The sequence below is a fragment of the Triturus cristatus genome, chromosome 5_2 (assembly GCF_964204655.1).
Source record: "Triturus cristatus chromosome 5_2, aTriCri1.1, whole genome shotgun sequence".
NCBI classification, from domain to species: Eukaryota; Metazoa; Chordata; class Amphibia; order Caudata; family Salamandridae; genus Triturus; species Triturus cristatus.
This window is the reverse complement of record NC_140588.1, coordinates 943,098,912-943,171,000: the sequence shown is the minus strand read 5'-3', so window position 1 is coordinate 943,171,000 and position 72,089 is coordinate 943,098,912.

Sequence of the window (72,089 nt, the reverse complement as noted above, 5' to 3'; positions counted from 1 at the left end):
TGATTTGTGCAAATTTAACAAACATGGAAAAAATGCACTAATGAAAGCTAACTATTTGAATGCAAAAAAAAAACTCTACTGCACCTCCCGGCCGCCCAACACAAGCACAATCTAATTCAAAAATTGAATAAAAGGTACAAATATATACTGGTGCATGACCTCTATCAAACAACACCTTTATCCAAAACTTTTTTAACTTACTTGTTGAGATGTAATAAAAAAGGGGCATATTTATGAGTCCCTTGTACCACCGTAGCGTCACTTTTTGTGAAACTTCTGCACTACAATCCACAAAATCATATTTATGAGGTCACGCAAATCCATTCTGCATGGCTTTGAATATCCTCATTGATATGAAGTAAGGCAGGGCAGCACAAATCACTGCATGCCTTACTCTGAGCTAGAGAGGCATTCCATTAGCATTGTGTTGGTTGTTCCCATGCAACACCCATGGATTTTTATGCTTCCCCAGATTTACAAAACCATGTAAACCTCGGGGTGTGTCAAAACCTTACGCCTCTCCAGGAGAAGTACAGCGAGAATAAATAACTTTACTTCTCATTTTTTCCTCTTTTCATGTGTGCTGTATGCTGGAGCACACATAGAAAGAGGAATAAGCCTCCCAAGATTGTTTTTGTGCAGGAAGTTGCATCATCTGTGCACCCTGTCAAAACAGCACCAGTGCAGGGGCAAAAGACACAAATGGGCCATTTGAGATATGATGTATTTCTTCCAGTTCACTGTGATGTAGAGCAGCGCAGCAAGATGACTTGCTGCGCTGCCCTACACAAATTCCCAATAAATGAGTCCCTCAGTCCTTAAACTCCAATGGTAAATATGCAGCAGAAATTGCAGAAAAAGAGTGTGATCCTTTCACCTCGAAATCCAATTGAAAAGTGTCATGAGGATGGACAAAGCACTAGAGGAGCCTTCTGAATAGGAAGAGCAATTTGTAGTCTCTGTTGGACTTCCTGTCTGTTGGAAAACAAAAATACAATTTTGCACTAATAAACTCCCTGAATTGTCCATTTGAGTGGAATATTCACTCAAATGGGTATTTATTTTTGAGTTGGTTTAGCTGCTTCTCAAGTAGAAAAGCTACTTGAGATGCAGCACCAACAGCATGCGACCACCAAAGTAACAAAATGGCGCCAAAGACTTCATGGTGACCAGAAATCGGGGCCGACAAATCTCGCTCGAAAGCATGCATTGATCGCACCTCATTTTGTTCCCATGAACATCGTGCGGCTCGAGCAAAATTATTCTGCCATACGCCGATTGGCGGAATTTGGCAGGAACTCCGCATTACAAGAGTAACACAGAGTTACCAATTAATAGTAATGGAAAAGGAATTATAATTACACCCAGGCATACTCTGGTTATACCATTACACCAAATGAATATTTAGTGCTAATACTGGCATCTTGCGTAATTAATTTCATGTTATTGTTTTATTCATTTTGCCTAATTTTTGCTAAAACATATTTACACTCGCTCTTTATACAATGAGTCCTTTGTTAGGGTTAGAATCTCTAAATGTGCATTGGTGTTTTGTGTGCAGGAGAAAACATTTGAATGTAAACTTCCACAGGTTGTGTATATTCTTGATAAAATAAATATGCTATTAAAGTATTATTAAGCCCGAATGTATGATTTTTAGTTTTGCAAGTGAACTATATGATATTAATTAATGTTTCAAATTGTACTTTCAACCAGTTATGCTGAATGGAATTAGATCTATAAAATATTAGCACACAATGTTGGCTGTAGTTCTGTTTAGCAAAAATCATACAGTAGTTGAGGGTAGTTCACAGTTATAATATCAATTCTAATTATATTTCAGCTCTTGAAGGATATTGAATTTCATTCCACAATGGAGTTGGAAATGCAGAGATTGTCAGCAGGTGCATCAATACAATGTCAGAAGTTTGATGCAAAATCCAATATCATAGTTATAAGCGAAAAACTTTTCTTGTCTTAAGAAATCACTTCCATTTGATCTGGTTTGCAAGGTTAGTGCATCTTGTCGCTAGAATATGATAATGTCTAATACTGAATGCAGAATTCCTCAGCTTCTATATATTAGAGCGAATACATTTGTGAGATATCTGTTCTGTTTCAGAGCCATTGCTATTTTGTCAAGAAAACACTGTTGTGTATTGTTCTTTGAGGTATCTACTAGACTATGCTCAAATGTATAGGGTATGTATTTGCTAAACATGTTTCACATCATCATATTAGATTTACTGCCCTATCCTTTGAACAAGTTCGCCATGTCTGCTGAGTTATATGATATGTGGAAACCTTTAGGATGCTAAATTAATCTCTGGAACAACTTTCTCAGTTCACATTGGGCAAGATAAACCAGCAGGAGTTTAAATAAGTTTTAAAAACTGGCTTTTCATCTGTTAACTATATTGACACTCTGCCCTTGAAATCAAATCAAGAGTGCCGCAATATATGCAGAGTTGAAATGCAAAATAGATTCTCAGTTGAAAACTTTTTGCTTCATTCCATTAAGCAAACGCAGGAAGGAGGTTGTTAGTTTGAGGTATTTAAATTTACTTGCCTGTTTTTAAATAATATTGGGATGTACCTATTGTATTGCAGAGAGAATCTAGGATCCAATAAAGGCAAAAAGGGAGATATTGCAATGCGTTTTCTATCACCTTATGTGATTGCAGAGTCTGCTCTCTTACTTTAAGTCTTTGGTCAGGTGCTACAATATTTGTGCCTTACTTTGAGCAGCTTATCCAGTCTTGCTGGCTTTTCTCTGTTTTTCTCTTTCGCTCTTGGGATCATAGCAGAGTTTTACACATATAGATAAGAGATGGTGGAGCTAAATCCTCTTAGAGATAAATAGCAATATGTGCTTTGCACAAAAGTTAAGCCCTTCAAACTTACCACTATTGTAAGAATCACACAACTGCCTGGCTTTTCAACAAAATGTACCACTCTTACTAGGTGTTACTGATATTCAAGCCTCATTAACTGGAGGCTGTCAGGGAGCACGGCTGGAGACATGGCTTAACTCTAAGACTTAGAGACCACAAGACAAGGGACTGGCACGACAAACCTTCTCATACTGAATCTATTTCAGGGAAGGAAATACGAGTGGGCCTTGGAGAGTGTCAAGCTGTCTGAAGAGAGCCTTTGCATGTGTGGAGAACAAACTTCATGTCAGCACATTGATGACAACCTACATTATCAAGCAGGCCAAATTCGAGTTTAGTTTGGAGACATGGTGGCCAGGTTGGATTTCAGGGTACAACTTCTCTCTTGGACCATACCAGCATTGCTATACAATTGTGATACTATATTATTGGAGTCAGGACCCTACCACTTGGGCCTAGGATTTCCTTTGCAAAGAACTATTACTTTCATTTAGAGTTGCTTTGAAGGACATTCCAAATATAGAAAAGCATTAAGGAAAGTTGAGCAATTTTAAGAGTTTCTAAATTAGGAAATCAGGATATTAATGTATGCAAATGTGTCATGAAAGTCAAATAGAAACTATAATTACATTTTTACCCTCTTGGTAAAAAAGAAAAGGTTTTTGTCTAGGTTCACGAGTCATGCTAATAATTTCATTGATGCTAGTATTGGAATTATGTTTACATCTTCTTTTTGAAAAGAAGGGATTTCATCAGGCCTGTGTTTATAAACTATCATATTCTTCAAAAAATGAACAAAAGGTTTCCTCTTTAAAACTGAGGACTTTTGAGCATTCGAATGCTATTGCATATTCCTTCAGATGCCGGGGTCGGGGTATACAGATGTTAAGCATGGATATTCCTTGTGCTACAATATTGCTTTTATAAAATATCCTATTATGTCAAAACAACAAATGATTTGTTAAACAAGGTGCTGTTGCAAATGCTTCCTATAGCTTTTAAAATACTACTTCCATTTCTGCGCCTCATTCAAACAGGTCTCCCTTTTGGGCAAGTCTGAATATAAGCCTAACGCCTTGTAAGAAATATCGGTAGAAACTGGTAATACCTAGACATCATTGAATCTCTTTCACTCACTTGAAAGGACCTTTCTGGGACAGCTTTGAGTGTATTTTGATTCATATTCAGCCCATTATGTGACATCTTGAAGCCCACAACAATGACTTGGGCTACCACAAAGATGTATTTCCCTTGTTTTGAAAACAACCACTGTTGTCTCACACTCTCAAGCACTTCTCTTACATGTTCTTGCTATTCTTTCACTGACTCACACAAGATCAATTTATCATCCAGGCATATGATCACATACTCATCCAAAAATCCCCAAAACGTCATTGGCAACCTTTTGAAATGCACCAAGTATGCTAGACAGCTAAAAACCATTACAAGACATTCAAAATACCCATATCTGGTGTTGAAGTCAATATTTATTTTGTCTCCCTGACATAGTCGAACAGAATTTAATGTACCACTGAAATTCGGTCTTGTAAAGTACTAAAAGGAACTCTAATACGCATCTTGACGACAAGTTGTCTGTAGTTGCTATAGAGATGGTTTACTCCCATTTGTTTTGGAATGCTGGTGATATAGAATGGCGTATGAATCCTTTCTGCAGACTTTCTTGCAAATAATTGCAAAGAACTTCGTCCTTTTTGACTACAATGTGATACATTTGACCATAAGGGATCTTGGCCCTGGAGATGAGTTCTATGAGACAATCACAGGGTCGATGTGGTGGTGCTGGTCTGCCGCTTTCCTACTAAGATCTATAGAAATTATTTAGAGGGTTCTAGTATCTGTGCTGATGTGGTTTCTAATCGCAAAGCACAGGAAATTAACAAAACAGCTAAGTTTGATCCTTGTCTTGAAAACAAAGGAGATTTTTACATTGTGAAGAAAACGTGATGATCTGCCCCCAATAATTGATCTGTGCATTATACTTTAGTAGTCAGGATGTCCAGAAAACAACAGTGAAGTTTGAAGCTTCCATGAAATCAGATTGAATTTGCTAGATCTGTTGTTTCCCAACAAGCTCATTCCATCAACATGGATCTACCATCAATCCACACAATGGGTTGATGATTATTCTTGGATTGATTTGACCATTCTTGTAAGGTGTGAAAAGGTTGGAACATTAAGCAGCCTGATGCTCTACTAGTCAGTAAAGTATGAATACTTAGAGATTCCCTGGATTTTACCATTGGAAAAGGGAGTTTGTAAGAAACTGAGTTACTGGTTGAGGGGGTGAAACCGTACTCAAGCGGCAATGACAATCCTTGCCAGGGTGAAGTAACAAGCAAACCCCAAATTGACCTGTGACCAACCCTCTGGTAGTTTGGCACAGGGCAGTGAAGCTTACATTCGAGGATATCTGTAAAGTATATTTATAAAGCACTTCAAACAGTAATAAAGTGAAAACATAACACAATAAAATTCCCACACCAATTTACAAACATGGAGTACAATTTAATAAACAATTTCGCACCAAATGGCAAAAATACAATTGGTAGAACCAGATAAATGCAATTTTAAAGATTTAAGTGAAAGTGGCACCAAAAAGCACAAAGTGACACTTGAGATTATCTGGTCATGCGAGACCGGGTGAAAGCTACAAGTTGTGGCTAGAATAGAGCTTCCCCGGACCTACCGGAAGGCAGACAGCCGACCCTCTGTCAGATGTTAATCGATTATAGAAGCAAAAGAAGCATAATTGGGTGATGAGAACAAAGAAACGCAGTGACAAAGAAGATGTAACAGTAGCCTCATTGTATCTGTCACTCTGTATCACTGCGAAAGGGTCTATTGGAGCCTGGCCTCCGCTGCCATATTTGGTCCTGTGTAATTAGTAAACAGTAATGGAAGAAATCATAGCATCCGAGGGCACCTGAGGGCAACTAGAGTAGAAGGGGCTGTGTTCAATTCACATAATCCACACAACCTAAGTGACTGAGTCAAAATGGGCAAAAGAAAAATCTTGTCTCGAAAAAAGGCAATGTTCTTTGTAGCTGCCCTATTGACATCTACTGCTGCACCCTAGAAGGTGGCCCATGCTGCGTCCCCTTCCAACCTGTTGGGCACCCAGGGAGTGAAAGAGAATCGTCAAAGCAGTACATCCACCAATAAAACAACTGAACTAAGTGGAACTCAAGGGACGAATGGAGGATTCTTTTATAAAATCTGTGACCAAGTAGCACAATCGCCCACCCCACCGGGTCAATGGTTTTAAGACAACCTCTTTATGAACTCATAAACTGAAGACTAAGAGGCCCTGCCTGCCACTGGTCAAATGTCCTGGAGATAGTATTCTTGCTCAGGGCTGAGCTGTGAGGACCAGATCATCGAGCAGCTACCTCACTCCCCTTCTAGTCACAAGGAGACTCACATACAGGGGACTGTCTTTGAAAAATGGACATCCAACAATCCCTACACCAGTCCGGTTCTTAAAGGTACCTTAGAAGTTATAGTCTTGCATAGTAAGCAAAACAAGTAGACACTGGTCGCACAAGTGCATGTGAGGATGACCATGCCTCCAATTAAGCTTCCTCCACAGGAACAGGAGTCTGCAAAAAGTGCATTGTGGCACAACCAACACCATCTCCGCCCAAGAAGGCCAGGAGGGAAAGCATAATGAACCAAGAACTGGGAAACCTATTGGATCACTTAATCTCCACGATTGAGGCGCAAATCAAAGAAACATTGTCTCAAACACCCATATTTGTGCAAGAATACCTGTTCAGGGTCCCCAGCCAATACCGGGTCACATGTTTCTTGTTGTTGGCGCCTCCAGTCCTTCCTTTGCCACCATCAGTGCCAAGCAGTAAAGAATTGTCAGGGCACTTCCATGGCAATCCCAAAAGACGGAGCTGCAGGTATGCGCAAAACAATCAATAGCCACAAGTTTAGCAAACCTGGGCCTTAGAATAAGCTCACTAGAACAGGTATTCAGATCCTTGTTGGTGAAAAAAGTATGACCTTGATCCTCCATCATAAACAGGCTAAGCACTCTGCCGGAAATGTTAGAGATTCTGGTGGAAAATGCTAAGAATAACTAACATTGGCCTGGAACAAACACAAAGGATAGACTTCTAAACAGGGCAGGTCTTGTCAAAACACACAACACCGTAGTCGCACATCACCAGTTAAGACAACAATGGCCTCTTATAGTTTAGAAAGGGAGAGCAACTCCCCCTCTACACTGCTCACCCACTCCCTCAATGCCTCTGATGATAATACCCTCTTGAGCCCAACCAATGGAGACAAATTAGTGTTCCAAACTGCACAAGCGCCACTTGCTAACCCAGTTCTATCGTTCCCTTCAATAAACACCATTTTCTTGAGAAGGGTGAACAGTTTAAGGAACAGGATACGTAAAAAAGGAGATATTATTATTATTATTATTATTATTATTATTATTATTATTATTTGTGACTTGTAGAGCACATGTCTACCGAGAAAAGGTTTCCCAGAGCTAGCCTCCTCAATGAACCAAGGTAAATCAAGCATTCATGATTGCAATTAAAGAGGTGGAAACAGTCAGGTTTTAAGCTGCTTCTGAAAGGCTGTCAGCCATTTACAGGCTGAGTGTGGCAGGTTGTTCCAAAGCTTAGGGCCCAGATGTGCAAATGTCCGCCCAGCCTGATGAGACTTCTTAATCCTAGGAACCATTATCATATCCTGATGGCTGGATTGGAGTGCACGGTTTCAAATGTATCCAGACACCAAAGGTCTCAGATACATGGGCCCTGTATTAGCAAAGCACTTGTGCATTGGCATAAGGCCTGCCATCATTCATTATGGAGATGACCAGACCGTGGCCCACTGTTCATTGAGCAGGGACTGGGAGGCATGCCAAAATTTTCTTTAGCCATTTTAGGATGCCAAAGCAAGTGGCAGCCACTTTGTTTATCTGGTGACTCATGGACAGCTTGGCATCTGGACACACTCCCAGACTTTTCACCACTTGAAGTGGGAAGGGGGTCATACCCATAGTAGCTGGCCACAGATGAGGATCTCAAAGGTGAGGGTGATTGTCCACTAGCAGAACCATAATTTTGCCTCCGTTATGTTTCAGCAAATTAGTGTTTATCCAAGCTGAAACTTGGGAATTAAGTATTTAAGGGATTCCTCAATGTGGTTATCCTTGGTGTACAATTATACCACAATTTGGAATTATTGGCATACGAGAATAGTGTAAACCCATGGGATTCCACAATCTCAGTAAGAGATCTCACATATAGATTGAACAGAAGTGGGCTAACACTGTGGAACCCCTGAGGCTAGAAGGTATGGTTAAGACACATCTTGATGTGTATGCACCTGGAAGGTGCAATTGTACAGGAAGGATCTTAGCCAAAACAAGGCTTTGCCCTGCACATTCCTCCCAGCCCGAGAAGCAGAGTGGAATGGTTAACTGTGTTGAATGCAGCATTGAGATCAAGAAGGATCAGTGCTGCTGTACTGCCTGAATCTAACTGACCTTGGAGATATTCTGTGACTCCAAGGAGGGAAGTTTCAGAGCTATGACCAGCCCTGAGGCCCGATTGCAAGGGATGCAGTATCCCATTTAGCTCAATATAGGGAGTAATTTGCAAATTGATGTGTTTTTCTGACATCTTGGTGAGGGTAGGCAAGAGTGAAATGGCCTATACTTTGACCATGTGATAGGGTCAAGGTTAGGCTTTTTGAGTATTGACCTTGAATGTGACCTTAGGCACAGCCAATATCCCTGCGGCACACCCTGTTCCTCCACAACATTTTTGTCTATATTTGACTCACTAACCAAGTTAAACATGGAGAATCCAGAAGGCACGCCTGTAAAGGGGGTGTTCCCAAGAAGAAACACAAAACAATGACAATGACAATGACGGTAAAGTATCAATGGCAGACTAGACCCCGGAACCTCCAGCTAGCACCCTATGCAAAACCATAATGTTCATGCAAGGGGTCAAAGGCCCATTCCCAAAAAAAGTCAATCTAAAGGCACCAGTGGACGACAACATTTTTAGTTGCCTCTGGGAAATGGCCCGCGGACATAGGCACAAATCCAGACTCCTCTCATATTGTTTCAACAAAAATAGGTGCTACTTTGGCAAGAGATGAGTGCGACAACTTCAAACTCAGTCACAATAGGTCCCTTTCTTAATGACTGCAGATGCCAAAATGGTCAGCCACCCACCGGTCCCACCTAGGCAGCCTGTCAACACCTTGACTCAACAAACAACTTGCAACTGGGACAAGTGTCTAGTGGGTCAATATCAAATCTGACAATAGTAGTGCCCCTGACCAACACCAGCATAAATCACCACAATAAGCCACCCAACAGCCCTGTAGAGAGTGACACTATTAACAAGGCTCTCCTCTACTATAAAAGCCACATTCTAGTCGATATCAGACCTTCAGCTCCCTAATTTTCAAGATATTCAGAGTCCTCCCCTCCCATGCTGGAGAGAGTAGCAGACACGGGTGCCCTAAAAAAGTTTGAGCTGGCATTTATTCCACATTATATTGCTAAGGGCTCCCATTATACACTCAACAGAGCGATCTCTAATGACAATTTTAACACATCCCCTCTCTGAAAGCGCTGACCTCAGACGATGGCAGAAAATGGTAACTCGGAAGCCACCATAACAACATGGAAGAGGGAGGCTCCTATACACTCAGTTCTGGATAAAATTAGGATATTTGGAGACTGGGGAATAGAGGTCCTAAAGATGCATCCACCAAAATATCCCTATGTATTGCTAACCTTAGAGAAACCAGGGATAAATAGGAGCATACTGAAGGGTGCATAGGGCGCCATTCACGACTGTCTCCCAAGGGCGCTCAAGCCTGCAACCTCCTCAAAAGTAATATATGCACAAAATCACAGAAAGGTAAGATGTATCAGAAAAAGTAATGAACAAAATGATTGGGGACAGTCAGCTTATCACCGTTGGAGCGGGCAAGAGCAGCATCCCCAGCTGTATTTCCTCAGAACCGCATCAACCTCAGAAGGCAAAGTCAGCATTCAATCTCACAATAACATTTAGGAATATGGTGGGCCTTAAGACAGGCAGGTAAAGCAAGGCACTTGTGCCCACCTGGAAAAAAGTGATACTCTCTGCCTGCAAGAGACTTAGGTGCTAACTCCTTTATTGATACAGGGATTTTGTAAATCTTTCAGCCAGCTATTCTCGCCAACCTTTTCAGCTGCCCATCAAGGAGACTGGTCCATCTTCATTAAACACAGGTGTAAGATAAAGCCTTCCCATTCAAACTTAACTCTCCAGCCCTGCAAGCAGTAGTAATTACTGGTACAAATATTCTACATAAAATACATCTTGGCTGCTCATAAACTGTTATCATACCACGCCGAAAACTTTGAAGTCATCTGCACTCGAAGATCTCTGCAACAGTTTGGATGAGCTCTGCATGGAGTTTCCCAACCATGAAAACTTGCTATGGGACACTTTAATATCAGGGGGCTGGGGAAGTACGCAACCTTGTGCCAAATTCCTAAGAGTGGGTAAAGATGAAAAACCTCCTAAAAACTTATAAAGTAACTTCGACCCAACAAATATTTAAGGCACAAGTTGCCTATTACCAGTTTCCTCCAACTTTTAAGGGACTCTCAACTATTTGATTACATCTTCATGTCAGACACCTAAGCGAGTCTGCTTGTTAATTTCAAGATCATTAATAGACAAGAAAGTGGCCCCACCCCTTGTCACTCACCCTAGAATGATCAGCACCTACTGCAGACAAATGTATCACTGAGGACTCAAATAGAGGCAGGAAAACACTTCAAAGGTGACTAAGTGGCTAGGAAAGCTGACCTCTGAAGCTAACATTCATCCCCAATGGGATGCATCCTATTTCTGGGATAGAGGCTTGGGGAGTTAATGGCCTCTCTACTAACCACTGGAGACTGGCCGCAGCTCCCAAGGATTGATGGCAAGGGGTCCCAACTGCAATATAACAAAGTCATTGTCTCCACAAGAAGAGTGCTAGGAGGCTTCTGCCTGCTGACAAGCTCAATCCTTCTGCAAAAACGGCAGCGCCCATTATTAGCTTGCATAAGCAGCACAAAAAATCAACATGGGAAGAAAATAACATATTAGAAAAAAAGGAATGGCTAAATATTTTCCAAATACCACTGGAAGCAAACCGGGACCGCTGTTGGAACTATAGCAATACATTAAAAACCTCAAATACCACAAGTCACGTAGAAGAACTATAAACAGTCCAATCACTTTCACCCCATAAAGCAAACAAGCGTGAGGTCACCTAAATATTACAGACAATGCCTAGGACAGACAATGCCCAGGAATTAACCTCTTCGGTCCTGGTCTGCAAATTCATTAAGGAAATGAAAAACAATGGGGTTCCAGGCCCTTACGGTCTTCCTGATAGAAAATTTAAATGTTCCTCGTAGGAATGGTCAAAGTGTTTAACTCCCTTTTTCAATCATACCTTCTTGACAGCCAAAGTCCCAGACTGATGGAGGGGGTTCACTCTATGGCCAATATTTAAGAAAGGTATCCAACAGATACATCAAATTACTGCCTTATATCACTTTTAGACCTAAAAGCAAAAGCTTTAGTAACTAAAAAGTTAGATTTTGGTTACTTGGTGTGTGTACTACTTCAAGGGATAATGACACTGCTTTTACAAGTTTGTAAAATATTTATGCAGTACCAAAACGGTAATAAAGTTAAAACATCAAATAATAAATATCCCAAATTGAATTAAAAAAATAAAGTGAAATTATGTAAACAAATTAGAAAATTCCAGTAAATTGAACTAGAGATGTAAATATGTTTTCAAAATAATTGCACCAAAAAGCACTTAGGGGTATATTTATCAATCTGTTGTGTCACCCTTGCACCATGATGGGGGGCACAAGGGCGACACAATACTAACGGAAGACTTATCAAGCCACTCAAGGCCACCTTTCAATGGCCATGTGTGGCCTGATAAATCTAGAGTGATACAATAAAGCGCAAATCGCTTCCTTGTTATACTATGCTGCTGCAAGGAGTTCTATGGGTGGAGCCTGTGTGTTCCCACATATCAACCCATGGCTTTTGGCGCATTCCCAGATTTACCAAAACTGGTAAACCTGTCAATGCATTAAAATGCTATGCCTCCCCCGGAGTGGTGCAATAAGGAGAAATATCTTTGTTTTTCCTCGTTGTTTCCTTTTTCTAAGAGTGCTGCTTTACACTTAGAGGGAGGATAACAACTCTGAGGATTTATTTTCCGAAATAAGGTATCCCTTCCTGAAAAACGACAATCCTGCCTTCAATGCAGGCACCCTTGCATCATGGTGCAAGGGTGTCTGTGTTGGCCGCTAGACAGCCAAAAGGGCGCCAGCGTAATAAAAGAATAGATATGCACTGTTTAATTTTAAATATGGTGTGTTTCTGCGCTTTCATGCAATGCAGTGCAGCATAGCAAGGTGACATGTTCCACTGTGCTGTGTGAAAGTTTGATACATATGCGTCTAAAAGTATCAATGATCATCTATGAAATTGGTAGACTTAGGGGTGATTTGAGGCCAACCACAATGAGGCCTGGGTGGGATACCCCAAGTGGATTGGGCTCGGTGAAAATCCGGAAGTCAAAAAGTTTTAAAGTGTTGTTTGGGGCCCTGTTACTAGGAAAACGTGCCATTTCAACCATCATGCGTGTTTCATTCCTAAATATTATGCACTCTACATTGTGTAAAATAAGACTTTGAAATGCAATACGTTTTGCATTAGTGAACGTTTGAGCTACTGGCATTGCAAATGATAATATTTTTACTTTTCTTGTTTGTTCAAAAATATCCCAGCAGTAGCAAAAGCAATAAAAGAAAATCAATGAAGGAGGGAAAGGGTGCAGTACCATTTGCTGGTACTAGGTGTCCCTATAGAGTTGTAAAGGGACCTCTATTAACCACATAAGGTAATGCACCCTTAATGCAATTATAAAGCGATATATGGCAGCTGAGCATACGTGTTTACTTGTTTTTATTGCAAGAGAGAATTTTGTTAGTGTGTATTTAAAAAATGCACTATTTTGTGGTGTATTTTTAAAATGCAAGCTTCCAATAAAAAGAAATGGAATTGTATGCTCATCTGCAATTTTCTTTTCTATAATTGCTTTATGGGGGCAGTATCTTATGTGGTTAATAGAAGTCCCTATACAACTCCACAGGGACACCTAGTAACAGCCTGTGGTACAGCACCCTTTCCTTAGTTTGAAGTTTTTGTTTTGTTACTTATGTACTGTTGTAATCTGTCTGGTGCAAAAGAGTGTTGTTTGTAAACAGAGGTTCTGCTGTGTACGTAGTATTGTGATATGGGGGCATTTTACTCACCCACAGGACACTGTAAGGCACCACCGATCATGCTGCCACCAGAGATCACCACCTTGTACAGGGGAGGGAAGTTTGCGGAACAATTGCCACTGTGGGGAGCCTTTGGTATGAGGAGCCAGCTCAGAAGCCTCATTCCTGGCAGGAGGGGCATTTCCAGTTGGGAGAGCTCAGCAGCCTATATGTTAATAGGAGCAGTGGCTGCTGCTGGTTGAGCTTCTCCTGTGCCTGTAAGGAGCTGCTCCCTGCACCTCTACCACTGCTTGTTAATGAACTGGGAGAAGGCAGACCCGGGAGGCAGCAAACAGCACTAGCAGTTACGAGAGCACAGCAGCTGTGTGAAGGGAACAGCCTTAGTGCAGAGAAAATGGGTCAGACACTGGCAGTCAAAAGAGGTATCTCCTGAAGCCCTCACCACAGGTTTCATTGTTTTAAAAACATGTGGGCAAGCCACACATCACAAAAGAAAGGCACGTGCCTGCCATTGTAAAAGATTGAGCGCAGCGTGGAATAGAAAATAAGAACATTGGCTTTCAATGGAAACGCGAGTTCCACTGCTTGTAGGCTTTTAAAAACATGTGGCTGAGTCGTGCAGCACAAACGAGAGGTGCACGCCTGCCATTGTAAAAGGTTAAGCGTGGCATAGAAATAATAAAAAAATAGAACGTTGGCTTGCAACAGGAACGCGAGCTCCATTCCCTACAGACTTTTAATAAAAACATGTGGGTGAGCCGCGCAGCACAATGGACCGGCATGCGGTAGCCACTGTCAAAGTTTATGGGAACGTAAGCTTTGTGCTAGCATGACAACCTAAGGAAGTGAAATGAAACAAATAAAAAATGTGAGAAGGGCAGGCTAAGGAAGTGAAATGAAAGACAATTTTTAGAAAACACATCTTCAATTATAGAAACAACGTGTAGGGGAAGTGCATAGCTGCCAAGCCTGCAATGCCAGGTTCGACGATGAAGTAATTAACAAAAGAGTGCTCACTAACAGCTAATGAAACGTACAGAGTAAGGACACATGTAAGAGGGGCTGTCCTTATGGGAGGTAACAACAGGAGAGAAAGTGGTACTAAGGAGTTGTGGTAAATAAATTTCCTTTACCTGGACTGAATTTGATACAGAAACATAATAAAATAGCTCAGTAAAATGAGAGGCAGAATCCGTGGTATTAGAGATTCGGAATGGGCTTTATTCCAATAATCGATTATAATCGGTTGCTCCAAGTTCCATCACCACGGGGGTTCAGGAAGTGAAGTACATACTTTATTGACATGAAGTAACCTTTATAGTACATACATTTACAATGAAGCGAATGCAATAGGCGTAACAATTGATAAGGAAAATGACGATTTGTCTGCGTAACCAAAAAATGGGTGGAACAAGGAGTAAAAAGGAACATAATTGGTTATGATGTCACCTATAGGTGGATCTATGAGATAATACTTGGCATAGATGCGCGCGCAGCAGCATGACGTGTAATTGACGTGTAACTAGGGGGTGAAGGGGACTTGACATTTAGCTCTACATGTGGAGACAAGAAGTCTGGGGGGTCAAGTCAACCTAATCCCAAATCATATCTAACATCCTATGTTTAAAGAACTATGTTATCCATAAAAGAAGGACTCTCTGACAGAATCTGTTCTATACTGACTGTGTGTGCGTGTACAAGCGTCTAAGTGTCTACACTAAATGCGAGGGGGTAGAAATATTCCATGGTAACAGGACTATGAATTACTTGCATGAGGACAGAGAAGCCGGGCCTTTTGCTTGGTAACTGGAAGAATGTTTACTTAAACTACTAGGCAGGAATGCATCGGCTGAGGGGGAAGCAGATAATTCGAAGGTGAAATACAGTTCTTGGCAGAGAATAGGCTGATGTCAGGCTTTGTGAGCCGCGCAGAGAATGAGACAAAGTTCATGGTCACAGATGCAGGCTCAGACTGGAGTTTTCAGAGGCAGAAAGCAAGAAGAGTTTGATGACAGAATCTGGGCCTACTTGCCTGGACTGTAAAATGGCATAAGTGAGCCATATAAAGCCGGTGGCCTTTCATATTTAGGAATGGAATATCCGGCCTATTCATGGCGGATCTGACAGAGGACATGTTGACGGTGGACGCACATGTATTTGCGTCTTCATAACTGGAACTGGAGGGAACATACATGTACTTGTGACATGCACATAGAACCGTTGGGGTCCAATATAGGGGACATAACTGACCAGAAAAATCCATATTTCCACATTCCCTCCTTGTCCCCTACTTGCCCGTTAAGAGATATCAATCTTCACTAATCCATTGATCTGTTAATATAACATCATTTGTTCTTCTTCCTTCTTCCGGGACGAACGAAATCTTGGTGGTGGAATACACGATGTGGCACACAGACCACAGATCGCTGGTCCACATTGTAGACATAGACAGCAACTGAATAGTATGAGAAGGCCAATACCTAGGAAGGATAGAACTCTCCATCCCCAGGCTGATATCACACTCCAAAACCAACTGGACCAAGTCCAAGTGCCTGGGTTCTGGTGTATCTGGTTTACAATCTTATGAAGGCGAGTTATGGCTTTATATACTGATGGCGAATTTTCTGGTATGAATACGCAGCAGCTTGATCCGATGACCCTACAAGCTCCGCCCCTATCAGCCAGGATGACGTCAAGGACAAGACGATTTTGAAGCACAACAATCCGCATAGCAGACTGCTCTTCTGTTAAATTGCCTAGGGCGGAAATAGTTTCATTCACTACTGCTTCAAGGGTTCTAGTTAATCTACGTATCAGTTTACTATTAGTAACAGTACCTATATAGGGAAAGATGCCTTTATTGAAATCTGTGTATTTTTCCCATGCTGTTTCAGTGTAATCGACAATTGGGAGATCTCTCCGCTCTCTGTTGTGTACTAAATGAATATTTCTGTAATAATCAGGAGGAGCTAGAAAAACAGGTGGCAGAAGGAATGCAATGTAGCAGGTACCATCCCAATCTAGAGGTAGACGCATATATGCAGTCTGACCACATATAAAGTAGGAGTGGTGATAAGCTCTAAATGAAGATTTGCCTTGATAAGTAATCTGTCAGCATATTGCAGTCAACATCAGTTATTTTGCGTGGAATAGGCGTCCCCCACATATTTGGTGGTCTGCCGAAGATCACCTCATATGGGGATAGCCCTGTTCGAGAGTGTGCTACCATTCTCATGTAAAAGAGTGCAACTGGTAACGCTACTACCCAGTCGACACCTTTCTCTCTGCATATTTTGGACAATCTGATTTTCAGTATCTGGTTATGTCTTTCTACGAGACCTGCTGCCTCGGGGTGTCGGACACAGTGGAATTTCCACTGATATCCTAACAGAAGTGAAACATGTTTCATTAATTCGGATGAGAACGGCTGGCCGTTATCTGAGTAGACAACACGTGGTAAACCGTATCGTGGGAAGAATTCTCGAACCAACTGTTTGGCAGTAGTCGGGGCAGTGTAATCTGAAACCGGGTATGCCTCCGTCCAACGGGACAGAGCGCAGACGACTACGAGAACATATTTGAATCCTCGACATCGTTCCATCTGGATATAATCCATCTGGAGCACTTCAAAAGGGTGATCAGGAGGATGAAATCCACCCTGTTCTACGGGAACGCTTTTTCCTGGGTTAAACTGACAACAGATCATACAGGTACGGACTTTTTGCTTTGCTGCTGCTCGTAAATGTTTATTGAACCAAATGTGTTGAATGCTGTCTAGCATAGCTTTTTCTCCGAGATGTGCTGGACTATGTGTAGTGTTAATTATAACTTGGACCATTGAATCAGGAAGGAACCATACAGACTTTTCCTTCATCATCCATCCTTGGTCCGTTTGGATCCCTCCTAATTCAGTCCATTTCTTTATTTCGTCTTGTGTAGCATGTGTCTGTATGTCAATTACGTCAAGAGTAGGATCTTTAACTGTCATACAATGTGTCGGTGTCGGGACTATTGTCTTTGTCATGTCGGGGGTTTGAGTTTGAGCAGTCTGTTTAGCTGTTCTGTCGGCTAGATCATTGCCTTGGGAAATGATATCAGTAACCTTCGTATGAGCCTTACATTTCATAATTGATATTGCAGTGGGTCGATGTATTGCATCTAATAAAGCATGAATGAGGGGTCCGTGCTGAATGTGGGCACCGTGGGAAGTTAAATAACCTCTCTCTCGCCACAGCACGCCGAAGTCATGTACAACTCCGAATGCATAACGTGAATCAGTGTATATGTTGACTTTTTTATTCGTGGCTTGAATACAGGCTTGTGTCAGAGCGATGAGCTCTGCGGCTTGAGCTGACAAAGTATTTATACGATTAGTTTCAATGACTTCAGTATCTGTTGTGACTGCGTAAGCGGCCACTAACTCTCCTGTACTTGTTCTCATACATGAACCATCTACATACAACGTCAGGTCTGGATCTGACAATGGGACATCGGTTAAGTCTTGTCTGGGTTTTGTCGTTATAGTAATAACTTCAATACAGTCATGAGCTAGTGGGTCTGTTACGGTTACTGGCAAAAGTGTGGCAGGATTCAATGTGTTACAGCGTCTGATTTCTATATGTGGCTGAAACAATGTAAGTTCATACCCTGTAAGTCGCGCTATAGTCAAGTGTTGTGTTTGCGTTCTATTTACAAGAACCTCTACTGCGTGTGGTACTTGAACTGTCAATGGATGTCCTAACACTATGGCATCGCTTTGTCTGATTGCTAAAGCTGTCGCTGCCACTGATTTTAGGCATGCAGGCAAAGCCTGAGCTACGGGATCTAATGTACTAGAAAAATAAGCACATGGTTTGTGTGCTCCTGCTTGTTCCTGTGTGAGTACTGACAAGGCAGTACCTTCGCGTTCTGTAACAAAGAGTGTAAACTGTTTTCTGTAACATGGCGTTGCTAAAACAGGTGCTTGACATAAAGCTTTCTTTAGGCTTTCAAAAGCTTGTGTATGTTCCTGAGTCCAAGGGAGAACAGTCGGTGTGGCTGCCTCCTGTGTTGTCAACTGAATGAGTGGTTTTGCTAGAAATGCGTACTGAGGGATCCACTGTCTACAGTATGAAGTGAGGCCTATGAAAGCCCGTACTTCCTTTTGTGTCTTGGGCATTGGCATGTTAGCTATTAACTGAATGCGGTCGGGTGTAAGCTGCCTTCCCTCCTTGGACAGCGAGTGTCCAAGATAAACAACTCGCTGGACACAGAATTGCAGCTTAGAAGGGGACACCTTGTGCCCCTTTTCGGCTAGAAATTTTAAAACTGTCAGTGATGCTTTTTCACATTCTGGTTCGCTTCTTGCGGTGATCAGCAAATCATAGACGTATTGGAGCAGAGCAGTGTTAACTGGCATGTGGATACTATCTAGTTCTCGCTTCAGTGCTTGGCTATAGATGCTGGGGCTTTCTGTAAATCCTTGAGGTGCGCGTGAGAATTTAAAGCTACGTCCATTTAAACTAAATCCGAACAAATATTGGCTTTCCGGATCTATTGGGACGCTGAAAAAAGCATTCTTGAGATCAATTACAGTAAAGAATGTTGCTTCGGAATCAATGGCTGTCAGTAATGACGAGATATCTGGGACCACAGGGAATTGTGGCACAATGCATTTGTTTAACTCGCGCAGATCAATAACCAATCGATAGACTGGCGGGGCCTTTGGATCTGTTCGTTTAAGAATCGGAATTATCGGTGAATTGCATACATTGGAGTCTGTTTCCACGACTACTCCTTGGGCAATGAGCTCGTCAATGATTTGCAGTAAAGCCACTACAGCATCTGGTGGTAACTTGTATTGTCGCATTCGTGGTAGCACCACTCCTGCCTTTAATGTGACTCGATATGGTGTAATATTCATGCGTCCAACATCAGTAGGGCCTTGTGCCCATAGATGTGTAGGTAATGTCTGTAGTCGGGGATCCATGTCTCTAGACACATAGTGACCTTTAAAATCACGTAAAAACAACCTTACTCCTTCCGGAGAACAACATATTATGGCTCCTAGAGCTTTCAACGTTTTTATTCCTAGCAAGTTTTCTGGACATGATTTAGTGAGCAATAAATCTGTAGTTCGGGTCAGAGGTCCTATCGTAAGTGGCAGAGGTTGTGACACTTCATTAACAATAGGTTTTCCTGAAAAACCAAGGGAAATATTCTGTGAGCCTGAGAGGGGTGCCCCTGGAACTTCACTACGTTTTATGGTCGTTCGACTTGCCCCTGTATCGAGTAGAAATTTTCTATCTTGGCCTAACAATTCACTATGTACATAAGGTCCTTCTTGATCTACTGGGATTTCAATAAGGGGTAAGTCAACTTCCCTCTCTAGGCTAGTTCATGCGTAACGCTGATACTCAGGATATTCATACTGTGCGGTCTGATACATTTGTCGTGTTGTTGTCTGTGTGGCAGCAACAGGCAACGGTGGTGCAGCTGGCACAAACTGTACTGGCTGTTGTGCGGCTGGCATGGCCTGGGCATGCTGCGGAGCTCCTTGTTCATTCTGCTCTTGTCTAAATGGCCGTGATCTTTCTTGTGTTTTACCTATGCTGATATTATGTTTTAAAACTGGACAATCGTGTACGTAATGACCTGGCTTTTTACAATAATTGCATGTCCCTTTTACAGGTCCTGCTGAATCGGAATGTGTCATACCCTTTTTATGTCCTTCAGCTGGAACTGTCTGGGAAACTAGCATTTTCATTTTCGTGTCTTTCATGCGTCTGTGTTCATGTTCTTGTTCCTCTCTAATTCTATTGTGATGGTACTGTAACATTTGTAACATTTGTGATGGAGTGTTACCTTGCCAGGTACTCTCGAATTTTAATACTCTATTCTTTACTGGTGGCAGGGCATTTTCTACTAATTTTGTTACAAACAGATGTGGATATGATTCGCTACTTGCTTTTATGCCACTATTTATACCAAAACATTTTTCAAATCGGGCATAGTAATCACTAGTGTCTTCATCTTGCTTCTGTTTACAGGCTGAAATTGTACCCCAATCTTCCTTTTTCGTAGTTAACAAACGTGGCAGTACCTGTACTAATAAACCTGGTAATGCCTTAGTTTTATCCCCAAGTCCTGCTCCTGCAGTTCGGGCCTTTTCTTCTGCTTCTAACACTGACCATTCTATCTTTTGGTCTCCTACCTCCCACTCTTTTTCCTTGAGTTTCTCATAAATACCAGCAGGCATCAATACCTTTAATATTGTCATAATGTCGGGATAGGTATACTCTCCCATGAGTAACATGTCCTTAATTTCTCGGTGAAAACCCGCTGGATCTTTGTCATGACTGGGTACCACTTTTTTCATTTGTAACAATTCTATTTTTGATATGGGCGTATATACAAATACGCGCTTAAACTCGTTGTCCTCGCCTTTTATTGGGTGCACTTCTCGTAAGGGATTCTGTCTATCCATGTGATACGTGGTTCTTTCCTTGACGGGCAATGAGACACGGTCTGAACATACAAAAAGAATATACTGCTTTCTTGATTCTAGAATGTCTTTAATTAATTTAGTACCTGAACCTCTCCATTTATTCATAAGCAATTCGGTCAATATGTCAGGTAAGGGACCAGGGACCGAATGCTGACTCCGATATAGTATAATGAGTTGTTGAATCATATAAATCCCAGCTAACCTCTGTTCGTCTGGGGTGAGATTCAAAAATGTGCGTGCTACTGTATCATCACTATATTTTCCGGGACTGTCCACCCAGTGGACAGCTGCCCTGGCTAAATCTTGTTCATCCATAGAATCGAGAAAATGATAACCCCTTCGTTCTTGGAGTAGTTTGTCGGCGGTTTGGAACGAATGCTCGTTAGACCTTATATTAATTATAGGTATTTGGAAATTCCTATTATTATCTGGACATATCGGACGTATCGAGTCAGTAAGACATCTATTACTATTACAAGATCTTCCTCTACCTACATAGGCTATGGTGTCCGACTGTCCTGTGGGCAGTCCTGACCCTTCTTCCTCGCTTTGTTCGAACTCGTCTACCTCTAATCTCTCTTCGTGTAGGCGTTCTATTTCTTTACGGATCTTTCGGCACATGGCTATTATACAATTCTGTTTATCATGTCTCCCTTCTGATATATTCTGGCTCCATCTTGTAAGAATTCGCATTGCTTCCGGGTCTACCCCCGGTCGGTCTTGATTTCTGATCACACAATTTATGAGGAAACGTAACAGTTCCCCCTTTATCTCTACTTTCTGGTATTCCATAGCTCTATTAATACATTCTGGATCTCGCCCTGTTTGGACAAAATGATATATTTTATCTAGATGCTCAGTCATTCCTGGTAACTTTCCTAAATACACTGCGGCTCGTCTGATACGCAATGATGCCAGGGTCATTTCGTCCTCTTTACCGGGCACAGGGTCATATCTGCAATCTATAAGAAGTTCCTTCAGCGTACGGGCACTTATGAGTTTCGGTGTACGTGAATGTGCTGACTCTTGAAAAGTAAGTTTATTTATTCTGGGTGGCGTAGAAAAAATGTTGCTAGCACCTCCCGTAGACCCATCTGGGGTGTCGGGCGTGAAAGGATTCGTCGAACGTGACACAGCAACTACAGGTGTGGACACAGCTATAGAAGTAGCTATAGGAGCGGATGCAGAAACGGATGTGCTTGCCGGAACTTGTGACTCGATTTGTTGCTGTAGGGATACGGGCACTGGATCTTGGCGTTGAACCTCCCTGATATGCGGTCTATGTGGGGCGGAATTTGCATACTCGGGAGCTGCGTCATCTAAATATGAGGAAAGAAAAACATCTTCTGCGGTTCTAGGATGCCCCTTAGGATGTACCTTTATTGGGAACAATGGGGGTGGCAAGTCTTTCGGTATTTCTGGAGTAGCCTTAGGTAATCCTTCGGCCAGAAGGGGATACATACCATTCATAAGGGCATTTCTTTGTCTGTCTACTTGTTCTGATTTCACTCGGATACCTTCCTAAATTAATAGATTCTCTCGAACTTTATTTGAACTTTCTTTATTCTTTTCTTCCTGTCTACGTGCTTTTTCTGTGCGTCTGTGAGATTCTTTACGCCATAACTCAACGGCGTCTTTCTGTGACTGTCTGACCTTCCTTTTCCATAACTCTTCCTCAACTTTCATGATGCACTCTGCATCCCAGGTTCCCGCTGTGGGCCACCTCTGACTTTCTGGTAATCCCTTGGTGTAGTCTACCCATAAATCAAGAAATAATATAGCGTCTAAGCCATGTTTGTGATACATAAAGTGCCCTGGAGTGTCCCTAGGAGGAATAGGAACGGCTTCTTCGAGAACCCCTTTTCTAGTACCGATCTGTCTTAATTTCGAAAAGAGCGGCATATTGAGAACTGACCTTATACTTGATTTTGACCAACTGACCTGATACTTGATTTTGAACAGACTTAATACAATAAACACGATAATGAACAGTCATTCATACCACAATATGCAGGACGTTTTTTAAACACATTAAACATTTAACATTAAACCTTTAACTGAAACAACAATGATGATCGTCTGCATAACTAATCACCAAGCTTAATTCTTGACAATAACTAGATACTTCGGAATACTAGATATACTGCTAAACAGTACAGATACACTGCTAAAACAGTGCAGACCGGATTTGTGTACCCAAACCCGTCTTGACCGGCACAACCTATGTGCACGTCAGAAATGCCTCCCCAGCAATGGTACTCACCGGGTAGCTTCGGAAACGGAAGGCCTCGGTAACTTGAACTTGAACCGGACTGGACTCGACTCGACTCGTCGGACACTGGACTTGACTTCGAACTGGTGGGTCTCTGTATACCTCGGATCTTGCTCTCTCAGCTAGGCTCTGGTCGGGATACTTCGCACTTCTCACCGCCTCGTCTGGGTGTTGATCGCAGTCTCAGTCGCCCCCGCTTGACCGGAGGGAGATACAGGAAATCCTGCTGGTACGCGTTATTGTCCGTCCAGCTGTGGCAGGAGACCGGGCCTGCAACTCACCGCCGGCGCGTGAGATGAGAAAGTGTCCCTGTTCGGGCGCCATTCATGTGGTAAATAAATTTCCTTTACCTGGACTGAATTTGATACAGAAACATAATAAAATAGCTCAGTAAAATGAGAGGCAGAATCCGTGGTATTAGAGATTCGGAATGGGCTTTATTCCAATAATCGATTATAATTGGTTGCTCCAAGTTCCATCACCACGGGGGTTCAGGAAGTGAAGTACATACTTTATTGACATGAAGTAACCTTTATAGTACATACATTTACAATGAAGCGAATGCAATAGGCGTAACAATTGATAAGGAAAATGACGATTTGTCTGCGTAACCAAAAAATGGGTGGAACAAGGAGTAAAAAGGAACATAATTGGTTATGATGTCACCTATAGGTGGATCTATGAGATAATACTTGGCATAGATGCGCGCGCAGCAGCATGACGTGTAATTGACGTGTAACTAGGGGGTGAAGGGGACTTGACATTTAGCTCTACATGTGGAGACAAGAAGTCTGGGGGGTCAAGTCAACCTAATCCCAAATCATATCTAACATCCTATGTTTAAAGAACTATGTTATCCATAAAAGAAGGACTCTCGGACAGAATCTGTTCTATACTGACTGTGTGTGCGTGTACAAGCGTCTAAGTGTCTACACTAAATGCGAGGGGGTAGAAATATTCCATGGTAACAGGACTATGAATTACTTGCATGAGGACAGAGAAGCCGGGCCTTTTGCTTGGTAACTGGAAGAATGTTTACTTAAACTACTAGGCAGGAATGCATCGGCTGAGGGGGAAGCAGATAATTCGAAGGTGAAATACAGTTCTTGGCAGAGAATAGGCTGATGTCAGGCTTCGTGAGCCGCGCAGAGAATGAGACAAAGTTCATGGTCACAGATGCAGGCTCAGACTGGAGTTTTCAGAGGCAGAAAGCAAGAAGAGTTTGATGACAGAATCTGGGCCTACTTGCCTGGACTGTAAAATGGCATAAGTGAGCCATATAAAGCCGGTGGCCTTTCATATTTAGGAATGGAATATCCGGCCTATTCATGGCGGATCTGACAGAGGACATGTTGACGGTGGACGCACATGTATTTGCGTCTTCATAACTGGAACTGGAGGGAACATACATGTACTTGTGACATGCACATAGAACCGTTGGGGTCCAAGATAGGGGACATAACTGACCAGAAAAATCCATATTTCCACATAGTGACTAACAAACAAATAAACCAATGAAAAAGAAGCATTTCCAAAAGGCATTCAAAATAGCCAATAAAATAAATGGGTGCAACATAGGCGGAGTTTAAAGTCCATATCCTGAATATTGCATGTCTCGAAGAGACAGAGCAAGCACTGCCTAGGCGAGATCTATAAAGGGTGTTTGTGACAGGTATGTGTTCCAGGGATCAAGCTGCTGTGAGTTTACACAGGGTAGGCCTGAAGCCATGTTTGTACTGCCACTGTAGTAAATATCATAATAAGTTCTGTATTCCGTAGGTGGCATTTAACTTTCCATGCCCAGGGAGCTTTTTCTGCACCACGCACTAGGAACTTACAGGCAAAATAAATGTGCAAATCAGGGTGAGGGCAATATCAACATGTTTAAAGGAGGAGCAGAGCTGTTTTACTCATGTTTAGCATAAATAACAGTGCACAGACTTCTAAGAGCAGGAAACATAGGATCCACAAAAAGGCAAAATCTGGAAACCCCATGCAGACAAGGCAGATTTCCAGCACTTCACTATTTTAACTTTTATTTTACTTTCTGTATTTAGTGGTGGCCAACAAAACTGTGTGAGTTTTAACATTTGGTTTATAAAATTTACATTACTTGTTGTAATACTCAATTTGATTTGTTATGATTTTATATAATCGGCAAATTCATTTTTGAGTCTGAATCTTGATATATGTTATTAGTGAATGCAAAATGTGCCTATACCATAAAGGCATCTTTAGAATACTGAACATTTTAGGGGCAAGAGTACAGGTGTAAGAAATAATTCCAACTTAAATGAATGGGTATTACCTGTCTATGACATTAACAGTTTAATTGTCCAAACTTTGACGACAATAGGCAAGATGTGTAGAATGACTACTGGGCCTGCATTTTTGTGACCAAGACTGATTTTGTGAGCCAACCTATATACTAATGGGTTGGTTTGCAAAGTTCCAAATCAGAGTGCGACGCAATCCTACCTAATCAATTATTTATTAGGTAGGTCGCAAGTTGCAACTCACTCCAATTGGGTACAATCACATGGATGGGGGCCATGTCTTTGATTGAATTTAAATAAAGATACTTTTTATTTTTTACTGCATCCAAATTTCCCCGAAGGGAAAAACATTAAAATATTTCTCAAAGAGTCTCTGGGAGTGGGTCGAAGAACCACTGCCCTCTCTCAGATAACCTTTTAAATAAATAAATAAATACATTTTTATTTAGTATGCTAGAACGTTTCAGATTTGTCACGGTGGAAAATCTGACAGTCTTTAAACTCTTTTGTTCTTTTTCCTCAATGATCAATAAACAAATGTTAAAAAGTATACGAAATAGGTTTGAACCTTGTGAGCAATAACAATAAAAGACACATACCGCACGTTGGACTGACACACCACCAATACAATACACGCCTTATCACAACAAGGCAACATATTGAATGGCCTCAAACAAGCGCCATCACTCTTTGGGTAACGATTACTCTTTGGCCTATAGACAAACTAATGTCTGTTTATGAGCCTGCTTCTTGCGAGAAACCCTATCACAACATTGTGTAGCTGTGGATGACAAAATAAATAACATTACAGTCTTTTGGTCTCCATGTATTGTCTCTTCTGAATTAAAATGACTAAATACAACAGCAATGCCAAACAATATTTTATACAAAGCAATGGATAGGCGAAGAAGCAGAGAACTTGAGCAACTGAGCACTCTATTAATCGCTTATGTAATTCAAGAAATAATACAAAATCACTTCGCAATAAAATAGGTGAGCTAATTAGATACAGATGACAGCTATATTGAGCTGCAGTCAAAGTGTAAATATTAAATTTGAGCTCAAATACATAACCTTGACTAATGTATAATTTTTAACTGGTCATATAAATTATTTATATTAAAAGTCCTGCAATTAGGTGAGGTGGATACCATGCAAAACAGATTGTACCATAGATTAGTTTTCAAATGTTATGCACAGAGAAGGTGCTAAATCTTCTAATAATATCACAATAATGCATGGAAATTGAACTACTGCAAAGTACCAGGTGCAGGAGAGGGCACGCGAACAAGTCATTTAATTATGTGACTTTTGAAAAATGCTTTGCTTAATTTGTGCTATTATTTGAAAAGCTCTATAAATACAAGTTCTCCTATTTAAAGTCTCATTGCGTATATGCGTGTACTACATCAGAGCAGTCTAGTTGCCACTCTGATTATAATAACGTACAGAGTTTTAAACGTTTCCAAACTTTTACTCCGGTAAAGATAGAACCTTATATCGACAATTCCACGTAAATGTTATTTCACATTTAATCACAATATTCACGCGTAATGAGTATCAAAATGACATCAAAGTGCTATCTTACCTTCACATTTAGCAGACTGCAGTATCTCTTGCAAGCACATACTACACACATCGCAACACCAGCCACCAGCCACTGAGATCCAGAGGACACAGGTCTTCATTAGAATTTGGCAGAGCTGGTGAACCCCCGGACTTCCGGTCCCTTCCATTTAAAGGTGGGAGAACTACAGCGTTTCTGTGGAGGAGTCTAACTGTCTCTGGCGGTGGAAGCACCTGCTACTGGGCCTCGGGTCCTGTCCCAATTTGGGTGAACAACTGACACTATGTATACTTCCCTGCCTTGACTCACCATGTGAATGGGATTTTTGGAGTTTGTTTTAGAAATACAAACAGAAATGTCAAGAGCAGCCAAGATAGCCCAAGAGAAGCCAAGATCACATGGCACTCCGGCAGGAATTTCATACTTAGGGCAGGCGGTCCTCCAACAGGGAGCAAAGGCCTGTCACAATGCTGCCTTGGTGGGGTTGCATGCCCTCCGACTGACTTTGAATGGTCCCATTATAAAGACCGAAAAGCAATGTCCATAGGTGGACCATTATCTTCCATTCTTCCTGAGGTGACAGCAGCCAACAGCTGAAGGGAATTGCAGTTGACTGCAGACTTCCTTGCCCTGCTGTGCTGGCAGCGTGATTAAGTGGCTTGTTTCACAAGCAATGACACAAATATTAGGCCTTACCCTCTCAGCCAACCTCAATTGTTTCCCACGAGTTGAAATGTCTACCCACGCACCTCCACCAAAATACTGCTACCTTTAGGACCCTGCTGCCTTCTCAAGCAGAAATCACTACCACCATGCAATGTATCAACTCACTGCAGCACAATATATTTATGTGTCAAGAACAAAAAGGAGAGCTAGGGACAACTAGGGGGGTTGTGTCCGTATCCCCTGGATTTAGATAAGCTTTGTCAAAGGTGGACACACCCAATGTAGTGTGGTACGGTCAAATGAAGCAATGTTTGGGAACCCACCAAGTGGGTTAAAAGACCCCTCACACACCAACCTGGTTGGTGTCATGCTTCATCATTGGGGCCCCAACCGGGTGGCCGAATGCCTCCCGGTTGTGCTGCGACGCCTGACTACAGCGGAGCTGGTGTAGTGCAAGAATGTGATGTGGTGATAATTAAAAAATACCGCTGAGGATCCTTGCCATTGGAAGATTTATTATTGGCGGCTCAGGGTATTGGTTAAAAAGATATGTGATGCAACTAAATGGAGAAATAATTATCTGATAGTTGGCTATGTGGTGGGTCTACATGTTTCAGCTCACGAATAAAAGTAGTAAGGAGCTTTCGTCAGGACCAGTGTGAAGTGAGTGGCAAAAGGTGAAGTGCCACGTGGTGAAAAAAATTAAAAATATGAGTTACCTACACACTCGCTAAGGTGTGTGGAACGCGGTGTCAACACAATAGCGGACACTGCGGCGCAAACCTGTGGAAGAAAACAAGACAGCACACAATACACATGAGAAATCAACATTGGTGCACTGGATGGCAGGCAACATACAAATAGGTTTAATGTGCTGTGAATAATCAAACCTGTCTTCAATGAACGTACCGTGGGTGACACACATACATATGAAGTGTATCATGCTGCTATGCAAAAGAGCGGAGGCAAGACCATTAGGAATGCTAGGTAGTACGCAAAGCGCTCTGTGAACTAGGGGTGCCAAGTGGTAGGTACCGCGGCACTGCAAAGGACTACAGGTGAAAATCACACGAACAGCGCCAAGTGATTATGCTGGCAATGGTTGCGGAACCTCGGAATGAGGTGTGTATAAAGTGAGAGGCCCAGAATGCGCTGAAGGAGAGGGGCTGAATGTAGCCTCCAAGCGCTAAAGGTAAGTGATGGGCACAGGCTCGATAAAACAATGCGCGAAATAGCAGGGGGAAGGATAATTACACTATGGCTGAGTGGAGGCGCTATGCAGGAAGCGGGAGGGGGGCGCTTCTTACAACAGATCTGTTGGCAAAAGAAATGACAAGATTAGAGAGCGAGGCAGGCAGGAAGGAGACGGTATCCTGCTGGAGCGAATATGAGACACCTTACTTGGTTGTGAAGCTACCATCGCCTTGCACCTACTGTGGCCTCCCGAAGTCCCGGTTGCTGACGGACCCCGGGGGGAGAGGAGATTAAATAGGGAGGAGCGCCATTGTATACGTGCGTTCGTGCTGGCAAGCTAGGGCGTTAATGAGTTAAACGCGCATGCGTGTAGGAGTAGCGTGATGCTAGCGCGCATGCGCGAAAGGACGCCAGAGGTTAGGGCCGCCTGCTCGGGAGAGTAGACAGCGTCTAGCGAGCATGCGTGATGGAATCAGACGCGGATGGTGTTAAAGGAGCCCAGGATTACTGGGAAGTGCAGGAAGTAGACACCGAAACCAAGTGCCCACACTGGGGTGCGAGCCTGGTTGGAAGTGGGAAAAGGCAATTCAGTGCCCGGGAATGGGGGCGCGGGAGGTGGCAAAGGCAACCACGGACGCTGTGGAGTAGGAGCCAGGGCCAATGCCAGAATGGGGGGTGTAAGATGGCCAGATAATCCAAAATGGGAACAAACCGTGGGGAAGCCTATGGATAAAGGCATAAAGGAGTGGTCTCAAGTTGTCAGGACTTTCTTAGGCAGTTCCAAGGGATATTATCGTTCAAGCCAGTGATGTGGCTCGAAAGACGATATATCCATCTTTGTTCCTGTTCTAGGAGGCGAGTCTGGATGTTGGGAATGTTATTGTCCAAGGCTTCAAGTATCACCCATCTCATGTCGTTAGTCGTGTGGCCTTTTTCCCAGAAGTGGTTTGTCATTTTAGTGGTGTTTTTCTTGCAGCGTATGGTGCTGCGATGCTCACAGATACGGGTTTTAACTTTGCGGGTGGTCATCCCAATGTAGGTCAGATTACACGGACATATGATGTGGTATACAACATTCTCTGTGTTGCAGTTGGTGTGTTTTCGTAACTCCCATGTCTTCCCAGGTTCCAAATTCAGGTGCTTGGTTGTCTCTGTGATGTGGCATACGCTGCAGTTACCACAGGGGTAGTGCCCCTTGATGTTGGGGAGGCGCCAGGCATTAAGTACCGTGTTGGGAGTTCTGATTGGGACCCCTGGTCTAGTAGACACAATAGTGTCCTTGATGGATCTTGCCCTTTTAGTAGAAAGAAGGGGAGGTTCCCATTTCAGGTGGCCTGTGTTGAGGATCTTCCAGTTCTTTTTAACGATCTGTGCAACCTTGTTGGACACTGTGTTGTACGTGGTGACACATGTGAGTGGAGGGGCGGTTGGTTCTTTAGGGTACGTTGTTAGTAGACCGTCTCGGTTTTGATTTCTGGCCCTTTTACTTGCGGTCTTGGTTATGTGCCTTGGGTAGCCGCGTTGGTGCAGTTTGTGGCAGAGGTCTTGGGCTTGTATTTTGTAGTCTTTGGGATCGCTACAGTTTCTGCGGAGTCGCAGAAATTGGCCATACGGGAGGTTTTCCCGGAGGGCCCGTGGGTGGAAGCTGGAAAAGTGGAGGAGGGAGTTGCGTGCAGTAGGTTTGAAATGTGTTTTGCTCATGAGTCCTCCTGCCACTGCGTGGATGTCGAGATCCAGAAAGGTGGTGTGGTATCTGTCAAAACTGTGTGTGAAGCGCAAATTAGGGTCACATGTGTTTAGCCAGTCACAGAAGGTGATGAGTGTTTCACTCGAACCTTCCCAGATGAGGAGGATGTCATCAATGTAGCGCTTGTAGAACTTGATATGTGGGATACGTGGCTGATTGTTGCTGAGCAGGTGTTTGGTCTCGAAGCTGAAAACATACAGGCCCGCTATGCTGGGAGCGAAAACGCTCCCCATTGATGTACCATACTTCTGTAGGTAGAGCTTACCCTCATATTCGAAGTAATTCTCCTTGAGTGCGAGGGTGGCGCACTTCAGAACAAATGAGGGGGGCGTGTGGTATTGCCAATCGCTCTCATTGAGGGCCTCTTCAAGAACACGTAGGGTGTCATCTTGGGGGAGGCTGGTGTACAGACTTTCCACATCCAGCGACACCAAAAAAGAGCTATCGGGATCGTAGTGAATGTTAGCTAGGAGTCCTAGCAGATCTTTGGTGTCTTTAAGATACGTGCTTGTGGACTGGACCAGGGGTTGTAAGAAGTGGTCACAGAAGCGTGAGAGGGGTTCCAAGAGGGACCCAATGCCTGAAACAATCGGGCGACCTGGGGGGGGAAACCTGTTCTTATGGATTTTGGGAACAGTATAAAAGTATGGTATTTTCCCTTGGGTGGTGGTGAGGAATTTGGCCTCACTTTCAGAAATGTGCCCACTTTGTTCAGCTTCTCCTACTAGGGTTTGGATGTTCGCTTTGAGTGAGATGCTGGGATCATGAGTGAGCTACATTCAGCCCCTCTCCTTCAGCGCATTCTGGGCCTCTCACTTTATACACACCTCATTCCGAGGTTCCGCAACCATTGCCAGCATAATCACTTGGCGCTGTTCGTGTGATTTTCACCTGTAGTCCTTTGCAGTGCCGCGGTACCTACCACTTGGCACCCCTAGTTCACAGAGCGCTTTGCGTACTACCTAGCATTCCTAATGGTCTTGCCTCCGCTCTTTTGCATAGCAGCATGATACACTTCATATGTATGTGTGTCACCCACGGTACGTTCATTGAAGACAGGTTTGATTATTCACAGCACATTAAACCTATTTGTATGTTGCCTGCCATCCAGTGGACCAATGTTGATTTCTCATGTGTATTGTGTGCTGTCTTGTTTTCTTCCACAGGTTTGCGCCGCAGTGTCCGCTATTGTGTTGACACCGCGTTCCACACACCTTAGCGAGTGTGTAGGTAACTCATATTTTTAATTTTTTTCACCACGTGGCACTTCACCTTTTGCCACTCACTTCACACTGGTCCTGACGAAAGCTCCTTACTACTTTTATTCGTGAGCTGAAACATGTAGACCCACCACATAGCCAACTATCAGATAATTATTTCTCCATTTAGTTGCATCACATATCTTTTTAACCAATACCCTGAGCCGCCAATAATAAATCTTCCAATGGCAAGGATCCTCAGCGGTATTTTTTAATTATCACCACATCACATTCTTGCACTACACCAGCTCCGCTGTAGTCAGGCGTCGCAGCACAACCGGGAGGCATTCGGCCACCCGGTTGGGGCCCCAATGATGAAGCATGACACCAACCAGGTTGGTGTGTGAGGGGTCTTTTAACCCACTTGGTGGGTTCCCAAACATTGCTTCATTTGACCGTACCACACTACATTGGGTGTGTCCACCTTTGACAAAGCTTATCTAAATCCAGGGGATACGGACACAACCCCCCTAGTTGTCCCTAGCTCTCCTTTTTGTTCTTGACAGTTATTCGCAGCGCACAGCTGTGAGAGCAGTTTTTTCCTTTACCTGCGCAAATACCTTTTCCCCCCCCCTTTTTTCACTATGGCTGAGAACCCTGGCTTAGGGTTCACCCTGGATGACGTCAACAATATTCTTGACATTCCTCCATTACTGGCTGACTTCAACTTAGCTACCTCGATCGCACAAACAGCTGATTGGGACAACCTAAATGAGAAAAAGCGCAACCGGATAAGAACCATACTCCACGGGGTAATTCTGACTGAATATCTGAGGAACAACACCGCGCCAAGAGGCCTGATAGTCACGAATGCCCCGCGTATCTTCCTAGAGGATCCTATCTTTTGGAAGGACTGGGCCCAAATAGCGTGGAGATGCACCCGTGACTGGATGATTCTCATCATCCAAACATCTAAACGCCTCTCCGATGCATTCCTCATAGAAATACAAACCACGGAATCACACTTCAAAGCCACTCTCTCCTCTTTCAAGAAAAAACTAGAGGAAACCAATAAAGAAATAAACGAATACAAAGAAGGCCTCACCCAAAGCAAGATTACCAAATTTCAAAAGGATCTCAAAAGATTCTCCTATACCAAGACCTATCCCTATGCCGCCGCAGATTTTCAACCACCCAATCGGGCGGATCTGTCAGGGATAACATCAGATGAAGACTCATCCGGAAGCAGCAACTCCAGCAATAGCAGTTACCGCCGACGCCAGCAAGGCAGAGGGGGCTCCATAGCATGGCAACAACCGTGGACCCCGGGGCCTCGGGGACCCAACGTACTATATCCACCCATGTATCCCCCAATACACCCACAATTCGGATATGGCTGGAACCCACCATTTGGTCCACCACCTCCTTACATGAACCAAAACCAACCACAGCCTTTTTTAGGAAGAGGCCGAAGAGGTCGCGGAAGGAGACGCAGAGGGAACACAGTACACTGGCAAGACGACCCTCCACAGGGAGCACAGACGAGGAGCCAAACCAGAGACCAACAACCAGGCCCGAGCACACGCTAAGCCTTATCACCAACCTCTCCCAACATATCTTAACACCTACAGAGGAAGCCATCCTTGAGAAAGGTTTAGGCTATGCACCCACGTCCAAGTTGGATAAATTCAAACTACATTGCGAACTAGCTGAATTTTTCCGCAAACTTAAACTCAAGGCATTCTTCGAGAACACTCCGATTCTCCCTGACCCTATTGACCAGGGGGACACCACCCTCCGGGTAAAATCTACATTCATGCCCCCCCCGAGCTCTATCCCTCCGGAAATCTTGGTATATGAACAAGCAGTGTTTAAGGAAATCGAAGCCCTCGAAGAACCCCACATATTTCAAAACACTAGTAAACAAGAACGGCTGGCCCTACAAACACTGAAGAACAACCCTGATATAATCATCAAACCCGCCGACAAAGGGGGTGGCACAGTAATCCTCAACAGAAAGGACTACCATCACGAGTGCCAACGTCTACTCAATGACACAAAGAACTACGAACTGCTCACTCATGATCCCAGCATCTCACTCAAAGCGAACATCCAAACCCTAGTAGGAGAAGCTGAACAAAGTGGGCACATGTCTAAAAGTGAGGCCAAATTCCTCACCACCACCCAAGGGAAAATACCATACTTTTATACTGTTCCCAAAATCCATAAGAACAGGTTTCCCCCCCCAGGTCGCCCGATTGTTTCAGGCATTGGGTCCCTCTTGGAACCCCTCTCACGCTTCTGTGACCACTTCTTACAACCCCTGGTCCAGTCCACAAGCACGTATCTTAAAGACACCAAAGATCTGCTAGGACTCCTAGCTAACATTCACTACGATCCCGATAGCTCTTTTTTGGTGTCGCTGGATGTGGAAAGTCTGTACACCAGCCTCCCCCAAGATGACACCCTACGTGTTCTTGAAGAGGCCCTCAATGAGAGCGATTGGCAATACCACACGCCCCCCTCAGTTGTTCTGAAGTGCGCCACCCTCGCACTCAAGGAGAATTACTTCGAATATGAGGGTAAGCTCTACCTACAGAAGTATGGTACATCAATGGGGAGCGTTTTCGCTCCCAGCATAGCGGGCCTGTATGTTTTCAGCTTCGAGACCAAACACCTGCTCAGCAACAATCAGCCACGTATCCCACATATCAAGTTCTACAAGCGCTACATTGATGACATCCTCCTCATCTGGGAAGGTTCGAGCGAAACACTCATCACCTTCTGTGACTGGCTAAACACATGTGACCCTAATTTGCGCTTCACACACAGTTTTGACAGATACCACACCACCTTTCTGGATCTTGACATCCACGCAGTGGCAGGAGGACTCATGAGCAAAACACATTTCAAACCTACTGCACGCAACTCCCTCCTCCACTTTTCCAGCTTCCACCCACGGGCCCTCCGGGAAAACCTCCCGTATGGCCAATTTCTGCGACTCCGCAGAAACTGTAGCGATCCCAAAGACTACAAAATACAAGCCCAAGACCTCTGCCACAAACTGCACCAACGCGGCTACCCAAGGCACATAACCAAGACCGCAAGTAAAAGGGCCAGAAATCAAAACCGAGACGGTCTACTAACAACGTACCCTAAAGAACCAACCGCCCCTCCACTCACATGTGTCACCACGTACAACACAGTGTCCAACAAGGTTGCACAGATCGTTAAAAAGAACTGGAAGATCCTCAACACAGGCCACCTGAAATGGGAACCTCCCCTTCTTTCTACTAAAAGGGCAAGATCCATCAAGGACACTATTGTGTCTACTAGACCAGGGGTCCCAATCAGACCTCCCAACACGGTACTTAATGCCTGGGGCCTCCCCAACATCAAGGGGCACTACCCCTGTGGTAACTGCAGCGTATGCCACATCACAGAGACAACCAAGCACCTGAATTTGGAACCTGGGAAGACATGGGAGTTACGAAAACACACCAACTGCAACACAGAGAATGTTGTATACCGCATCATATGTCCGTGTAATCTGACCTACATTGGGATGACCACCCGCAAAGTTAAAACCCGTATCTGTGAGCATCGCAGCACCATACGCTGCAAGAAAAACACCACTAAAATGACAAACCACTTCTTGGAAAAAGGCCACACGACTAACGACATGAGATGGGTGATACTTGAAGCCTTGGACAATAACATTCCCAACATCCAGACTTGCCTCCTAGAACAGGAACAAAGATGGATATATATCGTCTTTCGAGCCACATCACTGGCTTAAACGATAATATCCCTTGGAACTGCCTAAGAAAGTCCTGACAACTTGAGACCACTCCTTTATGCCTTTATCCATAGGCTTCCCCACGGTTTGTTCCCATTTTGGCTTATCTGGCCATCTTACACCCCCCATTCTGGCATTGGCCCTGGCTCCTACTCCACAGCGTCCGTGGTTGCCTTTGCCACCTCCCGCGCCCCCATTCCCGGGCACTGAATTGCCTTTTCCCACTTCCAACCAGGCTCGCACCCCAGTGTGGGCACTTGGTTTCGGTGTCTACTTCCTGCACTTCCCAGTAATCCTGGGCTCCTTTAACACCATCCGCGTCTGATTCCATCACGCATGCTCGCTAGACGCTGTCTACTCTCCCGAGCAGGCGGCCCTAACCTCTGGCGTCCTTTCGCGCATGCGCGCTAGCATCACGCTACTCCTACACGCATGCGCGTTTAACTCATTAACGCCCTAGCTTGCCAGCACGAACGCACGTATACAATGGCGCTCCTCCCTATTTAATCTCCTCTCCCCCCGGGGTCCGTCAGCAACCGGGACTTCGGGAGGCCACAGTAGGTGCAAGGCGATGGTAGCTTCACAACCAAGTAAGGTGTCTCATATTCGCTCCAGCAGGATACCGTCTCCTTCCTGCCTGCCTCGCTCTCTAATCTTGTCATTTCTTTTGCCAACAGATCTGTTGTAAGAAGCGCCCCCCACCCGCTTCCTGCATAGCGCCTCCACTCAGCCATAGTGTAATTATCCTTCCCCCTGCTATTTCGCGCATTGTTTTATCGAGCCTGTGCCCATCACTTACCTTTAGCGCTTGGAGGCTACATTCAGCCCCTCTCCTTCAGCGCATTCTGGGCCTCTCACTTTATACACACCTCATTCCGAGGTTCCGCAACCATTGCCAGCATAATCACTTGGCGCTGTTCGTGTGATTTTCACCTGTAGTCCTTTGCAGTGCCGCGGTACCTACCACTTGGCACCCCTAGTTCACAGAGCGCTTTGCGTACTACCTAGCATTCCTAATGGTCTTGCCTCCACTCTTTTGCATAGCAGCATGATACACTTCATATGTATGTGTGTCACCCACGGTACGTTCATTGAAGACAGGTTTGATTATTCACAGCACATTAAACCTATTTGTATGTTGCCTGCCATCCAGTGCACCAATGTTGATTTCTCATGTGTATTGTGTGCTGTCTTGTTTTCTTCCACAGGTTTGCGCCGCAGTGTCCGCTATTGTGTTGACACCGCGTTCCACACACCTTAGCGAGTGTGTAGGTAACTCATATTTTTAATTTTTTTCACCACGTGGCACTTCACCTTTTGCCACTCACTTCACACTGGTCCTGACGAAAGCTCCTTACTACTTTTATTCGTGAGCTGAAACATGTAGACCCACCACATAGCCAACTATCAGATAATTATTTCTCCATTTAGTTGCATCACATATCTTTTTAACCAATACCCTGAGCCGCCAATAATAAATCTTCCAATGGCAAGGATCCTCAGCGGTATTTTTTAATTATCACCACATCACATTCTTGCACTACACCAGCTCCGCTGTAGTCAGGCGTCGCAGCACAACCGGGAGGCATTCGGCCACCCGGTTGGGGCCCCAATGATGAAGCATGACACCAACCAGGTTGGTGTGTGAGGGGTCTTTTAACCCACTTGGTGGGTTCCCAAACATTGCTTCATTTGACCGTACCACACTACATTGGGTGTGTCCACCTTTGACAAAGCATATCTAAATCCAGGGGATACGGACACAACCCCCCTAGTTGTCCCTAGCTCTCCTTTTTGTTCTTGACAGTTATTCGCAGCGCACAGCTGTGAGAGCAGTTTTTTCCTTTACCTGCGCAAATACCTTTCCCCCCCCCCCTTTTTTCACTATGGCTGAGAACCCTGGCTTAGGGTTCACCCTGGATGACGTCAACAATATTCTTGACAATCCTCCATTACTGGCTGACTTCAACTTAGCTACCTCGATCGCACAAACAGCTGATTGGGACAACCTAAATGAGAAAAAGCGCAACCGGATAAGAACCATACTCCACGGGGTAATTCTCACTGAATATCTGAGGAACAACACCGCGCCAAGAGGCCTGATAGTCACGAATGCCCCGCGTATCTTCCTAGAGGATCCTATCTTTCGGAAGGACTGGGCCCAAATAGCGTGGAGATGCACCCGTGACTGGATGATTCTCATCATCCAAACATCTAAACGCCTCTCCGATGCATTCCTCATAGAAATACAAACCACGGAATCACACTTCAAAGCCACTCTCTCCTCTTTCAAGAAAAAACTAGAGGAAACCAATAAAGAAATAAACGAATACAAAGAAGGCCTCACCCAAAGCAAGATTACCAAATTTCAAAAGGATCTCAAAAGATTTTCCTATACCAAGACCTATCCCTATGCCGCCGCAGATTTTCAACCACCCAATCGGGCGGATCTGTCAGGGATAACATCAGATGAAGACTCATCCGGAAGCAGCAACTCCAGCAATAGCAGTTACCGCCGACGCCAGCAAGGCAGAGGGGGCTCCATAGGATGGCAACAACCGTGGACCCCGGGGCCCCGGGGACCCAACGTACTATATCCACCCATGTATCCCCCAATACACCCACAATTCGGATATGGCTGGAACCCACCATTTGGTCCACCACCTCCTTACATGAACCAAAACCAACCACAGCCTTTTTTAGGAAGAGGCCGAAGAGGTCGCGGAAGGAGACGCAGAGGGAACACAGTACACTGGCAAGACGACCCTCCACAGGGAGCACAGACGAGGAGCCAAACCAGAGACCAACAACCAGGCCCGAGCACACGCTAAGCCTTATCACCAACCTCTCCCAACATATCTTAACACCTACAGAGGAAGCCATCCTTGAGAAAGGTTTAGGCTATGCACCCACGTCCAAGTTGGATAAATTCAAACTACATTGCGAACTAGCTGAATTTTTCTGCAAACTAAAACTCAAGGCATTCTTCGAGAACACTCCGTTTCTCCCTGACCCTATTGACCAGGGGGACACCACCCTCCGGGTAAAATCTACATTCATGCCCCCCCCGAGCTCTATCCCTCCGGAAATCTTGGTATATGAACAAGCAGTGTTTAAGGAAATCGAAGCCCTCGAAGAACCCCACATATTTCAAAACACTAGTAAACAAGAACGGCTGGCCCTACAAACACTGAAGAACAACCCTGATATAATCATCAAACCCGCCGACAAAGGGGGTGGCACAGTAATCCTCAACAGAAAGGACTACCATCACGAGTGCCAACGTCTACTCAATGACACTAAGAACTACGAACTGCTCACTCATGATCCCAGCATCTCACTCAAAGCGAACATCCAAACCCTAGTAGGAGAAGCTGAACAAAGTGGGCACATTTCTAAAAGTGAGGCCAAATTCCTCACCACCACCCAAGGGAAAATACCATACTTTTATACTGTTCCCAAAATCCATAAGAACAGGTTTCCCCCCCCAGGTCGCCCGATTGTTTCAGGCATTGGGTCCCTCTTGGATCCCCTCTCACGCTTCTGTGACCATTTCTTACAACCCCTGGTCCAGTCCACAAGCACGTATCTTAAAGACACCAAAGATCTGCTAGGACTCCTAGCTAACATTCACTACGATCCCGATAGCTCTTTTTTGGTGTCGCTGGATGTGGAAAGTCTGTACACCAGCCTCCCCCAAGATGACACCCTACGTGTTCTTGAAGAGGCCCTCAATGAGAGCGATTGGCAATACCACACGCCCCCCTCAGTTGTTCTGAAGTGCGCCACCCTCGCACTCAAGGAGAATTACTTCGAATATGAGGGTAAGCTCTACCTACAGAAGTATGGTACATCAATGGGGAGCGTTTTCGCTCCCAGCATAGCGGGCCTGTATGTTTTCAGCTTCGAGACCAAACACCTGCTCAGCAACAATCAGCCACGTATCCCACATATCAAGTTCTACAAGCGCTACATTGATGACATCCACCTCATCTGGGAAGGTTCGAGCGAAACACTCATCACCTTCTGTGACTGGCTAAACACATGTGACCCTAATTTGCGCTTCACACACAGTTTTGACAGATACCACACCACCTTTCTGGATCTCGACATCCACGCAGTGGCAGGAGGACTCATGAGAAAAACACATTTCAAACCTACTGCACGCAACTCCCTCCTCCACTTTTCCAGCTTCCACCCACGGGCCCTCCGGGAAAACCTCCCGTATGGCCAATTTCTGCGACTCCGCAGAAACTGTAGCGATCCCAAAGACTACAAAATACAAGCCCAAGACCTCTGCCACAAACTGCACCAACGCGGCTACCCAAGGCACATAACCAAGACCGCAAGTAAAAGGGCCAGAAATCAAAACCGAGACGGTCTACTAACAACGTACCCTAAAGAACCAACCGCCCCTCCACTCACATGTGTCACCACGTACAACACAGTGTCCAACAAGGTTGCACAGATCGTTAAAAAGAACTGGAAGATCCTCAACACAGGCCACCTGAAATGGGAACCTCCCCTTCTTTCTACTAAAAGGGCAAGATCCATCAAGGACACTATTGTGTCTACTAGACCAGGGGTCCCAATCAGACCTCCCAACACGGTACTTAATGCCTGGGGCCTCCCCAACATCAAGGGGCACTACCCCTGTGGTAACTGCAGCGTATGCCACATCACAGAGACAACCAAGCACCTGAATTTGGAACCTGGGAAGACATGGGAGTTACGAAAACACACCAACTGCAACACAGAGAATGTTGTATACCGCATCATATGTCCGTGTAATCTGACCTACATTGGGATGACCACCCGCAAAGTTAAAACCCGTATCTGTGAGCATCGCAGCACCATACGCTGCAAGAAAAACACCACTAAAATGACAAACCACTTCTTGGAAAAAGCCCACACGACTAACGACATGAGATGGGTGATACTTGAAGCCTTGGACAATAACATTCCCAACATCCAGACTCGCCTCCTAGAACAGGAACAAAGATGGATATATCGTCTTTCGAACCACATCACTGGCTTGAACGATAATATCCCTTGGAACTGCCTAAGAAAGTCCTGACAACTTGAGACCACTCCTTTATGCCTTTATCCATAGGCTTCCCCACGGTTTGTTCCCATTTTGGCTTATCTGGCCATCTTACACCCCCCATTCTGGCATTGGCCCTGGCTCCTACTCCACAGCGTCCGTGGTTGCCTTTGCCACCTCCCGCGCCCCCATTCCCGGGCACTGAATTGCCTTTTCCCACTTCCAACCAGGCTCGCACCCCAGTGTGGGCACTTGGTTTTGGTGTTTACTTCCTGCACTTCCCAGTAATCCTGGGCTCCTTTAACACCATCCGCGTCTGATTCCATCACGCATGCTCGCTAGACGCTGTCTACTCTCCCGAGCAGGCGGCCCTAACCTCTGGCGTCCTTTCGCGCATGCGCGCTAGCATCACGCTACTCCTACACGCATGCGCGTTTAACTCATTAACGCCCTAGCTTGCCAGCACGAACGCACGTATACAATGGCGCTCCTCCCTATTTAATCTCCTCTACCCCCGGGGTCCGTCAGCAACCGGGACTTCGGGAGGCCACAGTAGGTGCAAGGCGATGGTAGCTTCACAACCAAGTAAGGTGTCTCATATTCGCTCCAGCAGGATACCGTCTCCTTCCTGCCTGCCTCGCTCTCTAATCTTGTCATTTCTTTTGCCAACAGATCTGTTGTAAGAAGCGCCCCCCTCCCGCTTCCTGCATAGCGCCTCCACTCAGCCATAGTGTAATTATCCTTCCCCCTGCTATTTCGCGCATTGTTTTATCGAGCCTGTGCCCATCACTTACCTTTAGCGCTTGGAGGCTACATTCAGCCCCTCTCCTTCAGCGCATTCTGGGCCTCTCACTTTATACACACCTCATTCCGAGGTTCCGCAACCATTGCCAGCATAATCACTTGGCGCTGTTCGTGTGATTTTCACCTGTAGTCCTTTGCAGTGCCGCGGTACCTACCACTTGGCACCCCTAGTTCACAGAGCGCTTTGCGTACTACCTAGCATTCCTAATGGTCTTGCCTCCGCTCTTTTGCATAGCAGCATGATACACTTCATATGTATGTGTGTCACCCACGGTACGTTCATTGAAGACAGGTTTGATTATTCACAGCACATTAAACCTATTTGTATGTTGCCTGCCATCCAGTGCACCAATGTTGATTTCTCATGTGTATTGTGTGCTGTCTTGTTTTCTTCCACAGGTTTGCGCCGCAGTGTCCGCTATTGTGTTGACACCGCGTTCCACACACCTTAGCGAGTGTGTAGGTAACTCATATTTTTAATTTTTTTCACCACGTGGCACTTCACCTTTTGCCACTCACTTCACACTGGTCCTGACGAAAGCTCCTTACTACTTTTATTCGTGAGCTGAAACATGTAGACCCACCACATAGCCAACTATCAGATAATTATTTCTCCATTTAGTTGCATCACATATCTTTTTAACCAATACCCTGAGTCACCAATAATAAATCTTCCAATGGCAAGGATCCTCAGCGGTATTTTTTAATTATCACCACATCACATTCTTGCACTACACCAGCTCCGCTGTAGTCAGGCGTCGCAGCACAACCGGGAGGCATTCGGCCACCCGGTTGGGGCCCCAATGATGAAGCATGACACCAACCAGGTTGGTGTGTGAGGGGTCTTTTAACCCACTTGGTGGGTTCCCAAACATTGCTTCATTTGACCGTACCACACTACATTGGGTGTGTCCACCTTTGACAAAGCACAATATATTTACACATTTATCTCCAAAAAGCCTGCACCACTTGGACTCGGTGCTGCACTCCCAACCTTGGCAGGATGTCCTGGTCTGGCTCTCCATCAGAGTCAGGCAGACAGGGGAAGGTGGGATATTCTAGCGTATTACCACTTTTGCCTAATTCTTTAAAATGTATGGCACATCTAACAGTACAAGGGCATCCTGGACCTGACTACATTTTGGCGACCCAGTCCTTTACTTCCCTAATAATAAATAATAATAAATAATAATAATAATAACAAACTTATAAAGCGCATGGTTACACTCACTAGTGTGTCCCCGCGCTGACCTCTTGCACTGAATGCATAAGCATAATGCACAATCCTTAGCTCCTACCATGAGTGTGTTCCTAACACAGTTTTAATGGAAATATGAGTATCTGCTCAAAAATGTCATACAAATTCCTGCGGCATTACCACACGTGGTAATGGCATGGGAGACCGATTACCAGTAGGTGTTGACCTACAAATGACCAAATTTAAACAATGCATATTAAAGCAAAATGGTGCCATAGTGGATTCAGAGCCTTTTTGAGGCAGAGAATAAGCCCTACCAAACATTAGAAAGGGCCTCTCTGTCACCCTGGGTGAAGGCCAACGAGCACATTCATTCTCTGTCACCACTCAGCTGCTTACGAAATGGTGGACCGCTCATCTTTCTAAGTAGGCAGTGGGAATGGACAGGGAAACGGGGCTTGTAGCAGAACGGACTTTTTCAGTTTTTCATTTTCTTTCACGCAGAATCTTCCATTGTCAGAAAAGGTCATGGAGTCTGCTGGGGGTCTTCAGTATTTCCTTAGGCGGAAGTACTGCACAATCATCAGATAAAATTCGAGATGCCGGCAGAGGATTTACAAATCCAGACACTTGGCCTTATTGCATGCCATCGTGCATAGAAACCTTATTCTCTCAGCCTCATGAGTTACAAAGTAGCCCTACACCTCGTGAAAGGCGCTAATTGGTCAATAGACATATGTATGACGCGTTCATATTCTGCCATATTTGTCATTTCTGTAAAGCATGTGGTGCCCGTAGGCACTGTCACGGTTTTCCACAATCTGAGAATATGTAGAATTGCTACAGCCAGTGCCATAACTGCGATGCTACTTCCTGACATCCCTCGTAATATCGCTAATGTGCATTCAGTGTGTAGTCTTGAATAATAGCTGAGTTTTATGGAATTCCATTTTCCACCCAGTATCATGTGTGCAGGACCACAAAATACGTAAAAGATATTCCATGCAGAGTGACCGCATTTCCAACGATTCGAGTGTGGGCACATATTTTCCGTGACTATAATATCCTATACTAGCTGAATGTAAGTCTTGCCTGTCGCATGGATTTTCATAAGATGGTCTAAAGTATATGGGTGTAATAATAGTCCCATATAGATCTGAGACCAGCCCTTTTTATTGACCCCACACTTTGAACTACTGTCTGCTTGGGGAGATCGGGATGTCATAAGGTGGGACGCTTAATGTTTCCTGGATACAGTGTGTTAGTTGTTGTATGCCCACATTTCGAAGGAGTGAAGATTGCCCTCAGATTGCAGTTCTGCTACTGTTTTCAGTGACACATCCCGGAACAAGTTTCTTCTTGTTTGAATCAAGCCTCTACCACGGTATCATTTTTTCGTCCATTTTTAGGGCCTTGTTGCTCCAAACTGGTGCGCTTAGAAAGATACAGGGGTCTACCCTTCTAAAGGTGAGCGCCCTCCTCCATGCAAGAGCAGTCACACATATGATAGGGTCAAGGAATTGCGGTTGTGTAGGCGTAACTTTAGTGCAAATCTCCGTTTATGTTAACCGCGTGCATCTTTTTCTCTATTTTCGCCCATAGTGGGGCCTGAGGTCCATCGAGCAGTAGTTTGCACAAGTGCACCCTGGACAAGACTTATTTTGGGGGCCCATACACAGAAAAACTTTGAACAATTTTACCCATTTTCTAATTCAAGCATGCATGATGCCAAAGAAAAATGGATAATACGGTAAACTTCTAGTAAAAGGGTCACACAAACGAAGTAGGTCTTGAGCTCACAAATGCTTAAGGTGACACTGGATGAAGTGATACAGAGTCAAAGGCAGAAGTAGGCATAGAAGAGGGAAAGAGGTTAAAATAAGGAAATAAGTTAAAAAGAGTAAGCCTTCGCTTTACTGGGGGGGGGCGGCTTAGAAGATGGGGGCCTTGGGTAAGTGACCACTTGGCCCATGCCTGTAAACGCCTGTAGCAGGTTGATGTGACAGCTGCTAGGTTTTCCAACTACGGTGGATCATCAGCCACATTTAGCGGCTACCTGTAGCTTCGACAGGGCAAGTTTGGGGTTTTTCCACCCCAGTTCACTGTTTTGAATTGAGACTCAATCTCTGCTATGTTATTCTTTGGGACTGGAAACAAGAGCAATGCAAACACAGGGTGAAACCTTGGTGCCACTGACATATTGACGATTCGGATCCTCCCCCACATCAAGAGAAGGAGCCTGGAAACTGTGCAAGTCTGTCTCCATTTTTTATTAATGGCTGTTTATTGTTTTATACCATGTATGCAGGATCTCTGGGATTATGCGATTGTGCAGCCAAGGCGATTTTCGCATAGTAATACATTTGCTGCATTTGTCACATAGTACATCATCTGCTGCATACTCTGCAGATTTTAACAAAAATCTAAATGTATTTATAGCTCAAACGCTTCAAAATTTACTCAAAACCCAGCGACGCCTGGTGCAGCGCAGTAGATGGCGCTTTGCAAAGATCGACTTGTCATCTTTCTGTAGCTTATTGCTATAGGTGGATGCTAAACTGATACTAAGGAGGTGCCACTAATGTTCAGAAAGTGTTAACAAGAATACAAATTACCATTCTATCACAACATCTTGCTTTTCCTTGGTGCATAAATTACTCAACCCTGCCCCTTAATTTGACTCCACCCTGCTGCATAATTCCAGTGACCCTCCATAACTGTTAGTCCCTGACTAATTAGAAGAGCTACTACTTCAACATTTCAATAATGAAAGGCCCAAACGAAATGGGTGGTGACCTAACGCCGAGCTTGTCTTCGTTTTTGACAAAGACAAAGCTTCATACTTTGCCCAGTTAATCTGATAACCAGAAAACCAAGAAAAGGAGTCTATGCTGGACATAACGTGTTGAACTAAGTTCTCTGGTTTGGCCTCCCTCAACAGTACATAATCCGCGCACAGTAAAACGCTTCTTGTTCCAACTGGTGTAACTAGCCTGCTGGTATATTTTTGCAGCCAGCAGTTCCAGTGCTAATATGAGCAGCAATGGCAGTGGGCAGCCCTGTTGGGTACGTCGTTTTAGCAGTATTAGGTCTGTTCTGAAGCCTTTGCATGCAACCTGTTGCATAAGGGGTGCATGCAGCCATTTTCCCTTCATATGCCTTAGGAGGGGCAATGGTGAGTGAATGCTGTTCCCTCAGGATTTCCAAGTACAAATCCCCATTTGTGGTGGGTGTATTAAGGATGGTATCATTAGCTTAAGTATGATTTATGGTACTATTGCCATTATTGTTATGTCTGTGTTTCAGTTTCTGCTTAAGCCTGCACTTCTAAGTAAATTCGAAAGTGATGATTCCGCAGCCACAGTGAAGGAGGCACAGTCCCAGATTAAAAAGGGCTTGCGCTCCCTTTGCATCACAAAAGGCGACACAAGCCCTTAGGTCATATATACTGAGCCATGAAAAGCCACCTTGCATGGCTCTGCGTGGCTTAGTAAATCTGGAGTAATACAAGGCAGCGCAAGTCACTGCTTGGCATTCATCTACATTGGGAAGGTGGACTGTGGGCTTTCCAATGCTTACACACATGGATTTTCCAGCATTCCCAGTTTTACTATGGACAATAAACCTAGGAGTGCATTAAAATGATATGCCCTTCTTAAGAGGCATAAGGAGGGGAAATACATTTATTTCTGCTTGTCATTTCCTCTTTCTAAGGTGCATTCTGCTGCATGCATTGAAAAAGGGAAATGCCTCTAAGGCTTGTCTTTTGCAAGAAGGTGTCCCTTCCTGCTCAAAAACAATCCTACCTCTAACGTCGGTATCCATGCACCCTTGCATCATGGTGCAGTGGTGCCTGTTTTGGCACTATCAGGACTCAGTGTGTCAGCACAGAGTGGGAGAGAGCAGGAATGAGCTGTGTCTCAGTAAATATGGTGCATTTCTCATCTCTCCATTTAATTCTGGGATTAACCTTTTATAGTTGACTGAGAGGTAAAGGGGAGATAACATCAATCAAACAATCCAAATTACAGTGTATCCCATTTGGACACACATGAAGGACCAGGAATCAATAAGTTAAACGTGTTTTATTACAAATTAAGGGCCAAACTAACGTATATAAATCTGAAAAACACATTGTAAAGATTCAAAATCACCACAAGCATGCCAAATCGTTGAGTGAAATTAACTCTTAGTAGCATAAAGCAAACTAGAAATGTATTTGCAACAATACAGAAGATGAGAAATACAATTTGATGGCCAGTGTACAAGTTTTGATCCTCCCGTCTATGCATGAATACATTTAAATATTCACCTAAACTAGTTCTAAACTAAAGTTGACAACTAAGGAAACCTAGTTAAATCATAGAAAACATAAAGATGTCAGCATAGCGGAAACTTCAGTAAATGTTCTCCAAAACGATGCAAAGTATTCCATAAAGCCTTACAATGGAAATATGAGCCGAGAGGTCTAAACCTCTCAGAGTCCAAAGGGTTTCGGCACTAAATACTAAAATGTGAAAACCAATTAAACCCACAAAACATTTGAGAATTTCACATCACCAACTCCAGTGGTTTTCTACCTTCTCACCGTAGAAATTGGCAACTAACATCGGTTTTCCCATCCTGTGATTTGAACATCAGGACGATCTTGGATGTCTCCCTGATCCTTAGATGACATGAATAGGAGTCTTGTCATAGTTTGTTAGCACCTCTCATTCTTGTCAAAAGATATCCTCCCGGACCTCACTATCTCTAATACACAATATGCCTTCCACTGACTATGTGAACATGTGAATGCACCTACAAAAGATTGAACAGTGCCCTACAAGCAAAACTTTAATGTTGAGCACTAAACATTGAAAACCAAATGCTTAAGGGCTTTGCTTAGCTAACTTAATAAAACAATCAACGTATACAGTAAACATATATGTTTATATATGCACCTACATTTACAGAATAAATGCAAAATATTTATTAACAAATACATGAATACATGAGAATGAAAGTAAAAGCAGTGTTAGAAATGGGGTCTCTAGTTGTGAAGTATACACCTTGTCCAACTAGGGACCACCCACAGGAGTCAGGGTAAGTTAGATACACACTACAAGATAACCAGTTCTCGTCCTCTGATAGCATGGCACACAGCAGTCAGGCTTATCCAAAGTGGCAATGTGTAGTGTATTTGTGCAACACACAAAGACACAGTAACACAATTAAATATCAAAAAAATACTCCAATTATGGTTAGAAAAATGGATCCAATTTTTATGAGTAAGATGACCAAAATGACAAAAATCCAATCAGTAGAACTGAAGTTATTAATTTTTGAAGAATACATAAAAACATAGTGCTTAAAGCTATAAAGCATCAACCAAGGACATCTCGTCACAAAGTCGGTGAAGTCTCGTCAACAAACCCCATCATGATGCAGGTGATGTTTCGTTGTCGAGCTGCGCAGTCTGTTGTCATCGAGTCTGTTGAAGTGATGTCATCAGGCAGCATCGGTGCTGAAGGGTGATGCTTTGGTTCTCATTGACACAAAGTTGTTGATGCATGGATTCTGCTGGGTCAGCACAGAAACAAGCACTTCCAAGGGCCCGGAACTGGATTGGCACCACTTGGCAAAGCAGGACTTACAGATGGCAGAGTCCAGGTGTTGCTGCAGGGTTGGTTGGAAGTCTTTGATGGCCCTCTGTTTTCAGAACAGGGGTTAAGTTACAAAGCCCTTCGAGTCAGTCTGAGTTCAAGTGAGTTTTCCTCAGCAGGGTCAGAAGGTAACAAGCAGCAGGAAACATGCAGCACTTCAGAGCAGAATAGCAATTCTCCCTGAACGGCAGTCCAACAGAGTGGCGGTCCTTGTAGCAGCACAGTAGTCCTTCTTCCTGGCAGAGTTCTCTGAGAGGCCAATAGTGCACTGTCTTGGTAGGGTAAGAGACCCAGTATGTATATCCAGTTATGCCTTTGAATTGGGGGGGGGGGTGACTTTAAAGAATGGTCTTTGAATTACACAAAGGTCCTTTCTTCCTGTCTCTGGCTCCAGACTATCATCAGACTATAAGCAGGGGGTAATTAGCCCATTGTGTGGGAAACAGGACTCTGCCTATCCAGGTGTAAGTGCCAGCTCCCCCTCCCTTCCTGCTCAGGATGAGCCATCAGAATACAGATGAGTATGCAGACACACCTAACCTTCCTGTATTTGTGGCTATCTAGAGGGACTGCACAAGGTGTAGCTGTTACACATGCAAAACGTGTATTGGTGACAGGCTGTAGGCACACAGCGCAGTAAGATCAGAGAAATGGCATTTTTATAAAAGTATGCTGTACTGGGGTGAATGTATGACATTGGTCTGCATTCTGTCCATCCTTTTGCATTTGTCACCCCGAGTGGGATGGTTATGCCCAGACATGAGTCCGGTGCGCTCCATGCCACTGGAGTCAAGCTATCCTGGCTGATGAGGGGTGAAACCCTGAAACCGGTCCTAGGATGCTTTTTTCCAGTCCAGGGAGGACCTGGCCTGGCAGTTCAGGCTGGACTGTTCCCATTGGATGCACGTCAAGACTGATTTGCATATGGCTGAGTCCAAACTGGAATGGCATGGTGAGAAGAAAACGATGGATTTAGGCCCAGATCTCTGTACTTGGGTGAATGTATGACATTGGTTTCTATTCTGTCCATCAATTGTTCTTTTTGCTTTTTATAAAAGTGGCATTTCTAAAATAGTAATGTTAAATCCAACTTTACCAGTAAAGAAGATTTATCAATACCATTTCAAAGATATAAAACATGATGCAGCTACTCCTTTCTAATCAGAAATTACAGCTTAAAAGTGTTTTAACGAATTCCAAATGTTAACCGATGAGAGGAGTACTCCTCACAGTTGTGAAAAATGTATCTGGGTGTTTGCCACTACTAGTACATGCAAAACCTAACAGTACAAGTCCTAACTTTTACTTACAAAGCGCCCTGCCCTATGGGCTACCTAGGGCCTACATTAGAGGCAACATTTGTGGTATAAAAGGGGAGTTTAAGGCTTGGCAATTTGTTTTAGCTGCCAAGGGGATGAGCAGGGGTTATTTTAGAAGTGGATACTCCCTACCCTGACTAGAAGCAAGGGTCCGTATTTGGACAAAGGTACCTACCTCTGACAACTAGAGACCCCCATTTCTAACATTGGTGGTCAGTGGTGAGGATCTGGACTTGCATTTGTGACTTACATACTGTGATTGGTGTATACTACTAGTATAGTAAGTAATAATCTTTATTTAGATATAACACAGATATCTTTAAAAGAAATTACAAAATTCACATTAAAAACCAACTGTTTTAAAATACAAAAAAAGAGTATAGTGCAGACCATCACGCAACCTCATACAGTTTTTCTGTTTTCTGGTGTCCTCCGGGAAGTATTTTTTTAAACTAGGACTCTGGTTAGTTGTTGCAAAATCGAACTTGACTTCTGGCACATGTTCATCTACACAAGAACGTGTGTTCTGCAAGGAAAGAGGCCTGCCTGTGAAGAGAAGGTCCAGGGAGGATCTAGAGGCCTCACTATTTCATTATGAGTTACCCGGCTGGGGTCCAACACTACCAGTGGAGTCTGAGGAGGAGGAATTCCCTGAAAGTGAGGGAGAAACAGAAAAATATGACTGGCTTCTAGCTTGTGAGCAGAGGCTGAGAGAGCTTGATAAGGAGCTCAAGAGGGCTGAGGACAAGAGGGCCTTAACCCAAGAAGAAGAAATGTGTATATCTCAGGAAGTAATCTTGGCTGGGTTGGAGGTGGAATCCAACTCAGATGGTCGCAGCAAAATGGTATTATCTAGTGCTGAGAGAGCAGTACACGCACCCAGAGATGTGGAACCTTACTTGAAGGAGGAGGTTGACATACACCGGGGGTTCAAGGATATGAGGTAGCTCCAGTGGTGCGCAGTGTCCCTGAGATGGATTGGGGAACTGGCACAGGGGTTCATAGTCCTAGTGGTGGGGGGACACTCAACTGACTCTAGACGAGAGGTGCAGGGAGAGGGGTCCCCAATGGTAGGCGACTTGGTGTGTGAGTGTGGAGACCGCTGAGAAGAGTGTGGGTTGAATGACAGAGACAGTCAGATACTGTTTTGCCAATCTCAGGAGAGTGGTGTGGGGTATGTGTGCGAGGCAATGGAAGGTAAAGCAAAGGAAAGCTTTTTTAACACTAGGCCTGGGCGTAGTTCCTGGAGTTTGACTACGCGGAACTCTGCGAATTTACAAAAAACTCCGCAAAGTTTCACGAGTAGCGGAGTGCAGTGCGTACTGCAGTTTGGGGTGGTATTTCTGCCGCTCGGGTAGAAATTCTACCTGAATGGCAACTCGCGCTCGCAAACTTACTGTTCGCAATCGCGAACTTACCGTTCGCGATCGTGAGCGGGGCAAAAACTCTGCTGCACATCGCGAAGCAGAGTTTTCTACTCTGCGAGCTACGCAAAGTGCGGAGTGCAGAAAATCTTGAAAACTCCACGAACTGAGCGAAGTTCACCGCCCAGGCCTAGTTAATAACTGTGTGGGGCGGTATGATTCAATTGGTGGAGAGCATATTTTAAGTCCCTGTTTTCCAGAGCTATGCCAACACCTGGTGGAGTGTGAGTTCTCTGACCCCAGCTCACACTGGAGGCAGACCTTCTAGTAGATTCCAGAGGGTCTGAAAAAGCATCTGGGGGTGATCCTGATGGAGGTGGCTCAGCTATTTTTTCCAACTGAGGGTGGTGGGAAAGGTTTGTAGTAGCCCAGATAGTTCCCGGTGTAGTGGGATGGGTGTAGGGGCTCACCTCCTGTCTCCGTGGAGAAGGGGTGAAAATCAGATGTGTCCCAAGGTACCTGAAACCCAGTCCCAGGGCCTGGAGGGTTACCAGAGGGAACACCAGGTGGGGAGCCTAGGCTGTCCCAGGAGCCTATCCCCAGAGGGAGGTCCCAAGGTATCAGTTTAATTGGGGAAACTGCTGTAACTAGCATTCCAAAAGTTCTAGTGTCTGGCAGCACCTCTCCAGTAGGGAGAGGGCATGAGTCCAGAGGGAGGGGTGAGAGGGGACACAGTCCTCAGTGGAAGGACCAGTGGGTAAGGGGTTGCCAGATCTGAGGTCAGAGCACCCCAGGATTGACCTTGGTGAGGCCACTTCTGGCCTGGGGAGTCTTCATGCTCTGTCAGGTGGACAGGAGGCAGGAGACCTATGCCAGGCAGACTCTTACACTACTCCAGAGGAATGTGTTTCCTTTGGGTGGATTGGTGTACTCCCCCAGAAGTCCTATGTTACCAGGCATATGACCAGCCTAAGGGTACAGACCCTGGGTTGGAGGGCCAGGTTCAGGGTGTCCCCCTGACCAGGAGGAAGGGGCAACTGCTAACAGTGTCTCTATCATTTTGTCTTTTGGGGGCACCACTCCAAGCAGGAGAGTGCAGGGCCCCAGTAAGGGGGGCGGACACAGGGCAGCCTAACCCCTGACCTCTGTCCAGTCTAAGGGTACAGACCCTTGGCTGGGATCCCAGTCAAAAGGCCTGGGTCTCATCACTGACAACTGTCAGTGGCCACTGTGGCTTGCCGTCCTGGAGAACATAGTGGCCCCGGGGGGGGGGACAGTAGTCACACCCTGGGTTAGATTGGACTACACCACAGTGAAGGCCATGTGGGTACTGTCTGCCTGTTGGGACACACCTATGAGCAAGCTAAGGTTAGGTGCAGCACAGATGGTGTCCACAGGTAAGGAGAAGGGTTCCCGATGGGTTAGCTTAGTGGGACCTGAGAGTATGGACAGAGAGATCCAAATGGGTTCAGACTGGCATAGAACCGGATTATGCTCCTGCAGTTGTGGGCCAGGGTCCAGGTTCAATCGCCCCAAGCAGGGAAGCCCATCAAGGTATTGATTAGTATACCATGGCTTTAGGCTGGAAGAGGGTCGTGTTGGACTTGGCCTTTTTTTGCAGGGTCATCCCAGGACTTTTTTCTTTCCTCCTGTATTTTTTCTGACCTGTTGTTGGTGGTTTTATGACTCTGCAACCTTTACCACTGCTGATCAGTGCTAAAGTGCATATGCTCTCCCTGTAAATTGTTGTTATGGATTGGTGTTTCCATGATTGGCTTTTTGATTTACTAGTCAGACCCTAATACAGTGCACTGTGTGTGCCTAGGACCTGTTTATCAAATGCTGTTAGTTGGTTTGCAGCACTGATTGTGCCACCCACAGAAGCAGCCTGTAAAATGTAACTGGCCTGCAATTTCAGAGCCTGTGTGCAGTCTAGTACTGCCATGTCAACTTGGCAAGTGCGCCCACTTGCCAGACCCTAAACCTTCCCTTTTCTACATATTAGTCACTCCTAAGGTAGGCCCAAAGTACCCCTGTGGGCAGGGTGCATTGTATGTGAAAGGTAGGACATGCTCTGGTGTGTGTGGCATGTCCTGATAGTGAAATACTGCCATGGAGAGTTTGTTTATAACATCTTATAAACATAACTGGCTATGGGAACAAGGTAGAAAACTAAAGTTTAGTATGCCTGAACCCAGAATGTTAAAATGCATCTTTTGGTGAGGGTGACTTGTACATTATGTGTTTGAAAATACTACTTTTAGAAAGTAGGTATTTCCTTGCCTAACCATCCAATGCGCCTCTGCTAGGTTTGTGTATTGCATTTCTGACTTTTGGATGACAGGGGCTGTAGAGGGGCAGTGGCTCCAGAAGTCTGATGAGTCGGGGCTGGGCTGAATAGTATCGGTCTGCATTTGGAGTGGTGGGAGGAGTAACACCTGCACCTGAATAGGGCTGTGCCTGCCTTCCACAATGATGGCTCCACCCCCCCTGTGGTGTGGACAATGGAGGATGTTGTGCACTTGCAAAGTGCCCCACAGAACTGGTTTTGGCTGGGTACAGACACTCTCTGCCTTCAGAGAACAAAGGATTTTTGGGTATAAAAAGAGGGGGCCAGACCCCAGACTTTTAGATCACTTCTGGAAAATCAAGAGGAACCTTTGCCAAGGAGAAGAGCCATAGAAGCTGAGGAGGAATACTGCCCCTGTGCTGTTTGCTGTCTGGGGTTGGCCTGCAGTGGCTACTTGCTGCCAAGGAAATGAGAAAAGCACTTTGCTGTTTGCTGTGTCCCCTGTTTGAAGAAAAGATCTCCAAGGGCTTGAAACTGAGTTTGCTTCCTGTTCTGAAGTCTCAGGGACACAAAGACTTCACCACCAGCTCCCCTGAATTTCCTTGCTGGGAATTCCAACCTGAAAAGAGGTGCCTGCTGCTTTTTAGGACCTCTAGAAACTGTTTGTCGCTGGGAGCTGGAAAATCGATGCAACATCGAAGAAGCATGTCGCATCCGCACCTGTTTCCGACGCATCACCGAAGAAACCGTCGCAGCACCTGCCGCGGCTCGAGAAATTGGCGCACGACACATCGGGTGCAACGATCTCCAAAGTCCGAGATCACTGTGCGACTGCACAAAACCATGCATTGCACCAGATCGACACATCGCATCGAAGCGCCAAGACTGTTTCATTGTTGGGGGACCCAGTAAGAAACAGACTCATCATCTCCCCACGCAGTGAAAAAACGATGCATCACCTCCTCCCTGGTAAGTAACCAACGCATCACCTCCCCTGCGCAGCAGTAAGGAACCTCATCTGGGGCAAGGAACCGACGCATCACCTTCCCTGAGTGTAAGGAACCGGCGCATCACCTTCCCTGCAGCCATTTTGTTTGTTTTGAGTGACGCAGCTAAGGTACTTTTGAGAAAAGTGTTGCATCTACAACTTGCATTGAACTAAACTATTTCTAGCACATGAAAGTCATATTTTTATTACTGTATTGTGGATTTTTGTTGTTTGGTCTTGTTTGGCTTAGATAAAGGTTTCTTATTTTTTTAAACTGGTGTGGTGTCCATTTGTAGTGTTTTTACTGTATTACTGTATGTGTTCACAAATGCTTTACACACTGCCTCTGAGATAAGTCTGTCTGCTCGTGCCAAGCTACCAAGGTGTGAGCAGGGGTTATTTTAGAAGTGTATCCCCCTTACCCTGACTAGAAGCAAGGGTCCCTATTTGGACAAAGGTACCTACCTCTGCCAGCTAGAGACCCCCATTTCCAAGAAGCAGTTTGAAGCAAATAGTGTTAAAAAGGTTACTTTAGGGTGCACTTGACTGGGGCAAAATCAAAGTTTGGCCCGAAATTGCAGGCCCAATTTTATATCCATGCAGACCCTGGTGAACAAAGTACCTCTCCTGGTCACAAGCAACAAGACGCCCGATTTTCTCCACGCAGTGAAGGTGATACGTCAGTTCTGAAGTTGGGTTCCGGATCCGAAAGACGTTGAGCAATGCGCCGGATTCTGCCACGCAGTTAAGGGAATGTATTGATCTCACCAAGCTTCAGCAGTAGAGACATGCTGCCCAATGCGTCGATCTTTGGAGGCAAAGCACTAGTTCCAATGCAATGCGCCAATTTTACTCCTGCAACTGGGTTGATGTATTGGTTCTCTTGCACCCAGACAGGAGATACATTGAAATCCATCTTGTAAGTATCTGGCCCACGTCCATTGAGCCAGGCACAGGAGCAGGATAAAAACTTTGCTATCCCTGAATATTAAGTGACAGAAGGCAAGCCAACAAGCCCTTGGAGATCACTTGGCAGCTCTCATTAAACAGGGTCAGAGAGCAGCAAGGCATCACAAGAGAAAAGCGGGCCTTCCAAGTTTTTGTTGCTCGGATATGAATTTACCTTGAAGCAATGACAACACAAAAGGCATTTGGCAAAACAGGTGCAAATTAAACGCAGTGGCTGGTAGAGCATCGACAGAGCAACGTCTTAAGACCGCCTCAATATACAGAAGTTTTGGCAGAATAAATATATATAGTTCGTGAGGTACAATAAACCGATTTCACATCCTTAGAGACCATACGGTCCAGGCCTAGTCATAAATTATAAGTTCAACCATTTGATAACAGAGACATAGCTGGCTCTCACGCTCAGGGAGAGCTAGTGTGGATCAGTGTGTAAGTGTGCGTGCTGTGTCCTGATTGGGTGAGTATTCCTAACTGCATGTGGCACCTAACTTTGTTGTATTGTGGGAACATGAGCTTTTGGCCAAATGTGTTTTGTTTGGGCCAATTGCAATGACAGTGTGGCTGCACACAACCTGACCATTCTCAGAGTAGTGCACTGTGACATCACACTCACACTTCGCAGCAGTTCACCCTCCTTAAAATTTCCCAAATGCACTCCTCTCAATACTAAGCATGCAAACCTAAATGCAAAGCAACTTCAACGAATAACTTTGTCTGCTTCACTAAGGAAATTGATAGTATTCAAGCACACAAGAAATGGCTCAGAGCAACACTTTCTGACCCCGCAAATACTCACTTGAGTGAAACCTCGACCACTTGGGACTCAATTGGTTTAGTGCAGCTTCTAACTGCACAAAGGATCCACTATACCAACAGCACCTTACTCTCATGAAAAGATTAATCTCAATTGTGCCATTGACAACGTCTCACAAAATGCACCACAACACTTGGCAGACAATTTCAATATAGTGTCTTTTACACTTTTTAATACCCTCCCGTGATCTTAGGCCATGTCGGGCCCATTAACAACTTCAATGTCTCTGCATTAAGAGCCACACTCACACAACATTCAAAACATCTCTGCAAAACTTCACACAATTTTCACAACAACACCACAAGCTAAGCATAAGCTACTGCAACACACAACCCTGGTAGCACTCACTCCTCTTCTGTTACAACTCTCACCTGAACCACTGGAACCCAGCCGATCCTCCAACCTGAAACATGGGCTCTAGGGATTGGGACTGTGTCTGGACTAATCTAGAATGGAATATTCTAACTCCCCCTACTTCAGTAACTAACCATCTTCTGCTACCAGATGATGGAGCACTGGGCCCATCTTACCATTTTATCCTGAGATGAAGCCTTTATATTTGACTGAGAGGTAAAGTGGAGTTAACATCAATCAAACAGTTCAATTTATTGTGAAATCCACCTGGCCACACATTAAGAACCAGAAGTTGAAAAGTAAAGTTAAATGAGTTTTATGACAAATTAAGGACCAAACTAAAGTATATAAATCTTAAAAACATATTGAAAAGATACACAATCACCACAGGTATGCCAAAGAATCTAATGAAATTAAGTCTTACTAGCATAAAGCATACAACAAATTCAGTTTCGGCAATACAGAAGATGAGAAATAAAATTAGAGGGTTAGTGTGCAGGTATCATCCCGGCTATGCATAAATAAATCTTAAGCTGCCTAAACTAGTTCTAAACTAAAATTGAAAACTAGGGAAGCATAGCTAAATCAGGGAACACATGAAGCTGTCAGCATAGTAGAGACTTCAGTAAACGTTCTCCAAAATGAGGAAAAGTATAGCATAAAGCCACATAATGGAAATATGAGCAGAGTGGTCTAAACCTCTCAGAGTCCAAAGGGTATCTGCACTAAAGAGTAAAGTGTGAACACCAACTAAATCAACAGAACATTTGAGAATTCCACGTCACCAAATCCAATAGTTTTCCACCTTCGTGACAACTTCACTGTGTTTTCCCATCCTACGATTTGAACATCAAGACTACCTTGGATGTCTCCATGCTCCTGATACAACATAAATGGGAGTCTTCTCTTAGTTTGTTAGAGCCTCTCATTCTTGCCAAAAGTTTTGCTCCCGGACCTCACTATCTCTAATACACATTATGCTTTTCACTGACTGTGAGATCACGTGAACACGCCTTCAAAAGAAAGAACATTGCACTGCAAGCAAAACTTTCACGTTGAAGGTTAAACATTGAAAACAAAAACCTTAAGGCCTTTGGATAAGCTGACCTAATAAAACACTGCATCCAGTAAATAAATGATTAAATGTGTACTACTGTAGCATCATTCCCAGCCTGGGTACCAGCTAATGAGCACGCCTCACATGGGGTTTAGTTTTACACATCTTTATTCATCTGCGTTTAACTGCAAACTTAAAATTCTAAATCAGCCTTCAGTGCATTCCACTTACGTCACAGCTATACAGAGTCCATCAGGAGTGAAACGGGTTCTGTCCTTGCTAAACTGCAAGATACTACATCTCCCCATCTGTTAAATGAAAAATTACAAATTGTTTATAATTTGTCATTTAAGAGATGGGGAGATGTAGTATCTTGTGTACTGTAAATATATATACAAATATATATATTTATATATATATTCACTGAAAAAACCATAGGTTTCACACATGTTATAGTTAGCTGGACATTTTACTGATAAAAAACCAATGAGATTCCCCCGTTATAGTTACTGCAGGCAACTATAACTCACGCGACCGCAATCCTCTGCTGATGCTAATACTGTATTTAGACACTTATTTGCCCATGTCTTCTTCCATTAAATTTTTGCTTTACATATATTACAAATATTTTTTTTTCATAAAGACACATATGTCATCAGCAGAAGATTGCGGTCGCGTGAGTTATAGTTGCCTGCAGTAACTATAACGGGGGAATTTCATTGGTTTTTTATCAGTAAAATGTCCAGCTAACTATAACATGAGTGAAACCTATGGTTTTTTCAGTGAATTTGCAAGGTTTTTTAAATGCTAAGTTACTTTACGCCATTCGTGGCGTGCGCGCCCAGTTAACGCAGTTCGTTCCGTGCGCGCACGGTGCGCTTCACGCACTGTGCGCTTCGCGCACTGTGCGCCCACTTTACGCAGTTAGTGCCGTGCACGCACAGTAATCACGCGGTGCGCTGCGCGCACCGCGTGCCCACGTTAAGCGGGATGGGCCATGTACGCACGATGCACTTCGCGCACCGTGCGCACATGGGGGACATATTTTGCGCATCTTTGTGAAATGTATTCTTTGTTAACTTCTTAGATGTTATATGCCATGCACAAATGGTGCCCTTCGGGCACCATTTGCACACAGGGTGGGGAGAATGTGGATAATTTTTTTTTTTTTACAATTTTTTACCGTACGCGTACGGTAAGCGTAATCGGCGATTTTCCGAAATAAAAATTTTTTTTTTTTTTGGGCTTGGGGGTGGTTTGGGGACCCCTGTATCAATGTTGGGTGGTTAGGATCTCATGAAACTGCCTCTTTACACATTTTTGGGGTTCGTTTTTGCTGCCCAACTCAGGAAGCGAGAGAGAAAATGGCGGCCGCCGCTTCCTGGTTTCGACCGATTCGAATGTTTACTAAGATCTAAGAGCCAATCAGAATCGCGCTCGCGCACGCCACCGTACGCGTACGGTAAGCTTACGGTAAGCTTACGGTAAGCGCACCGTAAGCTGCCACAGATATATATATTGATTTAAAGGCTATTTTCTCAGAATCTACTGAACAGATTTACACCAAACCTACAAAAGGCACTTCCTTGACCTGGGGACTACCTCTCTGCCAAATTTCATTAAATTCTGTTCAGCCGTTCGGGCTGTAGCCCTGTCTAAAGGTTCTATGGAAAAATGCATGGGAAAAACGCGTTTTGGGACCCCCCTTTTATCTCAGCCCCCGCTTGACGAATCCCCCCGAGACTTTCAGGGTAGGAGCGGAGCGTAGCGCCCCACCTATTTTGAAAATTTCGCGAGGATTCGTCGTCCGGCGCCAAAGTTATTCAAAATAGAATGTTGCGCTTTTCCTATGGAAACAGGGTCCTAACTATAACTACCTACTGGCGACCGCCAGTAGGTAATATATATATATAAACGTAAATATTTATTTATGGACTTTTTTGATGTTACATAATTGGCTGCCAGAACCACCACAAGGATATCATACCATCGGCAGTGTGCTGTGAACTATGCAAGTTTAAGGTGATAAATAATTTTACTTTCACCTACGGTAAATTGATGAATGAGTGGAAAAGGCAAGGGACATAGTGGAAGCTGAAAACCCATGCAGGGTAAATCAACAAGTAAGGAGTTTTTTCCCACAATTGCGTGTTTTTAAATTAATACGTGTCTGTTTGCTCTGTACCATTTTAGGTGAAATGGGACTTAGGAAATTATTCCTGCAATATTTACCATCTAAGCAGAGCATCAACACTACCATTTGGGCAATAATATTAGCTGTAACATAAATGTGGCAACCAGAAAGGACAATACAAGTGAATAACATATGTGTCCTTTTTTGATTTTTCCGCAGATTGAACTTGCCAATGGGTTTAAATTGGGAGAACTACCCATGTTAGTTGAAATCCACAAGCATTGAGAAGTCCTTTGTCTATGACCCCTGACGTTTCATCGAATGGGTGGGAAATAAAATGTATGAATCATGTGTAATGGACAGAGCTGGTATTTTCGAATGTCAAGATCAGGTCAAACAATTAAAGCACCAAAAAGATTGATTGAAGAAATGTAATTATATATTTTCAATCAATCTTTTTGATGCTTTAATTGTTTGACCTAATCTTGTCATTGGAACTGGGAACTGTCACCATCAATGTCCAGGATCTGCATTGAAGGTGGAGAGGCAACAGCAGTCACTGGTGCTTCAGAGCCAGTCTCTCTTTCAACATGTAGATCTGATGAATAATGAGTTAAACTCTGAAAGTGAGAAGGGTCTCTGGTAATAGATGTCCCAGCGTGCTGGGCAGTCATCATGTGTCCTTTGGTAGACACCACTTGAGAAGGTTCGGCATCAAATGTAGCATCAGAATTTATTTTCCTTAACTATTGTGCAAGTACTCAATCTCCTTTCTTAAAGATGATGTTCTTTGCATGACATCTTATATCAGCGTACACTTTCATCTTTTGTTTATGAACCAAGTCCTTCTCACCAGTTGCGTTCTCTCGTTGCCAATCTTTCACTCTCTGATTAGTCCACTCAGGTATCTGGATAGTTCATTTGTCTACCGAATATCAATGTCAAAAGGACTTTCACCTGTGGTCGAGTGAGGTGTTCAAGGTTAAGCTCTAAATATAGAATTTAAGATAGTTTTTAGAACAAGCTTCTCAAGAATCCCACTCTTTGGCATACTCATAAAGTGCTTAACAAGTCAGTTGATGTGCTCTTCTGTTACATTATATTCAAATGTTCTAAGAAATCTTTTAACTCTCAACTGGTAAAAGGCAGGCCATTGTCAGATTTCAATATGGCTGGATCACAACATTTCGCAAAGATGCCATTTAGTCTTTCAATGGCTCGGTCTTGAGTGGTAGATGAGAGATCCTCAATTAACGGAAATCGTGAGTATTCATCCACAATCACCATCAGTTGATAACCATTGTCAAGTAGACCAAAAAAGTCAATGGCTGCTGTCTCATAGTCATGCTTCGGAAGTTCTGACATGTTTAAGGTGTGTTGAGTAACTTTTGTAGAAATGCAGTTGTAAAGATGACAGGCCTTTAATTCCTTTTCATTACACTCATCGAGATACGGAAACCAGACTGGGTTTTTGAGAGCTCATTTTGATGCAACGATTCCACAATGTCCTTTGTGGGCCACTTCAATCATCTTCTGCCACAAACTACATAATCAGTATTCTCGACCCTCGCATTATAACTCCTACTTGAGTTATGGAACGTTCATCTTTGACAATTTTCATATTCACCATTAGTTATCTCTTTTTCTCACTTCCTGACGCAGCAGCACGTAGCGGCACGTAGCAGCACGTAGCAGCCGGGAGCCATGAGAGCCGTGAGCAAAGCAGGACACAGAGAGGAGAGCAGAGGAGAGCCGTGCCGTGCCGTGCTGCGCTGCGCTGTCGGCCTGGCGAGGGAGGTCCGATTCGGTTCGAGCTACTGCCGGGTCCGAGCACAGTCACGGCCACGCCAGTGGAGGATGAGGAGGAGGAGGTGGTAGGGCTACAGCTGGTGGCCACGAGTGGGTGACTGCAGTGGGGCAAAGCAGTGAGGTGCCTGCAGGGAGCTCTGCTGCCTCATCGCCGTGCCACACTAGACTGCACTAGACCGGCCACGAGTGGGGCAAGTGGAGCAGAGCAGCGGGGGGGCCAGCAGTGAGCTCTGCCACCCCATCGCCTCACCACGCTAGACTGCACTAGACTGCAGAGCCTGCAGCCTCAGCCCCGTCCCACCGCTCCCCTCCCCCTACCCCTCCCGCCGCAGTGACCTCGATGCTCTCTCCTACAGCTGGTGGAGAGGGGAGACGTGAAGAGGCGAGGGAAGTGAATAGGGTGTTTAACCTCCCGCGCGGCTCCCCACAGCACCTCAGCCTGGTGTGCAGCTGGCGAAGCAAGCACTTGCGACCCGTGACCTGTGGCTGTGACCTGTAACAAGCGGCCAGAGGCAAGTGGCAGAAGTAGAGTTGAAGTGTGGGTAGGGGGTCCCGTGCTCTCGCCCACCCTCCTGCCACACTCTCCTGCCACACCCGGTCTCCCGAGATGAGATCTGGCAAAGTGAGGGCTCTGGACCCACAAAAGAAAAAGAAACGCAGAGGGAAAACAACGATTGTCAACACAGATTATGTGCCTGTACCCAATCTGCTGTTGTATGATCCTGAACCCACAACTGACAGCATGCCCCAATCTACCTGTAAGGCCTGCAAACCTTTCAGCAACCAGCCCAAGATAACGTCAAAATTCACCTACTTAAAAGATGCGGGCTCAGCGATCTTCTCAAGCAACATGAACATCGCTGGCCTTCCAACCTCCCTAAGTCCCCTAGTGACTGTCATCAAGGGCAGCTTAGCGGCAAATGGGGGGACCTCGCGAAGCAGTTACACGTCAGCCAGCGTCACTACTAAGCCACCAGAGGAAGCAATCAAGTCCTCCCCAATCGAGTAAGTGCGTCAACACAACCCAGCACCATCTTACGTCGCCAAATCTAACGCTGCACATAAGCCACTGGACCTACAAGGAGAACTAATTGGAAAAAAAACAAGTAATTCAGACGATTTAAACGACTCAAGCGATTTGCAAAACAAATTCAGTTTCAGCATCCTGTGCAGCCAAAATGGCGAATTCTCAAACTACCCCAAAACGGCTAGCCCCACGGTTTCGAGGACAGAAGGATTTTTCACCACCCTTGGGGACGGCGCAATAGACTCAGCTAAACAGGAACAACATAGAGTGAGGAAACCGGACCCCACGGAAATGACAGAGGACGCAGTTGAGGCAGACGGCAGCACAAAAGAACTCTCCTACTTAGAGTCAAAGGAATGGGAAAATATGTTGCATTCATACGGGAACACCACCTTTAGACACCTACTGCCACCACCGTCACCAAGGCAGGACAAAAGTGCGGGCCCCTCACAAGAGATGGCATGGGCTACCGCCCTTGATATTCTTCAAAAGTCAGCTGACGCTATGACTTATCAGGCGAACAAAATGGATATCCAAATCAGCCTTCTAAACACGCTTGCCGTGTATGTAGTCAAAATTGACGACAGGATCTCAAACTTAAACAGCTTGATCAGACGAGCCCAAGAAGCAGCAGACCGCCCGCAACAAGGATGTGACTGCACACCAATAGTGGAGAAACTCAGCTCACTCCCAGGGATAATGGAAAAGCTAGTGGTAGACCTTAAAGATATAGCAAAAGTCAAACCCACCCCGGAAAAGGCAGTGACATCGACTTAGGAGACCCATGCGAAGATCCTCAAGTAACAGCAGCTCCTAACTCTAGGCCAAGAGGGGCTGAAGGGACCAACTCCCCTCAACCCCAAGATCTATCTGGGCTCGTGAGCCGCAAGAGGGAACAGCAATCATCTCCGGTCAACAGCAGAGCAAACTCTACCTGCCTCACTTCAACAGAACAAGAGCAGGGAGACCCCTCGGGGAAGGGGAAAAGACAAAGGAAGCGGAAAGGACGAAACAAAATGAGAAGGGGAAAACAAGACCTAAGCCTCTACCCGATGTTCAACACCTTTAGACGTCCGGCAGCCACAGGGGTCGATGATCCAAAAAACTCTGCCGTGCCACTAAACATAAGGGAAGAACAACCGACTACGCAAGATAGCGCAAAAAGGAAGAGTGGCTTCAGCCCTCCGACAACGGAAAAGGACCCAGCAATGGCACCTTCAGGAAAAAGGGCGCACAGTGGGACAAAAGATCTAACCACAAGCACCCACCTGGCTCCCCCAAACACACCTACTTTGCAGAACATCACGACCCAGAGCCAATCACCCTGCCCCACGACAAATCATCTCGGTGGTACCATGACCACAAATCAGGCATCCACAATTAGCCGCGCCAATAACCAACAGGGCGCAACTCCAGCTAGTAGCAAAGGGACTGTGGGACAAGGGCTAAATGAAAAGCTCGTAGGAGCGCAGAATGAAGACCAAGCCACGGGCCCTCAGCCAAAAGTAGCTCACACGTCTAGCGCACAAAGAGGCAACTCCAAGGACGCTAAGAACAGCAATGAGTGGGGACGTCCGCTTTACCTACTTCTACCCAGAATACCAGTCAAAAGGCAGCCATGACGTCCTAAATCGTGGCAACATCATAAAGCTGATTCAAGCATCAGGTCTGTCAAATCTAATAACCTCATAAGACATAACATCGATAGAATTTATTGCACCGTGTCAGGGCCAAACAAACGAAACAACAAAGGTCACCTGGAGCTCAGTAGAGGCAATGGATAACATCCTAGGGCAAACTGACACCTTTAAGCAATGGGGTATACTGATAAAACCGGGCAGGGAACCGGGTTATCCACACATTCTGCAGGCAAGCCATGGCGAGGAAAACAGACGACCAGGGACGGGTGCAGTGTATTCGGTCCTCAGGGGTGCTCACAACAAATCCCCCACTCTTGCTCACAAACAGTGGGAACCAAGAGAAGATGGTATTACACCACTTAGGGATCTGGAAGAGGCCGGAACATGGTCATGGTTGGCAGGCACCCTGAACACAACTCGACTTTTACGATGACAGCCCAACAGGGGAAACCGCCACGACACACCTCCCTTAAAGATCTGTTCATGGAACATCAACAGCCTAACAAGTAAACTGGAGGATAATGCCACAATCTCTTACTTTCAGGAATTCGACATACTACTACTACAAGAGACATGGCTCTTTGAACCGCAGCACATAGAAGGTTTTAAAACCCATCACATTCCAGCCCATAAATTGAATCGGCCGGGAAGAGGAAGCGGCGGCCTCGCAATCTACATATAAACTAAAAACGCAGTTACCTCTTGGGATCTTCCGGGCTCACCACACTGTCTCCAATGTGTGGGAACTTCTTACACCCCTAGTAAAGGTCATCGCTGGATCTTGATCTTAATGAATGCCTACGTCCGCCCAACTACAGCATCAAGGCAATCCTTTATAGAAGAAGCGATTGCGACAGTAGTGAGAGTGAAAACTGGACCTCTTGATCCAGAAATATTACTAACCAGTGATTTCAACATGTGGCTAATGTCTGACTTAGAGAAAAACGAGGTCACCAAATCACATGACAGCACTTGGGAGATTCCACCGCAGGTCCGGCCAGGATGGCACAAGAACGATCTAAAGGGACGTTCCCTTCAAGGCAATCTCGAAAATCTGGGCCTCGGAGCCCTCAACGGACGCTTTCACTCAGACAAGCCCCCTCGCTTCTCCTATATATCGAAAAAAGGCACTTCACTAATAGATTACACATTCGCCAGTCTCTCTCTTTTCCATCAAATAATAGACTTCAGTCTAGGGAGCAGAACTGAAAGTGACCATTGTCCCCAAGAAATATCGCTGAGGACCAGTGTCATGCAACTCGATGAAGGAAGGGCACTGCCATCCGAGAGCTTCACAATCAACATAAAACGAATCAAATGCTCCTTCAAAAATCTCCAACAAGTAGCAATAGAGGCCAAAGGATTTATCGAGTGCCACAGCAGATGCCCGGATGACACAATTTCCAACTGGTCAACATTTGCAACTGATCTTACCGACAAATACGCGCAACCAGTAAAGCACGCGATCCAGACTGGGCTGAAGCAGACGCCCAGCTCGAATCTTGAGATACAAGCTGCAACAAGATCCATGAACCGGACTTGGCGGGCGCTAAAAAAGTGATCCAACGGACCCTATAAAAATAACAAAATTGAGAGCGGCCCGCAGCCATCTTAAGAAAGCCAAAAGAGAGCTACGCAGTAACCAATGGAACTCGTTCTGGGCGAAACTACAGCATGACATTAAAACGAACAACTCCGCAAGGTTTTGGAGGACAATCAATAGTGCATCTGGTCGCGTATCGAAAGTCGCTTCATCAAGTATATTGGAGTCAGAGTGGGCGGAGTTCCTCCATCTCCACTTCAACGATCGGGATGCAAATATTCAAAATCAGAGGCTCCAAGTCGAAGACAAATCGGCACATAAAACAGCCGACTGGGCACTTGTTCCGAATATCACAAATCCGCCAATGAAAGTATGCCGGAACGACGAACCAAAAATGAAAATAACAAAAGAGAGCCCTCCACCTCAAAGCAGCATTGAAAATACAACAATCCTTAAGGCAGATATTGAAAAACTGATTAAAAAGGGACGGAAGAACGGGGCCCCAGGTCCAGGAGGAATCCCCCAAGCCTTGTTTAAGGAAGATGCATCTTTCTGGGCTGGGAAGCTAAGCACCTTATTCAATTCAATTTGGCAGAATAACATCATACCGCCCTCTTGGCGGGGATCAATTCTCGTACCAATCTTCAAAGGTGGGGAAAAACAATCCCCCAGGAATTACCGCCTCATTGCCCTCATCGACAACGAAGCTAAGTACTTTGCGGGAGTGTTGCTCAACTCACTCAGGGCATGGGTGGATGACAACTCCGTTATTCCCCCGAATCAGACAGGGTTTACAAGCAATACAGGCACATCAGTCAATCTCATGACCCTCTCCTGTCTGATTGATCAAGCTAAGTTCAGCTCCTGTCCACTTTATATGGGATTCATCGACTTCCAAGCGGCCTTTGACAACGTGAACAGATCAAAGCTCTGGCAGAAGCTGTCCAGCCTTAACATTCCAGCCGACCTCCTAAGAGCTATACAACTTTTACATCAGGATACATGGGTCAGGATCAAGGTCGGGGACGGCTCAAGATTATCTCGCCCAATTCAAACGGGAAAAGGTTTAAAACAGGGCTGTGTCCTGGCCCCGACACTCTTTAACTTATTTCTATCCGTCCTCCCAGAAGCTCTAAATAAGGTCAATTCTCATGCTCCCAAAGTAACCGGCCTGTCATTGTCAAACCTTCTATATGCCGACGACGTGGTCCTTCTGAGCAAAACAAAGATCGGAATGCAAAGGCTTCTGGACGCCACTCTTGACTATTCAAATAAGAACGAGCTTGTGATCAACAACAAGAAGACCAAAATCCTGGTGGTTCGTCCCGGGAAAGTCAAGACATTGTCCTGGACCCTGACTAAGGAAAGCATCGTCGAATCCAACTGCCACAAGTACCTTGGAGTCATATACAATAATAATGACAAATACAAATCCCACTTAGAAGAACAAAAAAGGAAGGGTGCTGCACTTGCTTTTGCAATTGGCTCAATCCAAAAGAAACTACAAGGTCCAACTCTCGCACCTAAACTACAGGTCGCGCAGGCGAAAATCATCCCTACCCTAACCTATGGCAGCGAAGTCCTCAAAGGACTAGACAGCTGCAAAATGGACAAAATAATTTCAAAGATCTACAGATCAGTGTTCAAGTTACCAAACCAAACATCACCGGCACAAATCAGGTTGGAACTTGGAATCTGCCAGCAACCACTCGCCAGAGCTATGTCTTTTCTCGTGTGTTGCCACAAACTAAGGTCATCTAAGGAGGGAAGTCTAGGCAACCACCTGTGGGCCAGTCTCGACACAAACACATGGCGAGCAGGTCACAACTATTTGGCAAAAGGCTTAACAACTTTAGGCCTAAACGATCTCTGGAGCATGCACATAAGCCAGAAGGAATTCAAACGGCTAGCGAAAACAAGCACAAAACAACTTTCAATAGTGGAAGACAAGGCTCGTCTAGCCAAAAGAAGACACGGGTGGCTGACGCTGCAATCCTATGCCTCGTTGATCCCACAGCAGTACCTAACTGTACCCTTTACTGCACGAACAAAATTAAGCTTCTTAAAATTGAGACTGGGTGTCATTAACTTGTTGGTTCACTTGCCAAAAATGGAAAAGAGAGCATGGAAGAGATCTCTGTCGACTTTGTGGGGATCATAAAGAAGACATTATACACATCATATGTCTATGTCCAAAATTACTGTCTAAAAGACGGGCCCTCCTTAGCACCATTGGAACACAAAAAATATTAGAACTTGTAGAGCAGCAGTCTTGGCCTGCTTTCATCCTAAGAACACTAAATTAAACTGCGCCCTAGTAAGGTTCATGGCTCACGCAGAAAAAAACCTCTGTGAGGGACCCCCAGTCAGTGATCCTCCATCGGCATAATGTTTTGGCACGTGCCACCCGACATCCCTACTTTTACCGGACTAAATTAGTTCTATTTTAAATGAATTTTTGATATCTTAATTTTGCACTTGCAATGGGTTTTTTTTAATGACGCAATAAAGTATTATTATATTCACCATCAGTTGTGAGAGGTTAAGGGTGTTGGTACCATGACTGATGTGTACTTATAGCTTTCAACTTTAGCATATTACAATCATGGCTCATGGAAGTGATAATCTGGAGTAATGAAATGGTAGCTGGTGTGTTTGATTTTACAATGAAATTGACATAGCCCTCAGCCGTCTTAGATGGAATACCATGACCTTGTATTGGCACTCTGGAAAAGTAGTTAGGGATCTGAACTTTCCCTAGACAATGCACAATATTATACTTGTACTCTTTTTGCTCGGATATAAATTTACTTTAAAAAAAATGAAAAGACAAGAGGTGTTTGGCAAAATAGGAAAAGGTTTGTTTATTTAAATGAAGCGTTCAGGAGTTTTGGCTGACATTATATACATCGTGTGAAGTACAATATAGTAATATCTGCATTCGTGAAAATGTCATATGTCCCGTGCAGTCCCATTATCATTTTCCCTATGTTAGCCTGAGCATGTTTTGCTTGTGCCACGTTGTTCTTTCACATAGAACCTGCCGTTGTTTTTGCTTTATGTTCTATCATGGGATTTAGTCTGAACACTGTAGACAAGGTCAAATAACAATGCTCCTTGTTATTCTGTTCTGGTCAGGATTGAGTACCCTGACAAAACACACCAATGCAGCTGTTGTTTGGGAACACATATTCTTTGCCATGTAGCTATGCACAGATATGGAAATACACACTTGGAGAGAGGGAGTTCAGAGAGAAGATCGCAACTACATCTGAAATGTAGAGCTTTCATCTGTGCATGCTAAAGTACAGAGTCCGCTGCAAACACTCAGAGATCTTCTGATATATAATCACTTTGCTTCTGTAAAAAGGGAGGGTTAGTCTACCCTGACTAATATCATGACAGCTCCTTATATGATTTATGGAGTACTTTCCATGCTGACCGTCTTTGTGATATGCACCTTATTACTTATTGTGGCACATGTACTGCATACTAGAGCACGATAGTTAAAATAAACATTTTAAACTTTACTCATGTCTCTGTTAGATCTTATTGTGGACAAGTATGAGTGTGAGAGCGAAAGGGTGTGTCCTGTCGCCCCGGTTTCTGAGAGGGTCGGGAGTGTTGTGTTCTGATGTGTCTAATCACTTGTTCCTCTGTGAGTGAGTAGGAGGACAAGTGAAACTCTATAGCAAGTCGGTCTGTGGAAATATGGATTTTCCTGGTCAGTTATGTCCCCTATCTTGGACCCCAACGGTTCCATGTGTATATCACAAGTACATATATGTCCCCCCCAGTTCCAGTTATGAAGACGCAAATACATGTATGCCCACCGTCAACATGTCCTCTGCCAGATCCGCCATGAATAGGCCGGATATTCCATTCTTAAATATGAAAGGCCACCGGCTTTATATGGTTCACTTATGCCATTTTTCAGTCCAGGCAAGTAGGCCCTGATTCTGTCATCAAACTCTTCTTGCCTTCTGCCTCTAAAAGCTCCAGCCCGAGCCTGCATCTGTGACCATGAACTTTGTCTCATTCTCTGCGCGGCTCACGAAGCCTGACATCAGCTTACTCTCTGCCAAGGACTGTATTTCACCTTCGAATTATCTGCTTCCCCCTCAGCCGATGCATTCCTGCCTAGTAGTTTAAGTAAACATTCCTCCAGTTACCAAGCAAAAAGGCCCATCTTCTCTGTCCTCATGCAAGTAATTCATAGCCCCGTTACCATGGAATATTCCTACCCCCTCGCATTCAGTGTAGACACTTAGACGCTTGTACACGCACAGTCAGTATAGAATAGATTCTGTCCGAGAGTCCTTCTTTTATGGATAACATAGTTCTTTAAACATAGGATGTTAGATATGATTTGGGATTAGGTTGACTTGACCCCCCAGACTTCTTGTCTCCACATATAGAGCTAATGTCAAGTCCCCGTCACCCCCTAGTTACACGTCAATTACACGTCATACTGCTGCGCGCGCATCAATGCCAAGTATTATCTTATAGATCCACCTATGTATTACGTCATAACCAATCATGTTCCTTTCTACTCATTAATACACCCATTTTCGGTTACGCAAACCAAACGTCAATGTCCTTATCAATTGTTACGCCTACTATATTCACTTCATTATAATGTATGGACTATAAAAGTTACTTCTTGTCAATAAAGTATGTACTTCTCTTCCTGAACCCCCGTGGTGATGGAACTTGAAGCATCCGATTATAATCGACCACCGGAATAAAGTCCATTCCGAAACTCTAATATCACGGATTCTGCCTCTCATTTTACTGAGCTATTTTATAATGTTTCTGTATCAAATTCAGTCCCGGTAAAGGAGAAATATTTACCACATGATGGCGCCCGAACAGGGACACTTTCTCATCTCACGCGCCGGCGGTGCGTTGCAGGCCCGGTCTCCTGCCACAGCTGGACGGACAATAACGCGTACCAGCAGGATTTCCTGTATCTCCCTCCGGTCAAGCGGGGGCGACTGAGACTGCGATCAACACCCAGACGAGGCGGTGAGAAGTGCGAAGTATCCCGACCAGAGCCTAGCTGAGAGAGCAAGATCCGAGGTATATAGAGACCCACCAGTCCGAAGTCAAGCCCAGTGTCCGACGAGTCGAGTCGAGTCGAGTCCGGTCCGGTTCAAGTTCAAGTTACTGAGGCCTTCCGTTTCCGAAGCTACCCGGTGAGTACCATTGCTGGGGAGGCATTTCTGACGTGCACATAGGTTGTGCCGGTCAAGACGGGTTTGGGTACACAAATCCGGTCTGCACTGTTTTAGCAGTGTATCTGTACTGTTTAGCAGTATATCAAGTATTCCGAAGTATTCCGAAGTGTCTAGTTATTGTCTAGTTATTGTCGAGAATTAAGCTTGGTGATTAGTTATGCAGACGATCATCATTGTTGTTTCAGTTAATGGTTTAATGTTAAATGTTTAAGTATGTTCTGAATATCGTGGTATGAATGACTGTTCATTATCGTGTTTATTGTATTAAGTCTGTTCAAATTCAAGTATCAGGTCAAAATCAAGTATAAGGTCAGTTCTCAATATGCCGCTCTTTTCGAAATTAAGACAGATCACTACCAGAAAAGGGGTTCTCGAAGAAGCAGTCCCTATTCCTCCTAGGGACACTCCAGGGCACTTTATGTATCACAAACATGGCTTAGACGCTATATTATTTCTTGATTTATGGGTAGACTATACCAAGGGATTACCAGAAAGTCAGAGGTGGCCCACAGCGGGGACCTGGGATGCAGAGTGCATCATGAAAGTCGAGGAAGAGTTATGGAAAAGAAAAGTCAGACAGTCACAGAAAGACGCCGTTGAATTATGGCGTAAAGAATCACATAGACGAACAGAAAAAGCACGTAGACAGGAGGAGAAGAGTAAAGAGAATTCCAATAAAGTTCGAGAGAATCTATTAATTGAGGAAGGTATCCGAGTAAAATCAGAACAAGTAGACAGACAAAGAAATGCCCATATGAATGGTATGTATCCCCTTCTGGCCGAAGGATTACCTAAGGCTACTCCAGAGACACCAAAAGACTTGCCAACCCCATTGTTCCCAATAAAGGTACATCCTAAGGGTCATCCTAGAACCGCAGAAGATGTTTTTCTTTCCTCATATTTAGATGACGCAGCTCCCGAGTATGCTAATTCCGCCCCACATAGACCGCATACCAGGGAGGTTCAACGCCAAGATCCAGTACCCGTATCCCTGCAGCAACAAATCGAGTCACAAGTTCCGGCAAGCACATCTGTTTCTGTATCCGCTCCTACAGCTACTTCTATGGCTGTGTCCACACCTGCAGTTGCTGTGTCACGTTCGACGAATCCTTTTACACCCGACGCCCCAGATGGGGCCGCGGGAGGAGCTGCCAATGTCTTTTCTACGCCACCCAGAATAAATAAACTTACTTTTCAAGAGTCAGCGCATTCACGTACACCCAAACTCCTTAGTGCTCGTGCGCTTAAGGAACTTCTTATAGATTGTAGATATGACCCGGTGCCTGGAAAGGAGGACGAAATGACCCTAGCATCATTGCGTATCAGACGAGCCGCAGTGTATTTAGCGAAGTTACCAGGAATGACTGCGCATCTAGAT